The following is a 72,089-nucleotide window of genomic DNA, read 5'->3' on the forward strand; positions in this document are numbered from 1 at the left end:
TTTTTGTTAGATAGTTCTTATTCATGATTCAAACACTGAAGGATACATCAGATGTGCAGGTTAAAGGATACAGTTTTCTGACACTTCGACTAATAATTTGTAGTTTAGGAAAAAACATTCAGTAAAAGAACCAATTAGCCAAAAGGTCAGGTAAGCGATAAATTTGTAAATGGAGAAAATAAGTATCTACACCACAATAAAGCTAGCAAAAGAACCAATTCTTAGGATCTACTAAAAAACGGGAGATGTGTTGTTGAAAATCTGATTGTTACTTTGAGTCCCTAATGACCAGAAAAAGGCCCTGACAGGCTTAAGACACAAGCTCTCCTTTTCCTTTCAAAAAGAGTGGTCCATAAAAAGAGAAGTATGGATGACTCCCATATTTGATGCCAAAGGAGTATACCAAACAAGATGATAGGATCCAAGCCCCCAAAATGATAGAAGAGTTTACTTCAGAAGGTAGATATTCGTATGGTAGAAGAATTTTCATGAAAGAACTTGTCATTTGTTGGTTAAAGTGCCATCCCTTAAAGGTCATAAGTTCAAATCAATTTAAATTAGTTGATTAAAGGGCAATTACTAAAAGGTCATAAGTTCAAATTCTATTTAGAAATCATAGGAACTATTCATTTGAAAGAATGTCTTCAAGGCCTAGGTTTTCCATTCTCTCTACAAGTGCTCTTTTCCTGCTCCGGTCTTTCTTCAGGAAGAATCTTGAGCATTTTCTTCATGAGAAAGAAATGGTATGAATTCGTTCGATTAGTAAAGAAAAACAAACTGTAATTAGGTGATTTTATCATCGGAAAAAAGTCAATCTATACTCGTAAATTTAGAGGTTGAGAAGTCTTAAACTTGGAGTTTCTTCATTAAAATTCAAACTAAACTTTCACAAATGATTAATGTAGACAATAAAAATAATACTTATCTGCAGTTAAATGGACAAAATGGTGTCTCAATTAGCTAGTATATTATTATTATATAAATATTACATTTAAATTTCAAATTTGATTATTTATTGAGAAAAATAATGAATATATTTAAATTGAATGTTTAAATTTAGATTATATAGGTGAATAATTTGATTTATATTTATTTCTTTCTACTAAAAAAATTAATTAGCTTTCTAGTCCAAAATTTGAGTAATTTATTTTTAAATTCAAATTATCATTCAAAACTAACCAAGTAATCATGATAAACAATTTAATGATAAAATTAATTATTTAATTAAAATTTCTTCACAATAGTAATTTAAATTAATTGTTTTTTTTTAAAAAAAAAGTAACGAAAAAATTCCCCGTGGGGAATCCGATCCCTGCAAATTCCCCGTAGGGAATCCCGCCCTGATCCGACATCTCCAGTCTCGTCTTGTGGAGATCAACATGTTAAATTGTATCAAATTTCACCAATTTCACCAAATTGACGTGAATGTTAAAAAGTTGTGAGAAGATGCAAATATAACAATTAGATCTAAAATATTAATAGATATAACACAATGCAAAAAAGTTGTAGATATGGCAAAATTTTGATCAAGCTCTTTGAACCATTGATATTGTCGGTAAGAAACTAGAAAATTAAGTGGTCAAATGATTTTTTTTTTTTTAAAAAAAAAAAATATTAGCAATGGGTGATTGTTCCTTTCGTTCTGAGTAATCCATAAGAAAGCTGGGAACAAATCCATCTAGATAATCCCCTTCTCATCAATAAATGGATGGCCAATGAGAGTATGTGAGAAGGGTAATATGCTCATTAGAGAGTGCGGTGAACCATCCGAAGGAGAGATAACTCCTTCCAAAACTACTTTGCAAAAACGCAAAACAATAAAAAGGTGACCCATCGTCTCATGGGCGGCATGGCAAATGACACAACAGTGTGGGAAAAGAGTCATGTGAAGGAGGAGTCGCTACAATTTATCGCAAATTGCTTAATGAAGAGAATGTAAAGGAGCTTTCGGGTTAATTCCCATATTGAGGGGCAATGATTTTTTTGAGAAGGCACCCTTTGCTTCAAGATTCTAGACACATCTATCCTTTTGTATGGTAATATGGACCTCAATGAGACTATCCATTCTTCAATCTTCTCTGTAGTAAAGTTTCTTCCGTAAGTAATAGACCATCCATGTTGTTCGCTCTATAGCTCATGGATAGTAAAGAATTTTTGTGTGGGTATAACTCAAATTCTAGAAATCACTATTGAAATATAATTCTTGTTTCCAAATCATCGTGCATGAATTGGGGAACAAATAGTGAGCCAACATTGGAATACTATCAACCATACTATAAGGCATAATATACAAATTTTGGGTTAATTTCTCTCCTTCATTACTACAAAATTGCAAAAAGCTTCTTACTACTTTCCTAGAGACTAGCTAACAATGATGTGATTCATTCCTATCCTTGACAAACAGAGGAAATTCCCATACAATCTCAGTTTATTCATCATAATATCTCCCCACATTTCCTCTTCATCAACGGAAGCATTCATAAGATAGTAAGGAAGTTCACTATATTTTGTGAGTGCTGTAACCAGCATCTTCTGATGTCAAATCCTCTTTCCAATTTTCAAACTCAGATCCACCAAATACCAATTGTTTGATTCCAACATAGCTGATTTGTAACATAAACAAACGTTAGGAAAGTAAATGTTAAACCCAATATCCATAAAGAGCTCATATGAGTATAAGAGAGTGCATAAGCATTAGAAGAAATGCAAAATCCAGATCAAAAGAATTGATGTAAGTGCATGTTTGGGAGTGGCTTTAAAAGGGTTAAAATCACCGTTGTCATTTTGGAAATCACTCTAAAACATGCTTTTAATAATTCAAAACCAATTTGTATGATATGAAAATTGCATTTAAAAATGTAAAATTAAATATTAAATTAATTTTGAGCTATTAAAGGTGTGTTTTAGAGTTATTAGGAATACGTCAAAAGTGATTTCTAACAATTTTATAATCGCTCCAACATGTTCTTTAGAACTCAAGGACACAGTTGTACAACCTATAGAACAGCTCCTACTCAAGTAAGGTCGTAATAACTCCATCATATTCTAAGTGGGTGAAAATCTAGTGATTCTATTACATACTTCACAGGCAGCAGATGAGCAAAAGTATTTAAATGGAAACTAAATTTGGGCAAGAAAACATTGGTAAGAAGTGTAGTAGGAACTTACTCGGAGCTTATCTGGGTTAGTGCATTTATCAAAATATCTAGAAGCAACGGCTCGCTGGTCCCAATATCAACCCTGTGCATAAAGTAAAGCAGATAAATGAGAAAGAATGTGAACACTGGCATCTTTAGCTCTTTCCTAGTAACAAAGAACACCTTTTAATCATTCAAAATCAATTTTAGTAGCATGAAAAATACATTGAAAAGAGTAAAGTTAAACACTGAATTGATTTTGAGTGATTAAAAGTAGGTTTTGGAGTGATTTTAAATACGACAAAAGTGGTTTTCACTATTTCAAAATCACTCCAAAAAATGCATTAAGAAAACAATGTCTGAAGGAGGAAAAACACTAGAGCTGGACCACGACATCAAGGAAATTAGATTGAGAGATATTACCATATACGAGCCAAGTTGTCCTGAACCTCAAAATCCCCAATGTTATAAAATGTGGTTGGGGTAACATTAGCTCCCTGAATAGCATCATAACTTGGTCGTTTATCCAAAGGAGATTGAGAGAGCTGTAGAGATGAACTTAAATGAACGACAACCAATGTGATTCATAAAGTTTGATGATCTTCCAAACAAAATCAGGCAAACCCTTTTACTAACTTGAAACAGGGCATAGCTAAAGAACATATACGGCGAAATTTAGATTAGGGATATTGGAGTTTACCTGCATATTCATTGAATTGCATCCACCAAGGCGTCCAATGATGTGCCATGACCTTATGGTCTGTGAACAAAGATAATAAATCTAATTCACTGAAGTTCTCTAGGCAGAAGGTAACATAACAGGAACAAAAACTTACATCACAAATTAAGGTGATATCTTTTGCCAATGGAGTGTTGTAGAATTCAAACCATATATACGAGTTTGAGAAATCAAATCTGGAAGAAACATGAAAACTTATATATGTAATGGAATGGGGAGAATGTCATGCACAATTATGTTAGACGACAAACATTTAACAGAACATTCTCATATATAGAGAAGAAAAAGAAAAGAAGACTCAAATGCAAAAATGTTACAAATTATTTTTATTCTCAACTATGTTCTAAAGATTAAAGAGATAATGGATGTGACGTACGTGGGAATATAACTGGGAAATATTCATGTATTCTATCGGTTCATACAGCCAGGATTCAGCATACACGAAGCAATAAAATTCTCAGTTATCAGAAATATACCAAAACTATTTGTGGTGCAATTGCTATGCATACAAAATGGGTCATAAACTACAGTTTATATATGCTTGTTGCCTAAGAAAAAACTTCCTAAATTAGAATTTAGCTCCCAACTCTAGTGCAAACCAAGGAGAAACCATATGCATTTATGAAATCGTGGCTGTATAGATAGTCCAACATTAGAGTTCTCTGTTTTACTGCCTCAGGCATTAGTCAGATGAAATGCATTCATCCATAGATTACAAGTTACATTAATTTCTTGTCCCGCAGTATCTTGACCTTTAACCATTTTAGTGTTGTAAATATTAAGCATTTTGCCTACGAAAAGCTAAATCTAGTACTGTACCAATGAAACATGTCGAAACTTTTTGTAGGACTATAAGTCGTAGGATTTATTCTCATAATAAAATGAAGCATGTCTGAAACTTTTTTGTTTAAAAAATGACTGAAATCCAAAAATAAATGTGCGATGGAAAAGCAAGTTGAGCGGTTGCTTCAATAAAATATGAAATGAGAGTTCGCACTTGATTTCATTGGACAATCCGTCAATTCAAGTCGTAAAACTAATCTTACTTATTGAATGTAACTTTTATTGGAACGCCTGATCCCGTCTTTGGCTGCAAAATCTTGTTTCTTTTCTTCCTCAGCCTCTCTTCCATCTGCAATTTGGACCTCGTACAAGTTAAAACACCGAGAGCTGAAAACGAGAACGCTTCTAATAAACAATCTACATGTTTATCCAGACATTTCAACTTAGGCCATCATATTTGCACTCCTAAAACGAACCAAATACATAAACAGATGACCCAATAAACAGATGATTTCTATTAAGCGGTAGCAAGAATTTGAAGTATAAAATCTCCACTTATTAGTTCGTTGATAAACCCACAATGGGATAATAGAAAACAAAAGTGAAAAGGTGATTGACGGGGAAGAGATAAGAAAGCTTTACTTTGGACCGAGCTTTCTCTGGATCATCAAGACTAGCTCCGATAATTTCAGCGAATTCAGGGTCTCGATCGTAGTCTTTTTCCCCTTCTCTTCCTCTAAATCCACTCTCACTCCAAAATCTGTCGTCTCCATCGTCGTAATCTTCGCGTTCTTCATCCACCGCCTCGATTTCAGTGGAGGGGAAATTCTGGATTTCCGATTTTTGGTCGCGGGTAGCTGTGGTTAGAAAACTCCGAGGAAGGGGTCTAGAGATCGAAGATGGAGAGAAGAAATGGTTGGTTGGGCGGGAAATTTTAGCGTCAATTGTTGTGACGGGAAGACGAAGCGAGGGGAGAATAGAGTTGTAGAATGGCAAGACAATCATTTCGTTCGGTGGAAGCGATGGTGGAGATTGAAAACCTTGAACGATAGAAAGTTGAAGATCAAATGTTCTTCTAATCTGGAAAGAAATGGAAGTTGGAATGAACTGGAAATCAACCTGCAAGCGATGCTGCTGATTTGGGTATCCAAATAACGATTTAGCTCTCGCTTTTAACAGGCTTGGTGTTCAAATTTCTGTGCTTAAAAGTCCGGAAGAGCATAAAGAAAACCAGGATAATTGAAGTATGGACTCCTGCTACTCTGAGCAAAGAGCGAGAGAAATTAGAGAGTTGGGAGAAAATAATCAACCCAAAGTAATAACAGGAGCGAGAGCGAGCGAGAGCGAGCGAGATAAATAGAGATGAGGATAAACTGGGAAAAAAATAAACAGAAAAACATAACTCAAAGGAACGAGACAGCTATCTTAATTTGTGTGTAGATGGGTCTATTTTGGTAATTTCACTCCGATATGATATGAGCAAAGAGTATAAATCAAATAAAAATTTAAGATACATTTGAGTCAATAATAGAGATGTCTAATTTTCGGAGGAGATTCTTTGGGGTCCCGCATTTTCGATTAGGCGGGGAATAGAAAAGGGAGTGGGCAAAAAATTTACCGTGAGACAGGGCCGTCCCCGGCCCACCCCGATTGGTTTTTACCTATTTATTTAGTATAATTATCTAATATTATGTTATTATTTTTATTATATAAATATTACAATTAAATTTTAAATTTGATTATTTATTGGAAAAGATAATTAATATATTTAAATTTAGATTATATATGTGAATAATTTGATTTATATTTATTTATTTCTATTAAAAAAATTAATTAGTTTTTTGGACAGAAATTAGATTAATTTATTTTTAAATTTAAATTGTCATATAAAATTAATCATAATAAAATAATAAATAATTTAGTGATAAAGTTAATTATTTAATTAAAATTTGTTCATATTAGTGATTTAAATTAATTGTTTTTTTTTTAAAAAAAAAGAGTAACGAAAAAAATTCCTCGCAGGGAATCCGATTCCGTGGAGAATTTCGTGGGGATGGGGAATAAAATGAGGAGCGGGGATGGGAATGAAATGGAGAGCGGGGACGGGAATAGGGAATGGCATCCCCGGCCCCATCCCACCCCGTGGATATCTCTAGTCAAGAACTATGTTAATTCTCATCAAATTAAAATAGTTTACATCTTAAAGACATACTATTATAACTCAAACTAAAATAATCTACACCACAAATATAAATTATTATAATCTAAATTAAAATAATTTACACCACAAACACCAACTATTATAATTAAGTTATAATAACGTAAGATTAAAGTAACAACTCATTGCTCATCGTGTGTTTGTACTTTAAAGGTACAATATTTATTTTGAGTCATCGAAGTAATACTCACAAAAATAAGAATCGAGGTGTCTCGTTTTCGTTTTTTATTCTCTCCTCTACTCTACCCGATATTATTCATTTTATAGCTCATCGTCAAAGTATACTTGGTGGAACCGCATTATACTTATTTATTTGAATAGAAAAACTTATGAACTTGGAAATTTAAAAATTAAAAGGAAATGTTTTATGTTATAATGGATCATTTAAATAAATAATCTAAACTTCAAGGATTTAACTAAACTTGTCGCTATTTTACAAATCAATGACATGTTAACCATCATAAATGGGTTTAACAAAAAAGAAAAAAAAAAAACTGAGTTTCTTTAAAGAAAAGCCATGAATTTAATAATAAATTAGACAGAATGCGTTCAATTTATGATGACCACCTACTTAAGATTTAATATCTCACAAGTTTTCTTAGGAATTAAATGTTGTAGAAATGCATAAACTAACTTCGACACTCACATATATGTATGTATATATATAATAAGCCATGACTTCTTCGTGTCATTTAGGGTTGGCAAAAAATCCTGCATGGTCAGGTCTCCTGTTTGATCGTGGATTGAGTCAAACTGAGGATTCTAACCGGGTTCCTAGTTGGGGATAGGGTGGGAATGGAGTCCCCTGCCTCGTCCCGATCCCGTTGCCAACCCTAGTGTCATTATCACTATCTAGAACAATGTTCTAATTAGTTGAGCTACAATCCCAGCAATCTAACTCGTTATTTTAGTGCATTTTTCTCATTGATTCGAGACTTCATTCAAATCATTTGGAATATCATAACACAAAAGCAGGCAATGGAATTTAAAACTACATATTATACAAATTTTAATTTAATTTGATAACACATGTAAATTTGTAATTAATCTCAAATTTATCGATCATCAATATAAATTAATAACATGATAATTTGTGGTTGACCGAAATTTCTCGGACAATAACCTCAAAATTTTGCCAATATATATGTATGTATATATAACAATGCTCACGTGCCTATAACAGGATGCTTCTAAATTCTCATAAATTAGAGGGTTTAATTTTTTTTTTTTTTAATGATAATATAGGATTTTAATTTTAGTGGTCGTAGAGTAAAAGAAATATAAATGTTGAAAATAAATTTTTAACTTTTTTAGAATAAAATTAAGGTGAAATATCAATTTATATTTCGAACTTTAAGAATTATATCAATTTAAATACTGAACTTTCATAAATATATCAATATAAGTTCCAAACAAATAATTGTATCAATTTAAACCATAAATTTTCATAGTATATTAATTTAAACCATGAATTTTCATAGTATATTAATTTAAACCATTTACTATGTTTTATTTACATACACTTATAAAAATTTAGGTTTGAATTGATATACTTATGAAAATTTAGGATTTAAAATAATATAATTATTAGTTTGAGGTTTAAATTGAATTGATACAATTATTAATTTAGAGTTTAAATTGACACTATCCTAAAATTTAGAATTTAAATTGATACAACTATTAATTTAGAATTTAAATTGATACCACCTAAAGTTCGGACATAAATTAAATTTAGTTGACAGCAAATCAAAATGTGGAAAGTTGAAAGGTAGAAAGTGGAAATAATGGAAAGATCATGTCGCTTACTGAAAACTCTTTATTCATTTGGATTTGAAAATGAACAACGATGCAGCGGCAATTCAAAATTGGGGAAGAAACAAATTGATCGAGAGATTTGGGGGAGATTAAACGCGATGCCAACATCGCGTTCTCTCTAGGGTTTCGTCTATAGTTTTACTCCTCTTCACTTTCCCATTTCTTCATATTTTCGATCATTATCCTTCAAATTCATCGATTTGAATATACTTCTCTGTCGGAATCGGAAGAGGTGTGAGGCAGAAATTAGGGTTTTGTGTACCATCTTCACTGCCTTCAAACTCTCGTAAGTTTCTCTCGATCTGCCATTTTTAGGTTATTTGAAGTTTATTGTTGGTTTTGCTTCTATGCTGTTTTCACTTCCGATGGTCAATTGTATCGGTTTTATAATGTTTTCATTATATCTGATTTGTATTAAGTGGTTGCAGGGGTAATCAAAGAAGTCGACTGCAGGTATGGTTGAGAAAACGAATGGAAGGATGGAGGAAGTGGTCAGCTGAGAGTACACCATCAATGTACACAAGCGTTTGCATGGCTGGTACCATCTCATTCGTATTTTTAACTAATTTATCTTTATGAACTAATGCCATTTGCCGCTCATTTATCTTTCTCTGATCCAACAGATTGAAGTTTGTATAAGATTAGGGCTTGGGGACAAAATATATTCAATCATTATCGTTCAAATTCATCGATTTTGAAATACTTCTCTCCCGGAATCGGAAGAGGTTATGATTTGGGTTTGGTAGTTCAGGGTTCCTTCCTTGTTCGCTTCACCAGCATAATTTCCGGCCAGCTTGAACCTGGTAATGATTTCTTCATCGGGGTTTTACTTATGCACTATAGCGAAATGAATTTTATACAACTAGAGGTGGATTATGGGGAGGCATTTCAATTATTTGTTGAATTGAATGAGAAATGTTTTATTTGTATGGTTTGAATAAAGAAGATCAATTGAACTGGATGTATCTGTGATGTGTGAGTTACTTTTGAATTGCTTGTTTATATTGGTTTAATTTAATTTCAGAGCTCTTGGTGAGAGACGATGCTGTCGAAAGTTGATTCGAAGAAGATTGGGAACCGTTCGGGCAGTGAGAAGTTGTTGAATGAGATAGAAACCATAAGCAAAGCTCTTTATCTGAACAAAAATCTATCGAAGAATTCAAATCCTGTTGCCAATGTTCGACAAAGATCTACTGGGAAAACCAATTTTCCTGATCCCAAGTTGAAGCCAAAAAGCAGTAATGAAGATCCAACACGCAAGGATAAGAAATCTATATGGAGTTGGAAGACTTTGAAGGCATTCTCCCATGTTCGAAACCGCAGGTTTAATTGTTGTTTCTCTCTCCAAGTTCACTCAATCAAGGGGTTACCTTCTGACTTGAACGATTTTAGTCTAAGTGTGTTCTGGAAGAGGCGGGATGGCTTATTGGTTACTCGCCCCAAGAAGGTTGTACAGGGAAAGGTAGAATTTGAAGAGGAGTTGAACTGTACTTGTACAGTACATGGTAGTGGGAATGGACCCCATCATTCTGCAAAGTATGAGGCCAAGCATTTTTTACTCTATGCTTCTGTATATGGTGCTTCAGAGGTTGATTTGGGAAAGCATCGGGTTGACCTCACAAGGTTGCTTCCCCTAACATTGGAGGAGTTAGAAGAAGAAAAGAGCTCTGGAAAGTGGGCTACAAGTTTTAAATTATCTGGTAAGGCTAAAGGTGCCACCATGAGTGTTAGTTTTGGATACATGGTAGTGGGTGATAATTTAACCGCCTCTGGAAATCAGATTGGCGATTCCTTAAAGTCAAAGCAGAATAAGTATGATATTGGAAAATCCGAGATGTTGGTTGGTGAATCTGGTGGTAGAAGCAGAATACAGAGTACTGAGAGTATTCCTGGAAAGATGAACAATAATTCTCTCATATCATCCCAGTCAGTAGATGATATAAAGGATCTTCATGAAGTTTTACCAATACCTAAGTTAGAACTTGCCAAGTCGGTAGATTTATTATACAAAAAATTTGATGATGGTAAGTTGGAGGCTTCAGCAGACAGCAACCCTGAGCTCAATGTAAGTACTGAATATTGTCGTCCAATGAAATCCGATTCTTACCCTTCTGCCCCTGAGAATGAAAATGCTGACGTTGATTGTGGAACTGAGTTCTCATTTGTTGAACGAGGGATTGAAGTGCCATTCAAGGAACAGGTGGAGAAAATTGAAGTAGGGGTTGAAGTGTCATCTGAGGAACAGGTGGAGAAAATTGATGTAAAAGATGTTGATTCCTCTTCAGATGGACGCCCTGCAATTGAAAATGAATTATCGTTGGCTCATGAAGAGGGTAGCAGGGTCGATCAGCAGGAGGAGGAACATGATAGCTGCACTGAGGAGGTTTTTGCATGCAATAGTTCTTCCAATGATTATGATATTTACACCAAAGAATCAATCCTGAAGGAGTTGGAATCAGCCTTGAGTTGTGTGTCTGAACTGGAGTCAGCGGCAATGGAGTCTCCCGAGGAAGAGCAGGTGATCTCAGAATTTAAGTCAAGTGATGAACCAACTGGAAAGGGTATGTCCCTTGATTTGGAGGATGAGTTTTTGGAAAGTGATTTCTTACGTATGTTGGGGCTTGAGCAAAGTCCATCTGGTTTGAGTTCTGAAAGTGAGCCAGAGTCTCCAAGAGAGCGGCTGTTACGACAATTTGAGGAAGAAGCTGTAGCTGGTGGTTATTCCTTGTTCAATTTTGATATTGAAGATGAGAATTATCCGGCATGTGGTTATAATTTTAATGTAAGTTCTGAGTTTGGAGACATGGTTGATACAGCTTTTGATATGCCCTCAACCGTTGATGCTAATGAAGGCATGTGCTTCATAGATGATGAAGCAAGGAGGAGCAAGATGAAAGCAAAGATGTTGGAAGATTTGGAGACAGAGGTTTTGATGCACAAGTGGGGCTTGAATGAGGAAGCCTTTCAGCAGTCACCATCAAGCAGCTCTCATGGGTTTGGAAGTCCAGTTGATATGCCTTGTGGAGAGCCGTTTGAATTGCCTCCTCTTGGAGAAGGACTGGGTTCATTTATCCAGACAAAGAGCGGAGGTTTTTTGCGATCTATGAATCCTGCAATTTTTCAGAATGCTAAGAGCGGCGGGAACTTGATTATGCAGGTTTCTACCCCCGTGGTAGTACCTGCCGAAATGGGTTCAGGGATAATGGAAATACTACAACGTCTGGCCTCAGTTGGAATTGAAAAACTCTCTATGCAAGCAAATAAGTTGATGCCTTTGGAAGATATAACTGGGAAAACAATGCAACAAGTAGCGTGGGAAGCCATTACTACTTTGGAGGGTTCTGAGAGGTTTGTGGTCTCATTTTCCAAAACTCCCCAACACCACCACCACCCCACCCACCCCCCACCCACCCCTCTTCCCCCCTCTCTCTCCTTATGAGGTTATTTATTATCTTGTCTAACTATATGTTATCTCTACATTGGAATAGGCAAGGTATTCCTCAGAGCGAACCGGTGTTCAAGCAAGATCCATTTGATAGAAGAAAAACTTCCATGGGAAAATCATCCGGTTCTAGGCACGAAAAGTTTAGTTCAAACTCTATGCGTGGTGAGCCTGAGACGGAATATGTATCCTTAGAAGATGTGGCTCCTCTAGCCTTGGACAAGATTGAAGCACTTTCAATGGAAGGGCTGAGGATACAGTCAGGAATGTCAGAGGACGAGGCACCTTCAAACATCAGTGCACAGTCTATAGGAGAATTTTCAGCTCTTCGGGGCAAGGGAATTGACATTAGTGGGTCGCTTGGACTGGAAGGAACTGCTGGATTGCAATTGTTGGACATAAAAGACAATGGTGATGATGTTGATGGATTAATGGGTCTTTCTCTCTCTCTCGATGAATGGATGAGATTGGATTCTGGGGAACTTGATGATGAAGAAATTATCAGCGAACATACTTCTAAAGTACTTGCTGCTCATCATGCTAATTCATTAGACTTCATTCATGGTGGCACGAAAGGAGGAAGGCGAGGGAAGAGTTCTAGCAGAAAGTGTGGTTTACTAGGCAACAACTTCACTGTGGCACTCATGGTGCAACTCCGTGATCCATTGAGAAATTATGAACCAGTTGGTGCCCCAATGCTTTCTCTTATCCAGGTGGAGAGAGTGTTCATCCCACCAAAACCCAAAATCTACAACACGGTTTCGGAGGTACGAAACAACTACGACGAGGAGGACGAGATTGTTGCAAGAATAGAGAGAAAGGAAGAACCAGAGGAGAAAGCTTCTGAACAACAAGGCATTCCTCAGTTCAGAATCACGGAAGTTCATGTTGCAGGTATCAAAACTGAGCCCAATAAGAAACTATGGGGAACCTCTACATCCAACCAACAGAAATCTGGTTCACGATGGTTGGTCGCCAATGGCATGGGAAAGAGCAAGAAACATCCGTTTCTGAAGACAAAGGCTGCTGCTCCGAAGTCGTCGGCTCCCGAACTGTCGAAGGTGCAACCTCCTGGGGATAGAGAGAAAGATTCCTTGTGGAGCATCTCATCTGGGGCCAAGTGGAAAGCTTTCTCTGCACTAAATCCACTTGTAAGGAACCCAAATGTTGTATTTCCTAATGAAAATTTCAGGTTAAGGTGAGTGGTGGGTGTATTGCTTCCTAGCAATTGGGCTGTTCAATGTACAAATATCATTAGTCCTTCAGGTGGAGTGTACTCATCCAAGAGGTAACCCATCAGTTCTAAGAACTATGAGAAGAATCTGTATTGATCTATAAATACACACAAATTATGAGATTGAGTGGTTTTCTTCTGTAATTTATCATTTTGGATGTGAGTAATTTTTTTTTTAGTGCAACCCTTTTGATCCCTTCAAGGAGAATATGTATGCTAATGAGTCAGTTCACTTTGATTACATTTGGGAATGATTTACATAGAAATTTTAAATCCTAGTTCTCTTGTTAGGGTCACTCCCTCCAAGTATTAAATATAGGAAAATATTTGGGTGTATTTCGGACGATACTTATCTTCGGTGTGATTTAAGTAATAAATTCGTTTTATTTCTTTTTTGAAATATTTTAATTTATTTTTTATATGTGTGATGATAGTAGATGTATAAAGATAGGTACACAAGTATTGCTCTTAAAAAAGGAGGAAAAATTTGACCTTTTTAGTTTTTGAGTATTAGGCTCTATTTGGGATTGATGTAACTTTTAAAATAATTGCTAACGGCAGTTTTTGTAAAATTAACTTTAATATGAAGCGTATTAGTATTTGATAAATTTCAACTTTATACTTGAACAAGTTGGTTACATATGTTTGATAAATAAATATTAAATTATCGCGTTTTAGATATAATAAATAAAATGAACTTCATATTTTTTTTATAACTTGAGATTAAATAATTGTTTAAAATAGATATATAAAATAAAATTTAATCTTAATTGATAAATTTAAAATTTGAGTTTTATTAAATGTTTTCAGGAGAATCTAAAAGTTAGTAAATAACATATTTTAAAAATGGCGTGATGTGAACATGTTATAATCACTACTTCTCTTCCCTCAACAAGCCACACAAGCACCTAACACTCAAAATTCTGTGACTAAAATTGTAATTCTTTCAAAAAGAAAAAAGAAAAATCATCCTCAAACCATTCCGTAGAAGTCTTAAATATGTAATCAATTCTAGTTTAGAGTGACCAAGTCAACGTAAGAAAAATTTAAACTCCAAGTCTTAATTAAGAAATCAAAAGTTTAAATCTCCCGTATGACATTATTATTAAACTAAAATAGCGTAAATAGATTTTCAAAAGGAAAATTATTTCAAATGGTAAAACTGCTGAAAATATTTACAAAATATAACAAAATTTCGGAATTATGAATGATAGACGTTGATAGACACTGATAGAATCAGTGTCTAACAATGTCACTGATAAACACTTGATAGAAGTCTATCAGTCTATTAGTGTCTAATAGTATCTATCATTGTTAGTTCTAAAATTTTGCTATGTTTTATAAATATTTTGATTCATCTTTCTATATTTAAAAATAACCATTTTCAAAACTTGGCTTGATTTTTGAAAACATTGATAGAAAGTAGATAATAGAGGTGGAAGAGAGGTTTATAAACTTAATTTTCAAAAATAAAAAATAAAAAACTAAGGCATCGTTTGGTAACTATTTGGTATTTTGTTTTTGTTTTTGAAAATAAGTTTATTTCATCTACATTTCTTACAATGATTTGTCTTTCTTAAGAACAATGGTTGAATTCTTAGCAAATTTCAAAAACAAAAAAAACTTTTTGAAAGTTATTTTTTTTAGTTCTCGAATTTTGGCTTGATTTTTTAAACTATTAGTGAAAAGTAGATAATAAAGAAAAAAATTTAAAGGTGGAAATAGTGTCAAAAAACTTAATTTTCAAAAACAAAAAATAAAATAGGTACCAAATGGGACCTAAATGGTTATCAAACAAAACCTTAATTTCTTAAAAATTAATATTTCTAAACATACTTCCACCAATTTAGGTTAAGATTTGAAAACTTAGAAAATAAACCTATTGTGAAAAACCAACCATAAATTTTAAATCAACTATACAATTATACTATTTTTTTAGTACAAATGAGAGAGGAGATTCAAACTACCGATCTTGTGGTTACTAACAAATTCGTATGCTAATTGACCTACACTCGATTTGGCTACAATTATACTACTTTGATGTAGAAGTTAGCCTTTTGTGTCATATGCAATATGGAATGATAGATCATACGATAACTTATGATCAAACGATTCTTTCCTTGCAATATTGATTCACTATGATTACTCGCTTGCACAAACATCTTATTTTTTATTTTAAAGGTTTCATCCGATAACCATTTAAGAATTTTTTTTTTGTAATATCTTTTTTTTCAAAAAACCTATTATAATTATATAATAGATTTCAAATTAATTAGGGAAGTATGTTTATTTTTGTCGATCCTCGCATTTCAAAATGTGAGTAATGAACTTTTATGGATCTTTTCATTTTCAGAATATGATGATGCATTAAATATTTTTAAAAAAGGATGTGAGAAAAAATGCAATTGATCCTTTTTTCTTCCACTCATAATTCCAAATCTAGCAAAGAAATAATTTTGCAATTCCAATTAAGAAGTCGAAAACTTACATCCTTTGTGAAATTATGAAACCAATGGTAATTTCAAAATAAAATTCATGCCTCTTTAAATCATGTAACCAATTCTACCTTAAGTATAAAAGGTAGGAGTGAAATTAAAAATTTGAGTGTGTATTTATCTCTTTGAAATTTCTTCAAGATCGAACTCCTTTTCTATAGATATAGGTCTTTGTACCGAATCACGTAACTTTCTTTTATTCGTCAAATCGATTTTCTAGTTATAACGGTAAATGGCGGAGTTTGTAGAGTGATTAATGATTAAAAACAAAAGGTAAGGTGGCTAAATGTAATGCCATTAGAGAGTGAGAGGTTTGAGAGTAATTTTGTTTGATCAATTCAATCAGAAGAGTTTGGTTAGAGACCGTGTTTATGTCCGTCAAGCTAGTTCAATCAACTCTTATTTCGGCCTTAGTTTAGGCCCAACACCCTTGATGTTGCCAAAGTCGCTAGGTGTTTAATTCAGGTGAAAATGGGTTTGAAACAGGAGGGGAAGAAAGAAAAAAATCATTCCTTTTGATTTACATGTGTTGGAACAATGTAGGTAAGATATGGGTAGAGAAATTTGATAGAAAATGAGGTTTTGGCTTGTGGAAAACCAAAATTAAGGACATTCACAAAGCTATCAAAGATCCTACCATGTTAATGAATTTGAACCGTCAAAATTTTGATTTTGTCATAGACTTGGTTAGAAAATCTTCTGTGTTGTCTTATGTCTTGACTTTAGAAACTATGATTGTTCCTTTTTCAACTATGTCTCTGACAAGATGTAATTAACATCTATGTGTTTCGATCTTTCATGGAATTGTTGGTTTTTTGTTAAGTGAATTGCATTTTGATTGTCGCAAATTAACTCCACCTGTTTTTGTTCATAACCAAGCTCACTGACCAATCCCTACAACCACGTAGCTTCTTTCGCTGCTTCTGATGTAGCTACGAATCCAGCTTCAGTGGTTGGAAGAGCAACCACCTATTGTAGGTTTGATTTCCAATTGATAACATTCTCTTCAAATAGGAAGGTATGGCGTGTTAAAGATCTTCTCTTGTCAATTCAACAAAATTAGAATCTACAAAGCCTCTTAGAACTAGATCAGTAAAACTAGATGGCTTGTAGAGTAAATCAGAATCGGAATATCTACTTGGTGACTTCACAATGAGTCTTTATGACTCATAAAACGACTGATAAAACTAGAGCAACGGAGAAGGTCTAATCTTATGATGACCTTAGATACACAAGGCTTTCAGTTGCATTCATCTTTAGGCTTGTCTTTGATTGAAAGTCTAAAATGTTGAGCCACGAGAGTTCTTGCTGGTTTTGTATTCAACATATTGAACTTGGTCAAAATCCTTTTTGTATATTCCTTTTGAGAAAAAGTTCACATGAGATATTCTTTTGCTAATGTTCATGCCAAGGATTCTTTTAGTTGGACCAAGGTCTTTCATTTCAAACTCAGAGCTTAATTGCTTTTTAATTTGTTTTACTTCGGTAGATTTCTCCAACATATCATTCATATAAAGTAAGAGATATACTAAGCTTTGATCTTTAACTTTCCTGAAGTATACACATGCATCATATTGACTTCTAATAAAACTGATCTCGCACATATAGTAATTAAAACGTTTGTACCGGTGCTTGCTTTAGGCCTTACAAGGACTTATTTAATTTGCACACAAATTTCTCTTCTTTTTCAACTTCAAACCCTCTAGTGTGATCCATAAAAATTTCTTCATCTAGCTTTCCATGTAGGAAAGTAGTGGTCACATCCATTTGCTCCAACTCATAATTTTCATAAGCAACAATTGCAAGTAGCAATCCAATTGATGTATGACTAGAAGGGAGAATATTTCACTGTAGTTCCTCTTTTTGTTTAAAGCCCTTGGCTACTAAACTTTACCCTTTCAACATGATTTTTAGCTAGTTTCTTCTTGAAAATCCATTTACAAGGAATGAACTTTTTGTGGGGAGACAGAGAGACTAGTTTCCAGTGTTATTCTTTTGCAAAGAATTCATTTCACATTTCATAGCCTTAAGCCATTGGTTCTTCTCTTTGCTTAGAATAGCTTCTTCAAAGCTTTGTGGTTCATCTTCTAGAAAATTTTCAACTAGATTAGCATAGTTTATTACACAATTAGCTTGCACAAATCTAGCTGGTGGTTTAATTCTCTTATTCTTCTGTCCTTAGTAAGAGTGTAATTAGATAGATCCTATGATGGTGAGATTTGCTCTTATTGAACTGGTTCAACTGTTTCTTCAAGAGTTTCTTCAATTACATTCTCCTTTTCAGTCAAGTTATTCCCTATTCTAGGTTGGAACTCCACCGAAAGCCAGTATAGTTACCTATATGATGTTTCTATGGGTTGTTTTCCTTTTTCATTCACCATATAGAACTCTTCTTCTCTAAATATCACATCTTTGCTGATGATGCTTCAATTAGAACTAAAGTCCCATCGCTTAAAGCCTTTACTTCCTTCAGGGTACCCAATAAATACACACTTTAGAGCTCTTGTTCCATTTTACTTTGTCTAACACGTATATAAGCACTGGAACCACTCCAAGAAGAAATTGTAGATGGTTCCCAAAGATATGCATGAATGTAGTCGAGAATTTCTTAAGGTGTGATCTCCCTTGTAAATTTAAGCTTATTTGATTTTCCATAAACACAATGTTCACAAAAGTTTAACCTTTTAGTGCTTCTAGGTTGGATTAACCCCTGTTTTGTCAACTCATTCAACCCCTTTCTATGCCATACTTCAATATCTCTTCTTTGCTTGCTTGGGATAGCAAAGCAATGTCGGATAAAGTTACATTTTTTAGGTAGTAAAGGCCATTCAACCTTTCTCCCAACAATATAGTTTTTTCATCTCTTTTAATTTGAAAATCCACACTGTTGTCAATGAAATAACAACCTTGATCAGCCAGCATACCCAGTGATATAAGACTTCTTCTTAGATTAGGTACATGCCTTATCTCTCGAGTATCTCTCTATTGTCTTCAAGTTTTAGACATATAGAGCCAATTCCCACCACTTTGCAATCATGGCCATCCCCATGTAGACTGAGCCTCTTTCCATGGTTTGTAATTCACAAACCACTCTTTAATGGAAGTCATATGTAGGCACACCCTGAATCTAATACCAAGCCTTCCTTCTCCCCAGTCTTATATCCCACGGGTCTCACACTGGTTGTGGTCAAAATGTCTGTGTATTCATAGACATCTTCCCTTATTCATACATTATCTCTCTTCTGTAAGGTTTGTTTCTCCCAAGACAATTTCTTTTGAAGTACCCCTCTTTGTGAAAAATGAAGTACTTCAAAGTTGGTCTTTCATTTTGAGAATTCTGAGATTTCTGCCTTCTATGGTATAGATTTCCCTTTGAAAAGGGGTTTCACTTTCAATACCCAATGTTTCACCTGTTTGATTGAACCCATTAGTCAGCTTCTTGAATTCATCAAGATTTTCATCCAGGGTCTTTGTTGGATTCATCTTGAAAGAAAAAAGCCTTTCGCGAACATAAATCTTGTTGGGTAGATCATTTTTATCATAGAGTGGCTTAAGTTTTACCCAAATACCATGAGTAGAAGTCTCATCAATGCTCTGTCTTAGGACACAATCTGACACATTAAGAATAAAAGTTGTATAGGCTACTTCCATATTCTTTTTTCTTCTTCAATCAGTTTTGCAGGGAGCTTCTTTGGATTTTCTAAGGCTTTCGATGCCTTCTATGCTGTGAGTATGGCCTGGACTTTCTTAGCCCACAAGGCAAAATCCCCTGTTCCACTGAATTTCTCAATCCCATACTTCATTGAAGCCATTATTGATTCTTTCCCAATATTTTCTTTGTTAAAGGCTCTGATACCACTTTTTAATGAATTTGAGCTGTCAAACTTTGCAATACGTGGCTTACAAAGAAAATTCATATAAAAGCTTGTCCCTCTTTTACTTTACTCATTTTCACCTATTTGAACATGCAGATGAAGTAGACTAAAATGGAGATGACAAAATTCTGAAAACCTTGATCAAAATACCTTTTAATTACTGCAATGATTGGAGAAAAATGAAGCAGAAAAATGGAGATGACAAAATTCTGAAAGCCTTGATCAAAGTACATACAACATGGGCAAAATCGATGACAAATGAAGATAAAGAGAATATGAAACTCACTGCTTATGGTACACATGATCTGAACCTAATTGAAAATGTTTTAAGACAACTAATCAACCAAGAAACAATATATTTAAGTTGTGGACAAAACTTAGAAACTATTTATTACTAAAGATCTCCTTAATAAGATGCATCTTAGAGAGAAATTATTTACATTTAAAATGAATTTATCGAAATCTCTCTTAGATAATTTGGATGATTATAAAAGGATTGTTTGTTCAAGAATCTTGGAGAAAACTTGGGAGATGAGAATGAAGCTTTTTTTCTTTTAAATTCTCTTCCAAAACCATATAAGGAGATTAAAAATACTCTACAATATGGAAGGGTATCTATCACGATAGATGCAATCATTTTTGTCCTAAAAGGCAGGACGAAGATTATTTATGAAGGGAAAGTCTAAGAATAACCATTGGAAAGAAGGAAAACAACAATACCAAGATGAGAATAAAGGAAAACAAAAAATCCCATATAATTACTATAAGGTCACATTACGAAAGAGTGCTATGGTATAAAGAGAAAAAATTAAAAGAAAAACAAAGGAAAAGCTCTTGACGTTTTTCTAATGCCTTAGTCACAAGAAAAAAAATTATACAAGTAACCCCTTGACATGGATCTTGATGGAGGACCAATGTATATGGAAACGATGAAACATGTAACATTATTGGAATTGGCTCAATTACACTAAAATTGAGAGATAAATCGGTAAAGTTCTTTGGAAATGTGAGACATGTACCAAACTTAAAGAGAAATTCGAAGTCTTTATGTATACTAGACTTCGTTGGATGTAAATACAAGGGTAGAAGAGGTATATTTGAAATAACTAAGTCTTCGAAAACCATCCTAGTTAGTAAAAAAGTGAAGGGACTCTTTGTGATCAAAGGTATGGAAATGATTCAATCAACCTTATAGTTACCGAAGCTACTCTCTGATATTTGGTACAAGCGTTTGTCTTACATAAGCAGCAAAGGTTTACAAGTTTTGTCAAAATAGAGATACTTCCTCAAGGAATTTGTGATAGCCTTTCATTTTATGAACGTTGTATTCTTGGGAAGTCAACTTGACATAGCTTCACCAAAGCTTGACACACCATATAAGGGATTCTTGACCCATCTTTAAATGGATTGTAAGTACTTATTCTTTGAAACTAATGACTATTCTAGGAAGAGTTGAGTCTAATTTTTTAAAACTAAAACCCAAGTGCTAGAAAAATTTAAAGAGTGAAAATTGATGATTGAAAAAAAATCTGTATCTAAGAACTGGCAATGGTCTAGAATTCTGTGGCAAAGAGTTCAATAAATTTTGTAGAGAGCGAGATACTATAGGACACAAAACAGTGAGATATACTCCTCAATAGAATGATATAGCTAATATATTAAATAGAACTATTATGGAGAGAGTGAGATGCTGACTTTCAGATGCTATTTTTTACATGAAAAATTCCAGGCAAAGACATCTTTTACTCCTTGAATAGGTGTCCTACCTCTTCAAAATTCTAATCTTGAAGAAAAAAAGACCAAATATCCTCCAACTTAGATGAACTAATAGTTTTTGGGTGTGTTGGCTTTGTTCATCAAAATTACAAAAAAAAAAAAAAAAGACTTAGAGCTGTTTGTGGGCCTTAGTTAGAAATTAAAAATGGGGGCCATCGAGCACTTTGTGGGAGTTATTCGGGCCAAGAATGTTGTAGTTGTTAGGTAAAAAAGAAAAATGGTAGCCAAAGACAACTCTAGGGAAGTTAATTCAGCCAAGGTTAAAAATTTAGATTGTGGCATCCCATTGAAAGAAATAGAGGAACTACAACCAAATTTGAGTGATTATTCTCTTGCAACGACAGACAAAGAATACCCATTGTACCTTCATTCAGGTACACTGAATCAAATTACATGAACCATGTCCTAAATGCTATAGAGACTCCTATTGATGATAAACCTTGTAGAAGAGGGAGGCAGTGGCCCTAATGCTAGAAGTTGAATTGATGCAATCAATAAAGAAGTGAAGTATTTTAAATGTCAATGAGGCTTGGAGTTTGGCCCCTTGAAGCAAGCTAGGTTGATTGTGTTGGAATAATATTATCAAGGTTTGTTACTAGTCCAGTCCAACTAAAGCTTTGATTCCCAAAGCTTTCACCCAATGGATATTCCATTTCCACATTCATTAGTTTTTAGAAACCAAACTTGAGTATCAACCGTATGACCCGACTACAAATAGTGAACGCAAAGTGCATAAAGTTTTTTGCTTCATTAAACCTTATCCAACAGATTTAATCTAGTCGATCATCCTATGGATGGTGTCTAGTATACAATTGAAGGCAGATATAATCGACAAAGAATTAAAGACTATGTCAACTCAAATCAATGTATTAAATATATGCATCGAAAGTCTGATGGTATAAGAACAAAAGAAGCATGTCGAGCTAAGCTAAGCTGTCCAAATCTAGACACAGTGTCAATGAATGATAAACAGAAACTACGGCCGCCCAAGTGGCATTGGAATCTATTATACAGTTATAGTAAGTCTTAAAAAAAACAATATTAAAAAAAAATCACAATTTAGGCATTATTTGGTAACTATTCAAATGTTAGAAAATTATGTATATTTTATCTCATTTTTTTATTTTTCTCGGATAAAAAAGTTGAATTCTTAGTCGATTCTAAAAACAAAAACAAAAAAAAATTTTTTAAAACTATTTTTTTAGTTTTAAAACTTGACTTGTTTAGAAATGTAGAGGTATAACGGTATTTATAGACTTAATTTTTTCTTTAAAAAATAACAACAAAAGAAAAAAAAAGTCAAATGTCATCCGATAGAACCTTAAATTTTAAAAATTAAGATTTTTAAACACTAACTCTATCGATCTATTTTAAGATTTGATATTTTTAAAATTTGTCGAAGAATTCAAATATTTCTACTTAAAAAATAGAAATCATACTAAACAATTGTAAAAGAACACCATATTTATTTTTTTAAAAAAATTCGCTATTTAGCACTGTTTGGTAACTATTCAAGTGTTCAAAAATTATGTATATTTTATCTTATTTTTTTACTTTTTTTTAATTTTTTTTTTTTGGAGTAAAAGAGTTGAATTTTAGTCAAATTCTTAAATAGAAATAAAATTTTTAAAACTATTTTTTAGTTTTTAAAACTTACTTTAAACGTAGAGATGGGAGGAGTGTTTATAAGCTTCATTTAAAAAAATAATAATAAAATCAAATGCCATTGAGTAGATCTTAAATTTTAAAAATTAAGATTTTTAAACAATACCTCCACCATCTATATTAAGATTTGAAAACTACAAAAATAATTTATTTTTATTCTTAAAATTTTGTCCAATAATTCAAATATTTCTATTTAAAAAAATAGAAATCATAGTAAAAAAAAAAACCATTATTTTGAAAATTATATATATTTCATCTCATTTTCTTGCCATTTTCTTCATTTTTTTCGAGTAAAAGAGTTAAATCCTTAATCAATATCTAAAAATAAACATAAAATTTTTAAAATCATTTATTTTTTAAAACTTAACTTGATTAGAGTTGTAGGGATGGACATAATTTAAAAAAACAAACATCATCAAATAGAACCTTATCTTTTAAGAAGTAAGATTTTTAAACACTCACTCCACCAATCCATGTTGAGATTTGAAACCTAAAAATATTATTTGTTTTTATTTTCAAAATTTATTCAAGAATTTAAATATTTCTATTTTAAAAAAATAGAAATCATGGTAAAAAAATACATTTAAAAAAAAAAGAAAAAAAATCAAACGGAGGTGCCTAAATTATCACTGTCATAATTTCTAGGGTTTTGACATAAAAGACCTTAAAATAGGGGCTATATATTTTGTTTTTCATTTAATGTTAGTGGCTATTTATAATTTAGCCCTTGTTCATCGTTAGATTTGGCCGACTACCACCATCGCCGTTCACTAGTTTGTCATTCGCTCGTCGAATTCAACCGTTGTTTGCCAGTCTGCCGCACGCAATTCGTCCTTATTCATCAATTATTTGCCATCGGAAAATCAATCGTTTGTCCTTGTTCATCAACCGTTTTCCATCATCATCGACTTCTGGTCATTGAGGTAAACCGCTAGTCGTTTTCTCGTTGATTCTCTCCTATTCACAATTTGCTTTCTTGTTTGTGCCACGCACCAAGATCTAGTCACCTATATAAATCCGTGGTGCCTGTGGCTGAAGAAGAATAAGAGATGAAGATGGACAATTATGTGTTATAAACTCCTATATGAAGATGGACATTGTTGCTTATATAGATCTGTCGCACCAAGACCGAGGATAATTTTTTTTAAACCTTAAATATATATGTTATAAATCCTCAAGGGAATATGCATTATTTACTTGATATATGTGAATTATATATTGTTGTATATACAATTGTTTATTTGATATATACTGTGATTTATGTTAAATATTAAGTCAATACATGATTTATATACTGTGCGATAACTGATAAAGAATTTCGATTAAACAATATATACTCTTAATTTTGTATATTGTAATATCTACTAATCTTACTTCCAAGGTATACTGATAATGTTTCAAGGTATCTGTTAGAATATAAAAATTAACTGAGAGTTTTTTTTTTTTTTTTTTTTTTTTTTTTTTTTTTTTTTTTTTTTTTTTTTTTTTTTTTTTTTTTTTTTTTTTAGATTTTATGTGTATTGTGATATATACAAATTCTGATGTATTGGAATTTCTTATTACTTAAATGAATTTTATTTAGATTTTATGTATATACTGTAAATGAAATTTAGGATATAAACTGAACATTAAGTCAATATTAAATACATTTTCTCTCCCAAATTAAATTAAGTAAGGGTAAAAAACTTAATAAATAAATGCATTTTCTCTCTTAATTTGAAAATATGAAAAAAAATCATATTAAAAACATTTTTTTTCTCTCCATTATAAATGCAGTTTCTCTCCATCAATAAGAAAATTTCAAAAATAGGGAAATGTATATAAAAATCTAGAATAAAAATTATAAAAAAAGATTCTAAAAATAATATTAAAAATCTTTCTTTAAAAAAATTAAATTTAAAGACATTTATTAAATATACGGCGTATTGAGGATATTCTTACTTTCTAATTTCAAATTTGGGCTTATTTTTCCATCCGGGCCGCAGCCACAACCAAGCCCAATGGATAACACATTCATAAAGTGGTGGAAATTAGGGTTTCGCTTTATTGTTCCTTCTCATCTTCACTCCACGCCTGCTGCTGCATCGCTTCAAACCCTCGTAAGCTTTCTCTCTGCCATTTTTAGGTTATATCTAAAGTTTCGATTTCTTTGCTCCAACCATTTGTTTCTTCTGACATTTTTGGCTTTGGTTTTTATGGTGCTTTCACTATTTCTGATTTCTATTAACTTGTTGTTTCAGTGTAACTGAAGAAGCCGACTACAGATATGGTTGAGAAAACCAAGGGAAGGAAGGAGGAGGTGGTTACCAGAGAGTACACCATCAATCTACACAAGCGTTTGCATGGCTGGTACCATCTCATTCATATTTTAACTCATTCATCTTTATGAACTGATGCCATTTTCCGCTCAGTTAAAATTAGCAAGCTATTTTATAAGTTTCTTTCAATCTATGTGGCGAGAGATTTTCAGTTGTTTATGTTTTGAAACCGACATCTTTATGAGACATTAGTTTTCTTCATGGTTTTGATTACGGATTAGGAATTTAGCAACTGGTCTGGTCGTTCAACGTGGTTGTTTGTACAGTATATCACAATATGTTTATTGCGAAATTTGTTTAGATCGGAGCTTGGTGACAAAAGATAAATTTCATCGCAGAATTTATTTAGGAACACGTATTGGTTTGATCAAAGGATGTTAGGAATTAGAATACACTGGCTGTAAATTATCCGAGGAGGGGCATTGAAGGACAAGATCACGAAGAGTGATGAAAGCAAATTTTTGTTCAATAGAGGCACTTGAAATGTTTCACTTGGTTTCCATAAGAAGATGGAAGATCAGAGTATTATTTAGTTTGTAAGATTGGACAAACGGCTGGTGGATGGTTTACACGCGCATTTTCATGAGTAATCTCTAGTCTAGTATTTTTCTGTTTGTAGTTTTTCCCTTTCATTGTACCGGTAGATCTTAGTGTCCAATTTCAATCGTGGAATTTCTTTTAAGAACACGTGTCGGTTTGATCAAAGGATAGTAGGCATAGAATATATGGCTGCAAATTATCTGTGGAGTGCATTGAAGGACAATATCAAGAAGAGTAATATAAGCAAAATTTTGGAGTGATTTTGCAGTTCAATATAGGCTCATGGAATGTTTCATTTGGTTTTATTAGAAAAAATGAAATATCAGGAGTCTGTTATATAGTTTGTAATATTGGATAAATGGGCTGGTGGATGGTTTATGTGCTATTATTTTGTCCCCACACGTATTTTTCACGAGTAATCCCGAGTTTAGTATTTTTTTCTGTTTGTAGTTTTTCCCTCTCATTGTATTGGTAGATTGTGGCATCCAATTTCAATCGTGCATTTGTTTAGGACTCTGTAACTGTAACAACTCTTTAGTTCTCATGATTTACTGTGATTCTAAATTACAGTACCTTCAAGAAGAAGGCTCCTAAGGCCATCAAAGAGATAAGGAAGTTTGCCGAGAAAGCAATGGGAACAAAGGATGTCAGGGTGGATGTGAAACTGAACAAGCATATCTGGAGCAGAGGAATTCGAAGTGTTCCAAGGAGAATTAGAGTTCGTATTGCACGCAAGAGGAACGACGATGAAGATGCAAAGGAAGAACTGTATTCTCTTGTTACCGTTGCAGAAATCCCGGCAGAAGGTTTGAAAGGATTAGGCACTAAGGTTATCGATGAAGAAGATTGATCTCACATACCCATTTGCCTTGTTATCTGTTATTTCCAACTTTTGGCAAAATTTTTTGGTACAAGACTTGTTTGAGGCAGAGTTATTCTTCATTGTCCTTCCTTTGGTGCACGTGTTTATTTTACTTCGAATCCTTAGCTGAAGCAGCTTTTTTTAGTTATAATAGTGTTTGTAATGTGTTTTAATTTGAGAGTTTCTTCTATTAAGATTGATCGTGGCATTAACTTCACCTTTAATTCCTGAACTTGCATCTTTCTTACTGTGAGGGTGTGTTTGGTTTAACTTTTCATAACGATTGAGAGTATGTTTGGTTTAATTTTTTAAGTGTTTAATTTTGAAAATAAGTCATTTTGAAAAAAATAAGAATGTTTGGTAATATAGCTTTTGAAACAGATTCAAGTTTATTTGTAACAGGTTTTTTTTAAAAAAAGTTTTCAGAAAAATGACCTTTGAAAAAGTACTTTTTTTTTCCTTGTTAATTCAAACAAGCTGTAAACGGCAGGGTCAAACATTGTTAGTAAATCACTATAAAACTTGAGTTTCTTTAGGTCAAAAAATATATTCCGTGTACAGTTTCTTTACACATCTTGCCATCGACAGAACTTATCATGGACTGTGTCTTATGGCGAGCAGTTATGATACAAATTACTTTTTTTTTTTTTTCTTTAGATTTTGAGTTTAATTTTCATCTGATTTTGATTTCAATTTAGTTTTAGGTTTTGTGTTACAATTTTCACAGATTTAGAGATTTAAACTAACCTCAAATTCTTTTGTTAAATATTTTTAATTTTTTACTAAATATTTATAACAGTCTAAGATGTGGATTAGGGTTATTTAGACAAGATAAATATAAGATAAAAATTAACTATTTGTTGCAATAAATATTAATAATACTTTATAACTGATTGATCAAATATTTAATTCTCTCACAAATTAATTTTAAATCATAAGCAAAAGTAAATTTATATTATAACATTTAATTAAAATATAAACTTTATATTATAATGTATCATTATACATTATATTAATTCTCTAAGTGAATTTGAATATTTCAAACTCTATTCAAAACATAGTTACCTCAATTCTCTTAACGAACTAGGAAGGGAATGAATCTATAGATTCTCTTAACGAACTAGGAAGGGAATGATATACTCCACCTATAGTTGCTATTTCTGTATCCATGGATAAATTAGTCCTATTTGTAACGGATCAAATTACCGTTTTACTCCTAGGTTACCTCTGTATCCTTGAACAACCTGTTTATGGTCCAAAACATTAAACAGAAACCCTCTCGGGAAGGATGATTTCCATCTCGTGAATAGGGAAGGATGATTTCCATCTCGTGAAATTATGTTCCCAGCTCCCGCCCGATCTTGTCCCCAAAATGGTAGGCTTATTGAGTCGGCAAAATGACCACTCTCACCCATACAAATCAAAAGACAATCCCTCATGAACATGAGTCCATAACTCATTTAGGATTAAGACTAAGTTGCCTAGGTCATCCTAGTGAAATAGAAACCTAACTAGTCAACGGAGTTACATCTAGTGGTTACTATTTCGTGGTCTGACGAACGTGTTGGATCATTGCAGTTGTATCAAATACAAAGTGGACCGTATCCATAGTGTCACTAGGATAAGGTACTCAGCTTTATCCATATACTATATGAAGGAAATCGAATCCGAGATTTCCATAAGCAGCGGAAAATAGATCATTCCAAATTACAATCATGAATGAACATTTCAAATCAACACCAAGAACTGATCCTCAACTGAATCCATTGAGCTACCAAAGGGACCTTATGAACCTGTAGCTCGAAGCTCTAACGGTATGTGAATAACTGACTAAACTTTTTAGTCACGGGATCCACCATCAGTTAACTGCCAGGCACTCCACTAAAGACCGATAACTGAACTCTCCTTACCACAGATATATTATGTGTCCATCTTAACCAATCAGAAGTGCGACAACCCTTCACAGATCGCTCGTAAGTACAGCTTGACCAATAAATGTTATGACCCTGTAGTTACATCTAACTCCTTAAGTACCATTGATCCCTCTAATGAACATAAGTCATAGTCCTACTATGACTGAGTCTTTTCTTCCAAAGAGAAGCTGTGGCCACTATGTTCAAGCCACGAAATCGACCCTTAAGGGAGCAATCTCTCTACTTATCCCTGCTCCGGGAAAGAAGTGAATTCCATCTTGTGGATTGAGTTCTCAGCTCCCAGATCAGACAAGTCTCCAAAAAGGTAGGCATGTTGAGATGGCAATATGGCCACTCTCACCCATACTAATCAAAGGACCGCCCTCAAAGGCAGGAGTTCCCAAAACACTCAGGATTGAGGTCGTGTCACCTATGGTCGTTTAGGTGAGATGCAAGTCTTTAGTATCAATGACGTTATATACGGTGTCTAGTCATCTTGTGGTCCAGGTATTATACAAACTCTTTGTATAGGACACCCCCGCTCGCACGTCTCCACATAAATTGTCAGGATCTACCATTTATAGTAGTTTACAACACTTGCAAACCTCTACAAAGCGGGCCGTATCCGTAGTGTCACCAGGATCAGGTATCCCACCTTAATCCTTATACTATAGACCCATTTAGGTTATCACTTAAGGCATGATCCACTTGTATATCACATATACATACTTAAGTTAACATAAGATAACCAAGAAGCTTTTTTATTAGATATGAGTAAATGCCAGAATTAAATAACACTTATTTTATTCATTAAACAATGTGTATCTTTACAAAACAATGAGACTCCAGGAGAATTAGGACACCAATCACAACACTATAGACCCTTTAGACTGTATCTTGTACGCTGATCCCTATATGTCTCCACATACAGTTCAAGATTCACACAACAATCTAGGATGATAGTTTATTGGATTAGGGTTATTTAGGCAAGATAAATACGAGATAAACAATAAATATTTATTTCAATAAACATTAATAACACTTTATTAATGATTGGTCAAATGTTACATTTACTATTTACGAGTTTTAGGGCGTAAAATCCAATAAACTCCCACTTGAACTAAAATTCTAGTTAGTGGAATGTATATACAATAAATAATCCAAAACTAAAAATGTCAAATGTATAATTATATTACATGAAAAGTACATATACAAATACAATAAACTAGGACATCCTTATATCCATTATACATCTCCCACTTGCCCTAGATTAAACTATATACGTGTCTTGTAGACTTAGACTCTCTAGATGACCCTCGAATACTTTAGCCGAGAGGGCCTTCGTAAATGAATCAGTGATGTTGTGCTCTGAAGTGATCTTCATGACAATAACGTTTCCTTGTTTCACTATTTCCCGTATTAGGTGATACTTCCTCTCTATATGCTTTTCTCATTGGTGGCTACGAGGTTCTTTCGAGTCAACTATTGCCCCATCATTGTCATACTATAATGTAACAGGTAAGTTCATATCTAGAACAACTTCCAAATTTGTTAGGAACTTCTTGAGCCAAACTACTTCCTTAGCTACTTCACAAGTAGCTACATACTCAGCCTCCATAGTGGAGTATGAAATGTATCCTGCTTGATGCTTCTCCGAACTACAGATCCCTCATTAAGGGTGAACACTGACCTTGACATAGATTTCCTAAAATCCTTGTCAATCTGTAAGTCAGAGTGGTGTACCCTGTAAGGATCAAATCCTTAGCCCCATACACTAGCATGTAGTCCCTCATTCTCCGAAGATACTTAAGAATGTTCTTAATCGCCATCCAGTGGTCTAACCTTGGATTAGACTAGTACCTACTGACTATTTCCACAACATAAAATATGTCAGGCTTAGTGTAGAGTATAACGTACATTAAGCTGCCCACAGTTGAGGCATAAAGAATACGTCTCATATCTTCAACTTCTTGAGGTGTCTTAGGACACTGTTCCTTAGACAAGTGAACCCCATCCCTGAAAGGTAATAAACACTTATTGGAGTTCTGCATCAAATATCGAGCTAACATTTTGTTGATATATGCTTCTTGAGGCAATACCAATGTTTTGTTCTTATGATCCCTAATAATTTGGATCCCAATAACATACTGTGCCTCTCTCAAGTCTTTCATTTGGAATTGGGCCGCTAGCCAGTTTTTCACTTTAGTAAGGTACCCTACATGATTCTCAATTAGTAGAATATCGTCCACATAAAGTACTAAAAAAGCTACTTTATTCTTGTTGATCTTTTTGTATACATAAGGCTCATCAACATTTTGGTCAAAACTAAAAGATTTTATCCAAGTATCAAATCTAATGTTCCAAGACCTGGACGCTTGTTTCAACCCATAAATGGATCGATTTAGATTGCAAACCTTTTGCTCCCTGACCTTGGACTATGAACCCTTCAGGCTGAGACATAAAGATATTCTCTTCAAAATTATCATTAAAAAAAGCAGTCTTAATGTCCATTTGCTATATTTCATAGTCATAATATATGGCTATGAACAAGAGAATTCTTATAGACTTTAACATAGCAATAGAAGAAAAGGTTTCCTCATAGTCAACCCTTCTCTCTAGGTATAACCCTTTGCTATGAGTCTAGCTTTGAAGGTTTGTACCTTCCTAGCTGCATCTCTCTTTCTCTTATAGATCCATTTGCACCCTATGGGTTTTACCCTTAAAGTAGATCTACAAGTTCCCATACTGAGATGAAGTACATCGATTCCATTTCAATGTCGATGGCTATAACCCATTGCTTCTTATCTACGTCATTCATTGTCTGTCTATATGACAATGGATCCTTAATGCCATCATCAGATATGACGACTTGAGATTTAGTTAAACCCAAGTAACGGTCAGGCTGTGATACAATCCTCCCACTGCGTCGAGACACTCTCAACGATTCAAAAGGACAAGACAGACTTAAAAAACTAACTCCTTCATCAATTTTTGTTTAAGGATCACCAACAAATTTTGTTGACTTGTCAGTAGCTTCTTCTAATACTAACTTACTACGTGGTTTGTGATCCCTCATGTGGTCTTCCTCCAAGAAAGTAGCGTTTTTCAATACAAACACCTTTATTTTCTTGTAGATCGTAGAAAATATCATCTCTCGTTTCCTTTGGGTAACCAACAAATTGGCACAACCTTAAACGAGGTTCCAGTTTCTTAGAATTTGTCACAAGCACGTGTCTTAAACAACCTCAGATCTTGAAGTAGCACAAACTAGGTTTACGCCCCCTCCATAACTTGAAAGGTGTTTTAGAAACACTCTTCGAGGGAACATTATTCAGGATGTGAGCTGCACTTTCTATTTCATTCCCTTAAAACGAGCTAAGAAACTAATCATCATTGAACGAACCATGTCTAACAAGGTTCTATTTCTCCTTTCCGATACACCGTTTTGTTGTGGTATACCAGGAGCTGAGAGTTGGGACTAGATTCTATGTTCTATCATATAGTCCTAGAATTTTTTATTCATATACTCTGCACCTTGATCAGATCGAAATGTTTGAATTTTTTTTACCTAATAGGTTTTCAACCTCAGCTTTAAATTCCTTGAATTTTTTAAGAGCTTCAGACTTATGCCCTATCAGGTATAAGTAACCATACCTTGAATATTCATCTATAAAAGAGATGAAATATTCGTATCCTCCTCGAGCTTTTACATTCATTAGGCCACAGAGATTTGAATGTATTAACTCTAAGGGTTCTTTGGCCCTCTTTTCCACTCAAAATCTTTTGGTAATTTTTCCCTCAAGACACAATTCACATGGAAGTAATAAATCATCTTCTAATTCATTTAGAAGTTCATTCTAAACCAAACACCCAATCCTATCGAGGTTTATGTGACCTAGTCTTAAGTGACAAAGATAGGTGTTGTTATTTTTAAAAGAAATATGCTGCCTTTTACTTTAAGTTTCAGCAGTTTTAAACATCTCATGATATAAAATTGTTTTTTGTTTCGGTTGGTCTTAATACATACAAGTTATTTTCTATTTTAGCTAAACATATAAGTATACCATTTTTAAGAATGAACGTTCCATAACTTTGAAAGTTTACAATGTAAGATTGTTCAAGTAGACAAGAGATAGAAACTAAATTTCTCTTAATTATTGGTACAATATACAAATCCTTAAGAAAAACAAATCTATCTCTAAAAAATAACATTGTAGCTTCCACTGCACTGGTTGAAACGACATCTCCCATTCCAAGCTTGAGCGTCATTTTACATTCTTCCAGTTGCTGAAAGGAACTATTTCCCTGTAAAAAGAACAAACATGATTAGTTGCTCCCCAATCAAGTATCTAGGCAAACTCATAATGTTGCACAAGACATGTTTCTAAAACAAGTAAATTGTATCTGTCTTTTTTTTCTTGGTGAGGTACTTAAGGCAATTCCTTTTCCAGCGTCCATCTACGTTACAGTGGAAACACCTGCTTTTGTTAGCCACCTTAGCCTTTCTTTTGCCTTTTACAGCAGCGATGAAAGCTTTCCCCTTATCTTCTCTCTTCTTCTGAATCTTCTTCAAAGTAGAAGATCGAGGAACAAAATTAGTTCCAGAGGATGAGCGCTTCTGAAACTTCCTTTTGGAATGGGCAACGTTCACCTATTCTTCAACTGGTCCCTTATTTTTCATAAGTGACTAGAAAGTTTGTTGCTCATTAAAGAGATTGGTCAGGTTATATTGGATTTTGTTCATCATCGCATTGTTGCGAAATTGTAGGAAACTCTTCGGAAGAGATTCCATGATGAACATAACCTGATTGTGCGACTGAACCTTGAGGTCCACGAGAGCGAGATGGAAATTCTTTTTCTTCTATTTATATAGAGTACTGAAAAGAAGGTCTCCCTTTGCTTGACAACCCCAAGTATGGAAATGTGCTAAACTTGCTTTCCTTTCTCATTACCTTCGATTATCGGTTGAGACTCTCCGACATCCATCAAACTCTTGGTCTATTCCTTAGTTCCATTTCCTTCTAACCCTGTCCCTTTGAGTAGTGCTTGACGATAGAAGCAAACGAGTTGGCTATGATAGATTGGGCATGTTCTCGCTTACGACTTGGGAGAGTCTAGGATATTCCCTCATGATGGAACGACTACCTTCTTTGTGTTGTCTACTCAAGGAAAGAGCGGGATACTTAGCTGAAAGGATGAACAAGGTCGAGCACTTTCAAACGTTGCTCCAGAGTACCCTCTTGGGCGCTCTGCCTCTACCACGTTAAATTGGACCATCATGTCCAAGACGTGTTCCTGAACAGATGTGCCCTCTTTCATGCGATAGTTGTAAATGTATTTGAGGACATCATGGTGGAGCTGATAGAACGGTTGTCCAAACATCTTCTAGAGAGATTCCATAATCTCCTTGGTAGTTACTATGACCTCATGCTTTTTGGAAAAAACTTCAGATAAGCTTGCCAAGATGTAGACGCGTGCCTTTTTGTTGGCCTTTATCCACTGGTCATAATCATCCTTTGTAGCTTGGGATGCATTACGAGTAGGGCCAGAGGACAATCCTCCGATAAGAAGAACCGCAGATCGGCAATAACAAAAACCATATTCAAGTTGGACTTCCATATAGAGTAATTTTTGCCAGTAAATTTTTCATGTTTAAGTAGTGTAGGAAGACATTGCTGAAAATAAAAAACAAACATTAACCGTATTGGTTATCTTTGTCTTAACCTATCATACGAGCAAACAATTGCAAGCTATCCAATCAATGTAGCAAAAAAAGTAATCAAAGAATCTTAGTAAACTATTGATTTAGTTTTTGCAATAATGCTTCAGGGGTTTAGAGCAACAACAACAACCGAAGGGTGATCAACCACTCCTCCTCTGAAATGAGACAATTTTCAACTAATTCTAATACCATAATAACTCATATTTCTATAGAAATTAGCTACAATTGTTCGATCAAGGATTGTTAACTTTTAACTCATCCCTGTAAATGTAACCCTCCCATTTTTAGATCCCAGAAGTATGCACCAAGATGCTACTGTTAGGAAAGACAATTGTTGGTAATTAACCTAAGTGACCCTATCCTTTTCAGAAGTTCATCGTGTTCTGAAACCTATAATCGGACTCTCTGAAGGGATGGTTGCTCCAGGACAACATGCAGGCAGATCATGGGAATCTCACAGTGTGACCTAGGAGTGGAGATCGAAGTATACGTTGGCACGCGTCCCGCTCTCACTTACTATAGACACTTTCCCCACTCATCTTGTTATTAACCCATGCAAACACTTTCCAAAGGGAGGTCGCACCCAAGACGACATGAAGTTAAGCATGGATCTCACGTTGTGAACATACAGGGACATAGGAGTAAAATTTGATATAAATATCTCATTTTGTACTTTTTCTCCCACTAAAGTGTCCTACTGTATTTTAGAGTTATTTAACTTAGATAAATCCAACTAAGTCAATCTATCTAAGTCTATGCCTATTATAACTCTTACAAAAAGGTCTTTTACACTATTTTCTAGGTTAGTTCCCAGGTAACATTTCATGCTAACATTAAACTATGATTAATTCAACTCAAGTTCTAGGTTAGTTCCTAGGTAGGAGGTGTTCGGTAAACCGTTAACTTAAATACCTCAAGCCTAGACAAAACCTACCTGGTAGAATTTCCTTATAATCATAGTAATGTTTTTCCTACTTAGTTCATTAACTATTTAAAAACTAAGTAAGATATAATTCTAATCCTATTAGAATTAAAATGATCTTAGGTCTAATTAATTTTAAACAATTTAAAATTAATTAATTATCCTATGATCCTATGTTTGCATGCAATTCTTAACTATGGATTGACGGTTTCTAATAATTAATTTTTAAAAACATTTTCAAATTTTAATGATTAGCCCTATAATCATTCTCTCTATAGTTTAATTTAATTAATAATTATATTCTAATTAATTAAATAATCCATACTATATGCATTGCATGAAAAATATAACATTTATATTTATACTATGGATGTTTCATACTCAATGCATCTTTGATTTTCATAATTTTATTAACATGACACTTTATATTAAAGCCAATCATGAAAGCTAAACAAGCATGCTCAAGACATTCAATTAAATATAACTTTTATATTTAAACTAAGTAATGTCATGCTTCATGCTTTATTAATTTCATTAATTTAAGATAATAATTACATTAAATTACTCATAAAATTAAATATATATTATGCATCAATACCATACATTATAGTACTTATAATGTATTAAAATGCATGAACATGCTTAACATATGGTGAGATTTATCTAAATGACATCTATAAAACATTTAAATAGTAAATGAACCGGTAATTTTGGCCCCTAGGATAAATAAAACAATTAAATTACAATAATTATGCTAATTTATCCTAAAATAAACTTCTGCCACTCTAAAACTGGACCAGACCAACTCAAATTTCTTTGAACTGGACCCAAAAACGCAACCAAGCCAAAATAGCATAGAACCGGACTCAACCAGCTTGAACCAAAATGAATTGGCTTGAACCGGATCCAACATCTTGAACCAGGTCTCTATTGACGTCATGCCTTCTGCTTCCTACAACACCATTTCCTTTTTTTTTTTTTTTATTTCTTTTTAGTTTTTTTTTTCAATTTCTAGCCTCTGTTCAACGGAATTTTGCAGAATTGGTCTCAATCTTCATCGCCAAGGGTCCTAATTCTAGACACGGACTTTCAAAGACTCGATTTACATAATTAAAACGCTCAAACCACTAGGGCCTTTACAACTAATCAAAGAATGTTGCAGAATTAGTCTCGATTTGCATCGCTAAGGGTCCTAATTCTAGACACAGAGTTCCAAAGACTCGATTTACATAATTAAAACACCCAAAAATACCGGGGCCTTTACAATTGATCAAATAAAAGACATGTAAATCCAAGGCAAAAAATACAATAAACATTCATTCGTAATATACATTCACAATCCAATTAATCCCATCCAAACCCAGTGCAAATTTTAGAATCTTAATTAATTTATGAGAAGGCTTTGATACCAATTGTAGGGATGAAAGCCCTCTCATAACAGAAAATACAACACCAAGATTCATTATCAATTTGGGATTTCTGAAATACCCAGGTTAAGCATGCTTAAAAATCACATAAAATGGATAGAAAACCTTTACAACCAAATGAGAATCCAATTCCGATTTTAGAACACCACTAAAAAAAGTAACTTTCCTATCCTCTTAGAAACATTTGGTAAATTTTGGTTTGTGGGAACCCATTAAATTGGGAAAAAGAAAAGAAGCATGAGGATTTTTCTGAGAGAAGTAAAAAGCGAGAACGTGCAGGATTGTTTCTTTTCTTTGATCAAAAACCAATTTTTTTTTATCAATCGAGATAGAGAGGGAGAGAAATGTGGAACAATAGATATCTCTCCTACGTGGTAATTATCTAATTAATTAATTATTAATTAATAAATAAATAATTAAACATGAATTAAATCTAATTCAATTAATGATTTTATTTAGATCATATTAAACGAAACATCTCTCACATAATCTATAGTTTAAATTCAATTGATAAATAAAATAAAATAAAATAAAACATAATAATTATTTAATTCTCCAATTAAATTTTCTCTAAATTAAACATCAAATATTTAATTTGACTTACATTTGAATTATATTCAATTGTATTTCTCCCATAACCTATAGTTTTAAGGTGCATCAAATACACATTAATTGTAACCTATAGTTTCAATATGAATCTAATTCATTAATATTTAAATTCTTTCAAATATTTAATTCCCCATAAGTTAATTTTGAATCATATCAAAAAAATAAATTTATATTATAAAGTTTAATTAAAATATAAACTTTATATTATAATGTATCATTATACATATATTATTTCCCTAAGTGAATTTGAATATTTCAAGCTCTATTCAAAGTATAGTTACTCAATACCTTTATGAGCTAGAAAGGGGACCTCATGGATTTACTGCTCCAACGATATGAGATTAATTGGCTAAACTCATTAACAATTAAACAATATTCGTTAACTGTGGGTACACTCCATTAAAGATCCATAGTTGCACTCTTCTCACTGCAGATATATTTCTATGTCCACGGATATAGATCAATGACAACAAGTTAGTCCTTCATTAAGTGCTCGTAACACCAGTTTGGTCAAATTAACATTTTACCCTAAGTTACCTTTGTATTCTTAAGTACCAGTGTTCCTCTAATGAACAACCTATTTATGGTCCAACCATTAAATAGAAACCCTTCTCGGACCAGTGAGAGGGTAGGACTCTTTGTTCAAGTCTCGGAGACACCATTTAAGGGAACACTCATCTACTTACCCTAAAGTCGGGAAGGAGTGAATTCCATTTCATGAAATTATGTTTCCAGCTCCCCACTCGGGCTTGTCCCTAAAATGGTAGGCTTCTTGAATCGACGAACTGGTCACTTTCACCCATACAAATCAAAGGACAATCTCTCATGACCAGGAGCCATAACTCATTTAGGTTTAAAACTAAGTTGCCTAGGTCATCTTAATGAAATAGAAACCTAACTAGTCAACAAAGTTACATCTAGTGGTTACTATTTCGTGGTCTGTTCTTATGAAAACTCATTGTATAGGATACCTCACTCGCATGTCCCCTACATGAATGCGTTGGATCATTGCATTTGTATCAAATACAAAGTAGATCGTATCCATAGTGTCACCAGGATAAGGTACCCAGTCCTATCCATATACTATAGACCCTTTAGGCTGTATCTTGAACGTTGATCCCCATATGTCTCCACATACAGTTCAAGACTCATAAAACAGTCTAGGATGTTAGTTTATTAGATTAGGGTTATTTAGACAAGATAAATACAAGATAAACAATAGCTATTTATTGCAATAAACATTAATAACACTTTTGATTGATCAAATATTACATTTACTATCTACGAGTTATAGGGCATAAAACCCGATAAAAACTAAACTCAAAACCTAGTTTAACATTTTGAAACACCGAAAAAATATTTACAGTTCCAGAGTCATATCAACTTTGCTCTAAATTGAAAAAATATATTTATTCTTTCTAAAATAAAAATATTAGGGGTCTTTTCATATATAGCATAATGGTAAACATATTTACAAATATAGTAAAATGACAACAAAATTTCATTTTGCTATTTTAAATATTGTTATATTTTTAAAAATATTTTTAGCGATTTTTTTATTTAAAATCATTTCTCAGATAATTTATCATTCAAAAATGTTTCAAAATTATCATCAAAAATAGAAATTCCTTCAAATTTAAAACAAAAAATGGAATTTTAAGATTTTAAAATTTTGATTTTTTTAAAAAACCTAAATAGACAACATTTATGTAAGGTCGCAAGTAATATTTGGTCTTCAAAATTTTGTCTATTTATGTCTTTTTGATTAATAGTAAATTCTATGGTAAAATATACTTTTAGTCCATGGAGTTTAGAGTTCATGTCTATTTAGTTTTTCAGATTTAAAATATGTCTATTTAGACTTTCAGGTTTAAAATGGAACACTTTAAGCCCTTGAAGTTTGAAAAATAATTCAAAATGGTCCCTAAAATTAGTTTGACCGTTAGCTGATCGTTAAAAAAGTTGATATGGCAGTGATGAATGACCGTAATACTGATGTGGCATTTTTTTAAAAATGAGGTGTAAAAATAATGAAATTTTATTGGCTTATTTTATTAAGGTGGACCTTTCACTTTCCTCCCTTCTCTCACCTCTCTTCTTCTTCTTCAGACTAATCGCTACAGGAGTTCGGAGTTAATATATAAATCAAATGTTGATGGAACTAATAACCAGAAGACAACTGAAGAGCTCATGGAAAACAATTTAGTGGATTGGGTTTGGAAATTTAATTATAAGTTTTTTTTAAAAAAATTTCTCCAAAATTTTAAATTAAAGAACAATATATATATATATATATATATATATATATTGTTTTGGGAAAATAATTGGACTAAATGTAGTCAACGCCTCTTTGCTTGAAAGCAATGAGTAATGAAGATCCATTGCTATCAATATCATGGTACCGTTGCTACCCAAATTTACAATAAAAGAAAAAGAAAAGATCTGTATATTGTAAGGCAAACAGACCAATCCTATTAATTTGTAGATATGAAACATTGAAGATCCAAATTTTAATTTTTTTTACATTTTTTTGCAGATCTTAGGCATCGCATAGTAGTGGCCACGAGGAGTTTGCTGGAAGACGAGAATGATAAAGAGGAAGAAGGGAGAGATTGGATATGAAGAAGAAGAAACACTGTTATTTTGTAGATCCGCAACAAGTTAAAGTTGTAAATCAATGTTTTTCTTTTCCATTTTTCTTTTTTGCATATCTAGATGGAAGAGACGACAATGGTATTGTGGCATTAGCAGCGGCATAGTAGCGATGGTTGTAGCAACAAGTTTGCTAGAAGACGACAATAAGAAGGAAAGAAGATGAAAGGAGAAAGAGAGAGGAGGGAAAGTGAAAGTCCACCTCAACTAACTCAAACTAATAAATTTTCATTATTTTCGACACCTCATCTGAAAAATGCCACATCAGTATTGTACAGTCATTCAGTGACTGCCACATCAACTTTTTAACGGTCAACTAATAATCAAACTAACTTTATGGCCCATTTTGAACTACTTTACCAGTTTCAGAGGCTAAAATATCCCTTTTTAAATCTCAAAGACCAAATAGATATGAAATCCAAACTTAGATCAAAAGTATATTTTGCCCTAAATTTTAAAACCTATACTCTTGACAAAATTTCCTGAAATGTGAAAAACTAAGCCTCCCTAGGTAGATAGGAAAAATGGAAAAATCGGCTAATCAGATTCTACTTCATGGGACTTTTAACGTTACAACTTGGTAGTAAGACCAAGAGATAAAATGCAAATTTATAAGAGGTTCCTTCAGTTTTCAGTTAGCTTTATAAGAATACATATAGCCTCTAAGTTTTCGTATTTCCTCGGTCGATTCAGCTAGCAAATGATCTACATACAAACAGATTCCAGTACCACTGCAATAAACAAAATCGTATGAACAGAGAATGAGTTCCAAAGTACAATACAAAGTGAAATAATCATTCATTATCATTTTATAAAAACTACCTGAGAGGACCAAAAGGACGCCAGATAACATCCCATCGAAACCTAGGCAAACTGCATCAAAATACAACATTACATACTGTAACATTGATCAATACCCTTATAAAGGGGAAACCAACAAGAAGTATCCATCACCAAGTAATGAAATATTCTCTTTTATTGCCATCTCTTCTGTCACTACAAGAGGGGTGTATAGCCTCTTGTAAGTTAGTAACTCAACTGACTTGCTTAGTTGAAAACAGGTCTCTGTCCTGTTTTTGTATATTTCAGCAATGAAATTTTCATCTTGCCAGGAGAGACATGTACATTTTTACAGGAATGATATTAGACTGTTAGAAGAATATTAAGTGTATATTAGTAATTAGTTAGAGAGTTTCATTTTGGATATTAGTTAAGAGTATTTGTTAGGCTTGTTAGTTATATAAATAGAGTGAGAAGGTAAGGAGGAAGATTGGAAGGGTCAAGTACCTCAAACACTTTGTTTATTTGGTAGTTTGATTACCTATTATATCTCAATATACCATATACCCTCCAAAAAGAACATAACTCAAGTGGCAGAATGTTTATATTATTAATCTCAAAGCCAGATCTTCAATTCCCCTACCTAACATATTGTCAATATAACATATACTCTCCCCCAAGCAAGCACACACCCTTAGGTACCCTGGCTACGGCCATTTCTAACTAACAAAATTTCTGGGCCAGTAACTACACCCCTCCTCACTCGCTAACGTGTCAGTGTACACACTTCGTAATTGGGGGGCCTATGAGAAAAAGGGTAAAACAACCAAAACAAAGTATTTACATCCAAAAACAAACGAGGAAAAGAGAATTTAATTGACAAGTCAAAAGTCATACCCAATACATCTTCCGTTAGAAGCATAACTTTTGATAAAAAGATTATGAATTTCCAAACCATACCTCATCATGAAATATAGCCAGAAAACTGAGAGTAGGATGCCAATAAAGAATGAGCACCAAAGCCATCGTCGGTGGTAATTTGACTTGCTCACAATCCCAACTATCGAAAATGTACAAGCTAAAATAGCAACCCAATCTGTCGAATTTTCAATTGTGGACATTAACAAGATCCCAGACATGGCCTGACAGCATAACTTAAAAGACATGGTGGCTACAGTTCAAAAAACTTCATCATTTGCAGGAAAAATACATCTAACGCATTTATCAGCAGCGATAGAACGAGGAAGTGAAATTGGGCATTGGTTTATTAGATACGAGTGGCCCCTTTTGTATTTCAATATTGTCAAAAAACCGTTGTGGTTTATAGAAAATAAAAATTGAACTTCGGTATGAATTTGTCTTTAACGTTTGAAACAAATCGGAGGGGTGAGAATCAATGATGCAATAATGAATTGAAACTAATGGAGAGATTTGTAAGAAAAACCTGCTGCTATAATCATCCATGAATCAACGTCCTCCATGAAGTAAGCATGATAACGCTGCAGAAGAAGAAAAAAAGCATGAAAAGTTGCACTTCTGTATAATACAAACGATGGAGCCAAGAGCATAAACTCAATGTATCCTTTACAAATACTGTATCCCTGACTAACAGCATATAGAACTAGAACAATGAAATTGGAGTTAACTTCTTAGAAGAAGTTGAAATTTCATCATTTCACGATAGCAATTTAATAAGATTCTCAGCAAAATTGACATACCAGCTCCCACGGAGAAGAAACCTGCTGAACGATTGAGTAAAGAAGAAAAGCCGCGTAGCAAAAAAGAAATACCGCAAACACAGTCTGATCATGATGAAGAGTTGGACACAGAGAAGAACAATCAGACATGAGCATCCCTAATTTTCTTTAAAAAAATCCGGAAAATCATAGGATAGTTCGATACCCTCCATAAAAGACTCTGTTGATCATTTGCCCTTTCGAACGAACGAACCATCTCCTCTTGCGCTGTAAGTCAAACACCGAAGTAGGGTTTAAAAACACCTCTGCAAAAGAACTTCAGAGAGGATCGATTACCTTGGCTGTCAATGGGACGAAAATCGTCAAGGGACGGATCATCCCGAGTGGGAAGAGACACCGTATTATCCCGAGATTTCATCAAAATTCTTGCTAACTTCTTGATCGCCATCTTCAACACTGCGATCTGGCTCTTCGTTTTGATGAAGAACGCCAATTTTGAAGTCAGATAGGCGGAGACCGGAGACTGCGGCAATTGCCATTAGTTGGGAAATTTATACGGACGATGGAGGTATAAAATGTCAAACGATCCATTTTTAAAAAATAATGTCAATTGACCATATTTTGAAAATTAATGATATGTATAAAAGTAGAAAGTTGAGTTGAATTAATTATTATTTGAAGAGTTAATTGTACAGAGTTTAGTTGAGTTTGGAAGTCGATGTTTGAGTGTAGAGTGAGTTGCAGTATCTTAATGCAGTTTTTATAAATGAGATTGGTTCTTTTTATTTTATTTTATTTGTTTTGTTTTGTTATGCTTTACTATGTTGATTAATTTTCAACTATACACCTATTTTTTTCAAATCTTTTATGACATAAACGGGATAATCTTAAATTTTTATCTCAATTTGCAAAACATAATCGATTATTTTCAATGAATTCTTTTAAAAAACTATAATAATTCTAATTCTCTTCAATCTGTAAAACATACCACCAAAATACATATCATATTGTTGTTCAATTACTAATGAATTGATATATTGTATATACGTATATTGAATCTTGCTAACTAAACATTATTATTTCACATATTGTACACATGAACTTGAATAACTGGATAACTTAATAGTTTATGTTTATATAATATGGATCGTATATCTGAAACTGAAATTGTACAAAGAATAATTACCTTTCATTTCATAATGATGGTGAGAATGTGATTGTGTAGTATAGTAACATTGTTCTGAACATCACAAAAATAATATCAACTGACCGAATTGAAGGAACCTTTGAAGGTCCTTGAGCGGAAATGTGTATTGTTCCCAAAAATTTATTTTCATAGAATCATTCAATTTTAAAAAGAAAAAGAAAAAGAAAAAAGCAATCAACATAAAACTAAAACATGCTTTAAAATAAGAAAAGGAAACTTAGGGTTTGAGAAGCCTTAACCTTGAAGAACCATTCTTCACTTCGAATCTTGATAGGTACAATCTCGAACCCTCAAATCGTCAATGAGGACACCACCACGAATGTTACCTCTATATTATCTATGATGAGAATCACAAGAGTTTTGTGAGCCGTGTATTTTGGTAGAGAGGGAAAGATTTTGGGTATTTTTTTTTTCAGACACCTTTTTCTTTTCGTGAAGTACAAGTGAGCATACCAACCACACCCCTATCACGATCGAAAGATGAGAGATTTTAGGGGGAGGGAGTTAGAAAAAAATATAACTCCATCCATTTTAAATTTAAAAAATTTAAAATAAAGTTAAACAAATTAAAACTAATTTCAATTTATTTAATATATATAATGCAGTAGCTAACTTAACATATAATATATACTTACTATATGTTATATCCAATATAAAATATAACCTATAGTTTAATATTGTATCATATACAATATAACCTATAGTATTAATTCTCACATCAATGGGATTTAATATAAATCCTATTTAAATTAAATTCAATTATATGAATCCAATTCACATCACTAATATTTGAATCATATTCAAATATTTATTTCCTGTCATTTAAACTTTATATTATAATATATCAAATATATTATAATAATTATATCATATATAATTAAGTTCAATCAATTATATCATATACTTAATTCCCTCAAATTCCTATAGTTCTTAGCTATCGTTTTTGCGGCCAATGATTCATTAACTAGCTTATTTCATCCCGTAGGTGTGACACTACCATTTTAAGATCCCAGATGTATGCTTAAATAGGCTACTGTAAGGAATGACAATTATTGAAAATTAACCTAAGAAACCTTATCAAGTAATGAAGTTTGCATTATTCTGAATCCTATGATCATGCCCTCCGTAGGGGTGGTCGCTCCTGGATGACGTGTAGGTGAATCATAGGAATTTCACGATACAATCTAATGGAGGAGACCATAGGATATATTGACACGCGTCCTTCTCCCACTTACTATGAACACTTTTCCTATTCACCTTGGTATTTGACCCATGCAAACACTTTCTGAAGGGAGGCCGCACCTAGGGTGACACGAAGCCGAGCATGGATCTCATGGTGTGGAATCTTAGGGACGTGAGAGCTAAAAATTGATATATTACATATACCATTTTTCTCCCAATAAAGTGTTATACTGGTTTAGGGTTTTTGTTATGCATAGTTAAATTCTGACTAATGAATCTATCAAAGTCTATGCCTATTATAACTCTTATAATTTGATCCTTACTCTGATATTCTAGGTGAATTAAACCATTTAATTAACCTAGTGAAAATACATGCTAACAGAATTAAGGTTAATTTAACTCAAGTTTCGGTCAACTCCTAGGTAGGAGGTATTATGTAAACTATCATCTTAAATACCCCCAGTCTAAACAGAACTTCACAGGTAGAGTTCCCTTATAACCTAAAGTACTGTTTTTCTTACTTAGTCATATATTCTAATCTTATTAGAATTAATGTGACCTAAAGTCTAAATTAATATTAAACATTTTAAAATTAATTCCAATTCCCTAAGATCCTAAGTTTACATATAACTCTTTATTATAAGTTGACGGTTACTAAATATTAATTTTATAACTATTAGAAAATTAATTATTAACCTTATAATTATGCTTTATATGGTCTAATTAATTAACAGTAAAATTCTAATTAATTAGAAAACCATCTGACATGCATTTCATGACTTTAATATAACAATGATATTATACTATGGATGTGTCATGCTCAATGCAAATTGATTTTAAATTTATTAATATAACACTTATATCAATCAATTCATGAAAATCAAACAAGCAAACACAATACATTAATAAATATAACTCTTTATATTTACCTAAGTAATTTCATGCATTATCCTTTTTCAATCTCATATATCTAACATTATAAACTATATCAAATAACTCATGAAATCATATATCATGCATTAATACTATACATTGTAACTCTTATAATATATTAAAATGTATGAACATGCTTAACCTATGTTGAGATTTATCTAAATGACATCTATAAAACATAATTTAAACAACAAATGAACTAAGTAATTTGGTCCCTAGAATAAAATAAAGCAATAAATTACATTAATTTTGGCAAACTTTATCCTAAAAAGACTTTTACCGCTTAAGAACTAGATGAGACTAACTCGAATCGATCCGAATTGCTTCAAACCGGACCTCAAAACTGCGAACCAAGCCAACCCAACACAAAACCGGACCCAACCAGCTTGAACCACCCGAAATAGACCATACCATCTTGGATCGCAGCTAAACCGGACGCATTTCACCAACCCTCATGAAATTGAGTCAGCATTGCAACGCTGAGCTGCAACATTGTAATGCCGCGACATTTGGAAGCGAATCTAGGAAGATTTGCGATTCGTCCATTTTGGCCAAAAATGGTCTCGATCTTCATCGTAAATAACCCTAATTAAAGACACGGACTTACAAAAGACTCGATTTACATGATAAAATGCCCAAAACTTTAGAGGCCTTTACAAATTGATCAAATCAAAATATGTAAATCTCTAGCCAAATTATACCGTAAACATTTATTCGCAAACCACATTCCAGAATGCAATTTAACCCACCAAACTAGTGCAAATTTTAAAATTTCAAAATTAACTATATGAGTTGCTCTGATACCAATTGCAGGTATAAAAGCCCTAACGAAACGGAAGAACCAAGACCCAACTCCAAATTAATTAGAATCCAAAATACAAGTACATTGGAAACACATACAAAATAAAATAGAGATAAAAGACAACCTCAACCTACAGTATAAATTAGGTTAAACATGCTACATCTTTTTGGGAACTTAATCTTACAGAGAGAGAAAAACGTTACTTACTCTCGTTGACGACTAAGATGAAAAAACCAAATCTTCTCGAGATGGAATTCAAGAACACCAACACTTGGGAACCTCCCTATTTTCTGATAAATTGGGGTTATTAGTTTGTGGGAGCCATAGCAAAATTGGAAAAAGAAAAACACCAAGATAATATGATTTTCTTGAGAGAATTTTATAGAGACTTTTTCTTTTTTCAACAATCATTTTTCTGTGAAAAAAGAAAACTTCTTCATCTCCCAGGTATATTTAGGCATGGGATCCTAAACGTGGGTAGTTATCCACAATCTTTTTTATAACTCCTATGGATATATTATTATTTAATTTAAAATTTTAATTAAATAATTAATAATTAATAATTAATTTAATTCACTAATTTACTAACTAAATTAATAATTAATTAAATCCAATTTAATTAATGTTGGGTTATATGTCCTAAAACTCGTAGTTTGTAACTTTTAAACATATTTTTATTTCAATGAAGATGTTATTAAAATTGTTTCAACAAAGATATTATTGAACGTATAAAATGCATTTATATATTCCTAAATCTAATAACCCAACGAACCCATGACTATAAGATGAATACTTAAACTTTATGTAGAGACATAAAAGAGGATCAGGTTTGGGTATATAGCCAAAACGGTCTATAGATATATGAATAGGATTGGGTACCTCATCCTGGGGACACTATGAATGCAGCCTGCTTTGTATAGTGATACAAACAATGTAATCCCAAAGTCGTTCATGTGAAAATATGCGAGTGGGTATATCCTATGAAAAAGATGTTTGCAAAAGACCGGATCATGAAATAGTTACTTTTCTTTATAACGACTGTTTACTGTTAAAACAGACTATTCAATTCAATGACCTAAGGTAACTCGATCTTTTTCCTGAGCTAACTATGAACTTCTGTTTATTCGAGATTATCTTTTAATTTGCATGGGTGAAAGTGACTCAACATTGTAGCTCAATAAGCCTCCTATTTTAAGGGTAAGACCGGATAGATAGCTGGAGACATAGTTCTATAAGACGAAATTCACTCCTACCCATTTTAGAGTTAGGTTCCCTTATGGACTAGTTCTTAGTCTTGAACAAAGGGGCTCCGACCTCTCTATGGCTGAGAGGGGCTTGGTTTATTGGTAGGACCATAAACCAATAGTTCATTAGAGGATCAGTGGAGACTTAAGAAGCAAGATGTATTATAGGGGTAAAACGATAATTTTTACCTAGCTTTAAATAAAAATAACCTGTGAAGGATTGACTTACAGATTATGGTTACATCAAGTAGACAGAAATGTATCAACATTGAGGAGAGTGCAACTACTAAGCAATAGTGGAGTGTCTCGGTAGTTAACAGATATTGATTAATTCGATTTAAAGAGTTTAACCAATTAATCTCAAAACGTTGGAGTTCATGATTTGTAGGTCTATTAGGTTCCTCTACTAGCTCGTGTAAGGATTGAACCTTAGAATAACGTGTTTTGGATTAGGTATTTAATTAATTTAATATTTGATATTAAATTATTTATTTATTTAATTAAATTGTTTAATTCATTATTTATTTAAAATAAAGTATTCTAAATAAATTTGAATTTGAAATTACCAAATTAAAAAACTATATATTTTTTAATTTAAAATCATTTTTTTGGAAAATTAAATTAATTAAAAAGAAAATTGTTTAAAAAAGTGGAAAGTGAGTTTTTCCCACTTTACCTTTTTACTATACTTAATCCAGTCAATTGGTGGAAGATTGAGGGTCAATCTCTAATATTAACTCATTTACATGGCTACTTTACTTAAATACTAGCTTAATCAAAAGAAAATTCGTGCATGCAAAACCAAAAAAAAAAAAAAAAAAAAAAGTCGAAGAAATTTTTCTTAAATTTTCTCTCTCCCTCTCTTCAAGCCTCATGCAAAAATCTCATTCAATTTGGATCCCACAATCCAATCTAAGGCATGAAAGTAGTAGAGAAGGCTCTTGTAGTAGTCTACTTCAAGGATTGAAAAAGAAATTCATGGAGATTTGGAGTAATTAAGTGGATTCAATAAAGGTTGTATTCTTGAAACCATATTTCTGTCATTATCAGAACTTGCATGTTTCTTTACCAAAATTAATGTAATTAGAATGCTTAAGATCCTAATAGCTTTTGTATGTTGAATGCCAACTCCATCAATTAATGAGTCCATTTAAATCATATTTAAATGAACATCTCTCACACAACCTATGGAATTAATTCAATTAATTTAATAAAATAAAATAAAATAAAATATAATTTAATTTAGTTAAATAATTAGTTAATTCTCCAATTAATTAATTGTCAAATTAAATATTAAATATTCAATTTAGCCTAAATTTGAATCATATTCACCTGTATTTCTCTCATAACCTATGATTTTAATGTACATCTGATACACATTAATATTAACCTATAGTTTTAATATGAAATATGAATACAATTCATATTAAATTCATAGTTGAACTTTTTAAAATATTTAATTCTCTCACAAATTAATTTTGAATCATATCCAAAATTAAATTCATATTATAAAGTTTAATTAAAATATAAACTTTATATTATAATATATTGATGACGGAAATTTTGATTACCAAATCGCCAAGGACTTGATAACTAAAATTCCGTGGATTCAATATACAATGCATGTTCTTAATGTATGCGTTGATTATCATGCGTCGGTGGTCATGCGTTGGAATGACTATGAGTTAACAGATGTATGCGATGACCATGCGTTCCTATTACAAGTTTTCTGTCGCTCACGCCAAGTATAACGTGAATGCAAGTTTCTCGGGTGATCCAAGGTCAAACTCAGGGACTTGTAGCTAGATGAATGAGGTCATGTGCATGCGGCGGTTGAATAAAAGAATGATGGAGGGGTTGCTAAGCTAACATTACTCCTACTCCTAACTAACAGACAACACAATGAGAATATGAATGAGAGGTAGAGATACGACAACTATTGACAGGAAGTAAATAGATGTAAAAATAGATAAAATGTGGAGATGTCTTCATTGCAACCCTTAAGAGTGACTGCAAGGGCAACCTTAGTCAACGTAAGCCATGCAATCATGCTACACACACTAAAAGCCTAAACCTAGGAAGTATGCGATGTGTATGCATAAGGGTCGAGATGACCGCATACAACCACCATATCCTACTTTCTGGACGCAGCCATTGTCCTCTCCGTAGAGTGCATACGTTGTGTAATAGCAAACGGAGCTTATTCCTAAATCTCCATTCTTACTTATGCAAACCTAATCTAGCCCTCTCGAGCATCGATTCTAACCTAGCTCTCTCGAGTCTTAGGTTCTTTCTTTAGACTCTCTCTCGAGTAGCTCTAAAGTATGATGGGCGCATACATAAGACAAGGTAACCACACAAACTTGGCTGACGCAAGATTATTCCTATCTCTAGTGAACAATAGCTTACATTGCTTAATGCGACCAACCACTTACCCTTCCGGGCAGTTGGTTGTTGCTGACTTTACTCATAGACAAGCATTGTGTTAGCCTATAGACAGGCGTTGCTACAGCTTCACACTAAGAAAATAAGATTTTCTCACACATTCGCACAACGCACACCTCTCGGTGGTTTGCTACATGCTTCATATCTCTAATCCACATGACTAAGTATGCGATACTCTAGCAATATCACTAAGTGATGAAATGAAAGTTAAGGATGCTAAGTAGAGAAGGATGGGGATGGAATTGAAGGAAACACAGAACTGCATTGAATACATAATGTATTAATTCCTTAATCATCAAATGTAATACAACACAATATAAGAAAAGAAGAGAAAATGAAATGACCGGCTGGAAGCAATGACTTATTTCCAGCGGATGTGCGTCAAGGCTGCCAGTGGTGCCATGGATGGGCGGTGGAGATGACTCTCCCGAGATCTAACTCCGGTCGAAGGCTCCGATCATCACTCGGAATGGAGGAAGGAGATGAAGAACTCTCAAGCTTTCTTCTCACACATTTTTCTGGATCACAGGGATAACTCTAGATGATTTGAAATTCTGCTCATCGACTTTTTTATATAGAGCTTGGATCGCCGACAACATTAATGGACTGCTCTGATTTTGACATTCGCGACGTATTAGTCCTTTCATAATCTTTGCTGCTAACAGCGTGGTAGGTGAAATGTCAACATCAGCTTTTGATTTTCCCGAGATGTATGTTGATGCATTCATTCCACCAGCCTTGCGTTGATCCCTCTATTATTCGTTATTGATGCGTTGTTTTATGATGTGGAATTATGGATGAAATGCGATGATGAAAATCCGTTGAGCACTCAAGTTTTCTCAGTTAAATCCAAGTGTAAATATAACGACCCGAGTTCAGGAGGGGTACAAGAATGAACCGATATCACATATGAATGAGAGGGATCTTGAGGTCATGAAAGTATGGTTAAGAAAGACTTAAAAGAATTGAAAGTTACTACCTATACCAACAAGGTGCAGCTTCCTTTTCGGTGGCTCAACCATAAGAAATCCAAAGTTAAGTGTGCTTTGCTTGGAGCAATCCTATATTGGGTGATCTCTTGGAAATTTTTCTAGGATGCATGTGAGTGAGGACAAAGCATGCTGAAAGGACTCGTGTTCGTTTGTAGGGACAACTTTTACTTCTAAAAAGCATTCAAGGCAAATGAGGATGACGTAGCCAGGTCGCGGGGGACGTAAAGGAATGTCGGGGCCATCAGATGCCGAATTCGGATTCTGAATTCTGGTCCGAATCCTGGGCCTGGGGTGTTATAGATGAGATGCACTGGCGATGGACAAGCGAAATTCGTGATCAAGCCACTGGGACTAGTTTTTACGATTCCGCATAATGAAATTTAAAGTTCTTTTCATGTTTCTCTTAACTTTTAGTTTTGATGTTTAAAACTTACTTTTAAGAATCGTTTTTTAGATTATTTACTATCCTTTATGATTTCTGGATACCCTATTATCGTTTTAATATTTGAATTTAATGAAAGTCTTTTGAACTTATCTTATTTAATTAGCATTTATTTCGCCATAACAGAGTGTCGTTTTGAGTTCCATGCATGCATGTATTTAGTAACGGCCTAACTTAACTCCTAGGGGGTCGGGTCGTTACAGTTGGTATCAGAGCGGAACCTCTCCTAGTAAGATGTGGTTCGGGGACGAACCAAGCAGAAGCTGGTGGACATGTAACGACCCGAGTTCAGGAGGGGTACATGAATGAACCGATATCACATCTGAATGAGAGGGATCCTAAGGACATGAAAGTACGGTCAAGAAAGACTTAAAAGAATTGAAAGTTACTACCTATACCAACAAGGTGCACCTTCCTTTTCGGTGGCTCAATTATAAGAACTCCAAAGTTAAGCATGTTTAGCATGGTAATTTTCAAAATACACACACAAAAATATGGCGATCACATAATATCATTCCTATCTCTAGGATGCATACGATGAAGGTTGGCAAATAGAGCTTATCTCTAAGTCCCTATCTCTTGTTTATGCAGTTTAAATCTTGTTCTGTCGAGTCTAGATTCTAACCTAGCTCTCTCAAGTCTTAGGTTTTTTCTTTAGACTCTCTCTCTCATAGCTCTAAAGGGATGTTTGGCACAACATAACACAAGATAATCGCAATCATAGTTCTTCTCAACCCATTCGACAAGTTTAGCTACTCATGCGTGCCAAGAGAGTGAACAGATGTAGAATAAGAACTTCCATTGTATAAATATAAAGTTGAAGTACAAAATAACAATGCAAGAAGAGAATAAAAAGCCTGGTAACAATCTCTTGCTTCCCAGGCTTTTACACTATCTTTCTACTCTTGTTCAAAAGATAATCTTGCTCTCGCGAGAGTCGGCCTGCACTCTGTTTTTACACCTCCGGGTTCTTTCTCGAGTTGTACTGAGCGATCTTCCGGCGTCTCTACTCTTCCCTTGCTCCGCCTTAAAAATAAAAGAAAACTATGAACACAACAAAAGCTCCTAAATCAGTGAACAAGTGAACTTGTTAACCCCTTTTTTGAAGGATGCCTTCGGTATTTATAGAGCTTCTGGGGTGAAGGCGGCTTCTCTCTTATGATTGCATAGATGGGATGGCTTTAATTCTCTGACTGATGCGCCGAATATTTGTCACTGAAAAGCTGAGTGTACATATTATCGTTAGCGGCTTGTCAACTTAATTCAGATTCGATCGTCATCATCTTTCTGTCCCATCGTGTTTAATTATGCCTTTCACCCAGATGTGCCCACCAATTTGCACCGGCTGTAAACAGAAATTCTTTTTGAGCAGATGTTTGCGAGCACAAATCACTGCAAAGCCTTGCGGTAATGTTGTGCTCGTTCGTTGATTTCTTGTGATCGCGCTTTTCGCCTTGCGTCAATGCATATTCTGCATAAAAACATAAAAGTTAACTGTTTCTATGCGATAGACGCATGCGACTGCAATGTTATAAACTTAATGCTTTTTGGATGCAATCTAACATATTTCATCAACGCATACCTTCATTGTTTAATAACTTAGCAATGTAATAACGTGCATTTCTGCCCGTTATCAGTTATCATGTAGCCGCAATCGTTTAGTGACCGCATTTGCTGAATACCGCAACTTCGACACGATGACCGCAATCGCTTGATGAGCGCAACTTCCCATGCGATGGACGCATGCGATTGATTACCGCAACACCCATGCTTTGATTGAACGCGTTTGCCTTTGCGATGGAGAGTTTCTCCGTATGCGGTCGTCTATGCGGTAGTCCGGCTTCCGCGTTTGTGTCCACTTCCTACGTTAGCTACAAAAATAGAACATTGAACGCATAATAACACATAATAATGGGTTAGCCGAGATTCATCATGTCGAACGACACAAGATCATTTTCTCATGAATTCCTAATATAATTACAGCGTATTTTGCTTAATAGCCTTCATAATTCTAAATAAAAGGCCTAAGATGGCATGCATTTCTGCATGTCATCATGTATCATTATACATTATTCTATTTCCCTAAGTGTATTTCAACATTTCAAACTCTATTCAAGGTATAATTACCTCAATACCCTTTACGAGCTAAGAAGAGGACCTTATGGACCTACAGATCAAAAGCTCCAACGATATGAGATTAATTGACTAAACTCATTAACCACAATATTTAATATTCGTTAACAGTGGTTACACTCCACCTAAGAACCACAGCAGCACTCATCTCACGACAGATATATTTTTGTGTCCATGGATATAGACCAATCACAGCAAGTTAGTCTTTCATAAGTGTTTATAACATCAACTGGGTAAAAATTACTATTTTACCCCTAGATTACCTCTATATCCTTAAGTATCAGTGCTCATCCAATGAACAACCTGTTTATGGTCCAACTATCAAACATAAACCCCTCTCGGGCCAGTGAGAGGGTGAGACCCTATGTTCAAGTCTTGAAGACACCACTTAAGGGAACACTCATCTACTTACTCTACAGTCGGGAAAGACTAAAATCCATCTTGTATTATTATGTTCCCACATCCTCACATGGTCTTGTCCCCAAAATTGATCTCCTTCACTTGATATGTCTCTCTTTTATCCTATTTTGTTATTTTCTTTAGTTTTAAATGATTTTTAGTTTAACGAATCGTTCCAAAAATCCATGCCATATTTGGCTTTTTGTTTGTTTTCTTTGAACATAAGGTTGTTTACATTCAAGTTTTTTAAACAATTTTCTTCTCACTTTCAAAAAACATTCATGAAATCTCCATGCCTTAAAAAAAAAAAAACCATTCTTCCAAAGAACCTTCTCCAAAATATAATAATTTTCTTTTACGATGGTATGATAATGGACACTCTTGTTTGAATAATTAAAATTTTACCACATGATAAAATATATTTCGTAAAAATGTCAAAGACTTTCAAAAGAAGTATCTAAGTTAGACCTTATAGTGCAGAAAAGGATTTTGGAGAGTTTGAGTGATGAGAATTAAGTAGTTAAATGAGCCCTTGAAATCAACCCATCCTCACTTTTCATCCATAAAATACCACGGGCCTCACATTGAAGAAATTTGGACACGAGGATTTCCATGAGCAGCGGAAGGATCTTTCCAAATTTCAATCGTATATGAACATTACAATTACAATCACAAACGAAAACAAACGGTTATGCACAAAATAGAAATTACAGCATGCTTTGCTACATGATCAAGGGAAGGAATTGACAAACCTTTGAAGACTCATCTTCAAGTTCCTTGATCATAAACGCTCGATCACAGCAACACAACAACAGAGAACATTCGTCCAACACGACCGCTACACTGCACGATTACAGCGAACTCGAACTAAGCGATCGCCAAGGTCACGAACACCCCGAACACCGTGAACAGCCTCCACAGAACCTCTACTGTGTCGAGTTGAGTATGACACCACCAAAAATGTTACCTCAGTATTCTCAGTGTGAGAATCCAAAGGATGGGCTCTGTGTGGACTTGGTTAGAGGCAGAAAACCGGAGAAAGAACAATTATGAGCAAGTGGGAGATGAAACAACCTATCGTATAGGTCGATGCCCAATCGTTTAGTAAAAGCTATGCGATCATCTAACAAAAGCTATGTGATCGTTTAGCTCGTCGTCTAGCTGAATGTCTATTGGTAAGAACACTCCACGATCGTTTAGCTAATTCCAAGCTGTCTCTTAGTAAATCTGATTTACTTGACAACTATCCGTGAGTAATTACTGAGAGTGAAATCTCAAATAAAACAACTTTGCAAATCATTTTAAAATTAGGAAAACATTTTTCCTTTTATTTCAAGGTTACCATGAAACCACCCATAACCTCCCACTCAATTGATTATTAGAGAAAAATAGATAATTATCCAATAAGTAATATTATTATAATTATAAATGATAACCAACTTATCATACTATATTTATAACCTATAGTTTTAATATTTCATCTCATGAAACATACAAACTGAAGGATCTCTTAACGAAGAGCATCCATGAGTGTGTTCAAATCTCTCCGATTTCATCGTGATCGAAATACAACACATACATTCTAACAGATAGTTATGCAAATTAACATTAATTAAAGGCATGCTTCGAACAATAAAATACAAAGGAAAGAGTTCTCATACTAGTCGAAGACCCTCTGCAAACATTGAACTCAGACGTAGCAGAAGACCTCTACGCGAACTCTATCACCCAGCAAACCAATCGGCTGCAACAGCAGGATTGTTTACATGAACGACAGCATTACGAACAGTCACGAACAAGAAAACAGCAGGGACGACACCACCAAATGGAGCCCTTGGTATTCTCGGAGTGAGAATCCAAAATGTGGTCTTTGGTGAATTTGGTAGAGGTCGGAGAAAAGATAAATCGTGCAGATGATAAGCAAGTGGGAGAGAAAGGGCTATTGTATAGCTGTGTGCTTATCGTTTAGAAGAAGCTACATGATCATGTAGGTTTTACTAAGAAATCGTTTAATAAATGGTAGATGATCGTTTAGAAAAATTGGCACGCGATGCGATCGTTTAAGGACGGGCGTGCGATCATTTAGGCGCTGGTATGCAATCGTTTAGATGATGAGTGACTATCGTATAGGCTCTCAAGCTAGGCGATCGTTACGTTTTCACACCGATAGCGAATTTTTCGAACTTTGGCAAAATGAAACAAATTTTCGTTTTATTCTTCGGTTACAATAACTGACTTCGTATTCTCCCACTAACGCATGACCGAAAGAAGTTTTAGGCCAATTATCTATAATTAACCAATTTAATAATTAATGAATATAATCATATTATATTCTTACCATATAGTTTGATATCATGTATCTACTATAATAATTTCTCCTCTACTTGATATAAATCATATCTATATTTAATTTCCTCCAAAATAATGTATCTCATACATTTAGTCAATTATATCATATATAATTAACTAGTTTCGCTTACATCATATATAATCGAACTCCCTCTTGTCAATTTAAACATTTCAAACTGACCCAAACGCTGATTCTCGACTTTATCCAAGCTACCCAGGGACCTAATGGACCTGTGGCTCGAAGCTCCAATGGTACGTGAATAGCTGACTAAACTCTTTAGCCACGAGATCCACCATCCATTAACTGTCAGTCATTCCACTAAAGACCAACAACTAAGCTCTTCTTACCACAAATATATTTCTGTGTCCATCGGATATAACCAATCATGAGTACGATGACCCTTCACAGATGCTCATAAGTATAGTTGGGCCAATTTACCGTTTTGCCCTTGTAGTTACATCTCACTCCTTAAGTACCACCGATTTCTCTAATGAAATATACAACATAGTCCAACTATGTGTGAACACCTCTCAGACCAAGAGAAGGTGTGTGGCGCCACATCGTTCAAGCCTTGGAATCAGCCCTTAAGGGAGCTATCTATCTACTTACCCCTACTTCGGGGAAGGAGTGAATTCCTTCTTATGTAGTTGAGTTCCCAGCTCCTAAATCAGACGAATCCCCAAAATGGTAGGTTTGAATCGGCGACCTGGCCACTCGCACCCATACAAATGAAAGGACCGCCCTCAATGGCAGGAGTTCCCAACTCACTCAGGATTGAGGTCGTGTCACTTATGGTCGTTTAGGTGAGACGTTAACACTTCTTGGTCTGGTCTTATACAAACCCTTTTATAGGACGCTCCCACTCGCATGTCCTCAACACTTATGACCATTCCACAAAGTGGGCTACATCCATAGCGTTACCAGGATAAGGTTTCCCTCCTATATCCATATACTACAGACCATTTTCGTTATCACTCAAGACATGATCCACTTGTATGTCACCACATACATGCTTAAGTTATATATAGATAACCAAAAATTTTATGTTTATTACTTTGTGGTAAAGCAAATAAAACATACAACTGATAAAAAACAAGATGTAAAGTAAATATCATATATTATACAACACAAGTGTTCGTACAAACTGTTTACAAACTACAGGACACGAGACTTTAGGGCATCAACCCCAATACAAACCATAACTCCTTTTTTATTCCATGGCTCTTATTGTAAAATTTATTTACATTAATCTTCTATTAGATGTATCTCATACACCACACCACACTGATCATATCATATATAATCGAATTACCTTTTATCAATTTAAACATTTCAAATCAACACCAAGAACTGATCCTCAGCTTGAATCCATTGAGCTACTAAGGGGACCTTATGGACCTGTAGCTCGAAGCTCCAATGGTACATGAATAACTGACTAAACTCTTTAGTCACGGGATCCACCATCCGTTAACTTCCAGACACTCCACTAAAGATCGACAGCTGAACTCTTCTTACTATAGATATATTATGTGTCCATCTTAACCAATTAAAAGTGCGACAACCCTTTATAGATCGCTCGTAAGTACAACTCGGTCAATAACTGTTATGCCCCTGTATTTACATCTAACTCATTAAGTACCACTGATCCCTCTAATGAACATAAGTCACAGTTCTACTATGACCGAGTTTTCTCTTCCAAAGAGAAGCTGTGGCCACTATGTTCAAACCTCGGAATCAGCCCTTAAGGGAGCAATCTATCTACTTACCCCTGCTTCGGGGAAGAAATGGATTCCATCTTGTGTATTGAGTTCCCAGCTCCCAAATAAGACAAGTTCCCAAAAAGGTAGGCATATTGAGTTGATAATCTGGCCATTCTTACCCATACTAATCAAAGGACCACCCTCAAAGGCAAGAGTTCCCAAAACACTCAGGATTGAGGTGTGTCACCTATGGTCGTTTAGGTGAGATGTAAGTTTCCAGTATCAACGATGTTATATACAGAGTCTAGTCATCTTGTGGTCTGATCTTATACAAATTCTTTGTATAGGACACCCTCGCTCGAATGTCTCTACATGAATGGCCAGGATTTACCATCTGTAGTAGTTTGAAATACTTGCAAACCTCTACAAAGCAGGCCGTATCCATTGTGTCACAAGGATCAAGAATCCCTCCTTAATCCTTATACCATAGACCTATTTAGGTTATCACTTAAGGCATGATCCATTTGTATATCTCATATACATACTTAAGTTTATATAAGATAACCATGGAGCTTTGTTTATTGGATATGAGTAAATGCCATAATGAAATAACAATTATTTTATTCATAAACAATGTGTATAATTACAAACAACGAGACTCCGGGAGAATTAGGACAACTAGGTGACATGGTACTCCAACTCAACTTCTACTCTAATTGAATTTATTATCCACACTATATTAGTTAAAAGAGGTCGATGTCTTACAAATTCAAACCAAAGATGGAAAATGAATGAACAAAACCATGTTGTGTAAAACAAAATTTTCTTATGTTATATTTAATTGGTTTGTAAGTTATTCCAAGATAAGGCCGAACAATATTTTCAAAATTTAACAGAAGCAACCCATACATATAAAGCTTGGAAAGTTAAATTCATTAACAATATGTCTATTTTAGAATCCATCAACAAATAGAGTTCAAATATAGATTGAAAAGAACTCTCACCTTAATCACAATGTTTTCTTATATAAACACATTGATCAAGACAAATGCGAATAAGCCAACCATAGAATTGGAGATTCAACCATGTTTAACTTTCGATGGCTTGTTTATACCCTCATTGCATCTTTATGTTTCATTTCTTTTTGTATAGGAGACAATATCTCCTATGATTCAAATGGCATAAATATCAATGGTGAATGACGAGTTATCTTCTCAGGGTCAATTCATTATCCATGCAGCATCGAAGCAATGTGGCCTGATTTTATTCAAAAAGCTAAAGATGGTGGACTTGATGCGATCGAGACATACATTTTTTGGGATCACCACAAACCTCAACGACGAAAATACGATTTCTCTGGACATCTGAATTTTATCAAATTCTTCCAACTCGTTCAAGATGCTGGCCTATATGTTGTAATGAGGATTGTTCCTTACGTGTGTGCCGAGTGGAACTACGGAGGCTTTACAATATGGTTGCATAATATGCCAGGAATTCAACTTTGAACTGAAAATCAAGTCTATAAGAACGAAATACAAACTTTCAAAACAAAGATAGTGAATATGTGTAAACAAGCCAACCTTTTTGCATCACAAGGAGGGTCAATAATCTTAGCTCAAATTGAGAATGAGTATGGAAACGTGACGACACCATATGGAAATGCAGAAAAAGCATATATCAACTGGTGCGCTCAAATGGCTGAATCTCTCAATATTGGTGTTCCATGGATCATGTGCCAACAAAGTGATGCCCTACAATGATAACTTTAGTCCTAACAATCATAAGAGCCCAAAAATGTTTACTGAAAACTGGGTGGGATGGTTCAAGAAATGGGGCGACAAAGACCCTTATAGAAGTGCAGAAGACGTAGCCTTTTCAGTGGAAAGATTTGTCCAATCTAATGGCATGTTTAACAATTATTACATGTATCATGGAGGTACCAACTTTGGAAGAACCTTAGGAGGTCCATTCATCACTACGTCTTACGATTACAATGCCCCACTTGATGAATATGGAAACTTGAATCAACCCAAATGAGGACATCTTAAACAACACCATGCATCTATCAAAACGGGAGAGAAAATTCTCACTAACGAAACCCACTCAGACCAAAAGTTTGGTAGCTATGTCACTTTAACGAAATTCTCTAACCTAAAAACAAGGGAGAGGTTTTGCTTTCTGAGCAACATAGATGGCAACAATGATGCTACCATAAATTTACAGGCAGATGGAAAGTATTTTGTACCATCTTGGTCCGTGAGCATTCTTAACAGTTGCAACAAAGAGGCTTTTAACACTGCAAAGAACAATTTTCAAACATCTATGTTTGTGAAGGTGCAGAATGAGAAGGAAAATGCACAACTATTGTGGGTTTGGGCTCCGGAGCCCATGAGAGACACTCTACAAGGAAAGGGTACATTTAAGGCAAACCTTTTTTTGGAACAAAAAGGAACCACTGTTGATTTCAACGATTATTTGTGGTACATGACGAATGTTGACAGCAATGCTACATCTTCACTTCAAAATGTAACTCTCTAAGTGAATAAAAAGGGTCATGTACTTCACGCCTTTGTGAATAAAAGGTACATTAGGTTGAAATAGGAAAAAAATGGCCAGAGTTTTGTATTTGAGAAACCCATTCTATTAAAACCAGGAACCAATACCATTACCCTTTTGAGTACCATAGTAGGACTGAAAAATTACGATGCATTTTATGACACGATACCAATTGGAATTGATGGAGGTCCCATTTATCTAATTGGAGATGGAAATGTCCCAACTGATTTGTCATCAAATTTATGGTCTTATAAGCTTGGATTAAGTGGAGCAATGAAACAACTTTACAACCTGATGTTCTCATTGAGAACAAATTGGAGCGCATTAAATAAAAAATCTATTGGAAGGAGAATGACATGGTACAAAACAAGCTTTAAGACACCTTTAGGAATTGACCCTGTAACATTGGACATGCAAGGAATGGGAAAAGGCCAGGCTTGGGTAAATGGACAAAATATAGGCTGTTTTTGGCCTTCTTTCATTGTTAGCAGTGATAGTTGCAGTGCTACCTGTGACTACAAAGGTGCATATGTCCCCAGCAAATGCGTCGAATATTGTGGCACTCCTTCCCAAAGATGGTATCACATTCCAAGATCGTTTTTATCAGATGACACAAATACGCTGGTTTTGTTTGAAGAAATTGGTGGAAATATTCAACAAGTCTCAGTTCAAACCATCACTATAGGAACTATATGTGGAAATGCTAATGAAGGAAGCACATTAGAGTTGTCTTGCCAAGGGGGCATATCATCTCAGAAATCCAATTTGCTAGCTAAGGAAATCCAGAGGAAAAATGTAGTTCATTTAAGAAAGGCTCATGGGATGTGAGAAACATCACCCTTTTGGTGGAAAAGGCTTGCATTGGTATGAAAAATTGTTCATTTGATGTATCTGGAAAGTTATTTGGATTAGGCGATGCTACCAATTTATCTACACAATTGGCAGTTCAAGCACTATGCTCAAAGAATTGAGTGGTGTAATATACATTCTTTATGTATAGTAAATATTATTTTTTGCGAATAAAGTATTTTATTTCTTTTCTTTTCCTGGTACATATGAAAACTTCTCAACACTCTTTTCTTCTCCTTAAACATTTCAAATTGGCGAAAAGTTTTTGTGCTTCATATAAATTACCTAACATCAAACAACATGATTGGTGAAAAAAGGGAAAAATAGTACATGATGAAATGATAACTTGATAAAATTATGAAATATGTTTTTATGGTGTTTACAAAAGATATAAAACTACTATGCATTGATGATTCGATGAAAGGAATATATATGTGTTCATATATATAAGCACATTGATAGAAAAAGTTATTGGTGAACAAAAAGTTCAAACAATCACGTAGCGATATAGAATAATCCAATTAAGATGCAACTATTTGAAATAAAATGAAAATGACTCTATATGCCTTTCTATACAAATATATTGCAACCTTGAAAAAGGAGTTTCAAGTGATCATGTAGCGAAGACTTATTAGGAGATTGAAATGATAAAACACTTAATTTTATATCAATCCTTAAATATTATATTTCGTAAATGAAATAAAAACAATCGTTTCATTAGGTATAAGTAATCATACCTTAATTAATCATCTATAAAAGAGATGAAGTATTCGTATCCTTCTAGAGCTTTTACTTTATTTGGACCACAAGATCCAAATGTACACTCTGTAAGGACTCTTTGGCTCTATAACCTTTTCCACTAAAAGTCCTTTTAGTCATCTTTCCCTTAAGACAGGATTCACATGGAGGTAATGAATCATCTTCTAACTTACTTAGAAGTTCATTGCTTACCAATCCCCGATCCTAGGAGATTTAGTGACCTAATCTCAAATGCCAATGGTAGATATTATTGTTATTTTGAGAAATTCTTTGCCTTTTCATTTGAGTGTGAGCAATTTTAAACAACTCATGATTTAATAGTGTTTTTGCTTCAGTTGGTCTTAACACATACAAGTTGTTTTATAATTTAGTTGAACAAATAAGTACACAGTTTTCCATAATGAAAGCTTCATCAATAGAAAAGGAAATTGAGTATATCCGTTCAAGTAAAAATGAAATAGTACAAGGTTCCTTTTAATTTTAGGGCCATTATATAAATTTTCTAAAAACAAATATCTATTTGTAAAAAAAAAAAAAAAAAAAAAAAAAAAAAACTTCAAAGCTCTCATTGAACGAGCTGAAATGGCATCTCCCATTCCAACGTTGAGTGTCATTTTATCCTCCTCAAGCTGTTGGAGGAACCAATTCCCTGTAAAGAAGAACAAACATGATCCGTGGCTTCTGAATCAAGTATCCAGGCATTATGGTCATTTTCTACTAAACAGGTTTCTAAAACCAATAAATCATATTTACCTTATTTTTCTTTCTTCTTCTCAACAAAGTACTTGGGGCAATTTCGTTGTTAGTGACCATCCACATTGCAATGGAAGCACTTGTCCTTGTCGGCCACCTTTGCCTTGCCCTTGCCTTTTCCAGCAGTAGGAGCCTTCTTCTTCCCTCATTTCTTCTTTTGAATCTTCTTAGAACCAGACGATAAGGGAACAAAGTAATTTTCAGAGGATGAACCCTTATGAAAATTTTTGGAATGGACAACATTTGCCTCTTCTTCTATCGGTCCCTTACTTTTCATAAGAGATTGATAAGTTTGTAACTCAATTAAGAGGGTAATTATGGTGTACTCTATTTTATTCATAACCATATGGTTGTGGAATTAGAGGAAACTTTGAGAGAGATTCCAGAATAAAGGACATTTGACTTTGCTCATCTATGACTGCATCTTTATCACAATGACATTGAAGTGGACCATCAGGTCAAGAGCATGTTGTCTCAACGATTGGCTTTCCTTCATTCGCACATGATATACATACTTGAGGGCCTCGTGCCAGATCTGAGTGGATGGTAGCCCAAACATCTCCTGAAGGGACTCCATGATTTGACGTGTTGTAATCATGACCTCATGCTTCTTCGTAAGAACTTCAGACAGACTTGCCAAGATAAAAACTCAGGCCTTGTCATTGGCCTTTGTCCAATGATCATGAGCATCCATCATTGCTTATGATGCATTTCGAGCAAGGATTGGAGGACACCCCTCCATTAAGACGAACCACATATCATCTATGACCAGAATCGTGTTTAAGGTAGATTTCCATATCGCATAGTTTTCATCGGTTAATTTTTAATTCTTTAGCAAGGATATAATTGTGGAGGACATACTGAAAAGAATAACAAATAATTGATTGCACTAGTTATATTTTCTTTAACCTATTACACAAAATACAAGCATCCAATCAATTCAGCGAAAACAAACAATTAAAGAACCCTAATTTAACTATTGATATAGTTTTTGCAACGGTACTTCAGAGGTTTAGAGCAATAACCACCGAAGGGTGATCAGTTACACCTCCCCTGAATTGAGACAATCTCAGCTAATTACTAATACAAGAATAACTCTTATTCCTATAGTTCTTAGCTATCGTTTTTGCAACCAATGATTCATTAACTAACTTAATTCATCCCTTAAGTGTGACACTACCATTTGAAGATCCTAGAGGTATGCTTTAATAGGCTACTGTAAGGAAAGACAACTATTGAAAATTAACCTAAGAAACCCTATCAAGTAATAAAATTTGCATTATTCTGAATTCTATGATCAGACCCTTCGAAGGGGTGGTTGCTTCAAGATGACATACAAGCGAATCATAGGAATCTCATGATGCAACCTAATGGAGAAGATTGTAGGATACGTTGACACGTGTCCTTCTCCCACTTACTATGAACACTTTTCCTATTCACCTTGGTATTGACCCATGCAAACACTTTCTGAAGGGAGGCCGTACCCAGGGCGACATAAAGTCGAGTATGGATCTCACGGTGTGAACTCTTAAGGACGTGAGAGCTAAAAATTGATATATCACATATACCATTTTTCTCCCACTAAAGTGTTCTACTGGTTTAGGGTTTTATTATGCGTAGTTAAATTCCGACTAATGAATCTATCAAAGTCTATGCCTATTATATCTCTTATAATATGGTCTTTACTTTGATGTTCTAGTTGAATTAAACCATTTAATTAACCTAGTGATAATACATGCTAACGGAATTAAGGTTCATTCAACTCAAGTTTCGGTCAATTCCTAAGTAGGAGATATTCTGTAAACTGTCATCTTAAATACCCCCAGTCTAAACAGAACTTCACAGGTAGAGTTCCCTTATAACCTAAAGTCCCGTTTTTCCTACTTATTCATATTTTTAATCTATTAAAAAAAATAGGACTTAGTTCTAATCTTATTAGAATTAATGTTACCTAAGGACTAATTAATTTTAAGCATTTTAAAATTAATTCCAGTTTCCTAAGTTCCTGTTTACATGCAACTTTTTATTATAAGTTGATGGTTACTAATATTAATTTTTTAACTATTAGAAAATTGATTATTAGCCTTATAATCATACTTTCTATGGTCTAATTAATTAACAGTAAAATTCTAATTAATTAGAAAATCGTATGACATGCATTTCGTGATTTCAATATAACAATTATATTATATTATGGATGTGTCATGCTCAATGCAAATTGATTTTCAACTTTAATAATATAACACTTAGATCAATCAATTCATGAAAATCAAACAAGCATACACAAGGCATTAATAAATATAACTCTTTATATTTACCTAAGTAATTTCATGCATCATGCTTTTTCAATCTCATATATTTAACATTACAAACTACATTAAATAACTCATGAAATCATATATCATGTATTAATACCATATGTTGTAACTCTTATAAGATATTAAAATGCATGAACATGCTTAACCTATGTTGGGATTTATCTAAATGACATCCATAAAACATTAGTTAAACAACAAATGAACTGGGTGATTTGGTTCCTAGAATAAAATAAAGCAATAAATTACATTAATTTTGCAAAATTTATCCTAAAAAGACTTCTGCCGCTCAAGAACTAGATGAGACTAACTCGAATCGATTTGAACCACTTCGAATCAGACCTCAAAACTGCGAACCAAACCAACCCATCACAAAATCGGACCCTACCAGTGAGGAGAGTGCAACTACTAAGCTATAGTGGAGTGTCTTGGTAGTTAACGAAAATTGATTAATTCGGTTTAAAGAGTTTAGCCAATTAATTTCAAAACGTTGGAGCTTATGATATGTAGGTTCATTAGGTCGCTCTACTAGCTCGTAAGAGGATTGAATCTTAGAATAACGTGTGGAGAGAATTTGAAACGTTCAAATTCAGTTTAGGGATTGGATTATTATATTCGATATAATTAATGTTTAATTAAATGTTTTTAGAGAGTTTAAAATATGTAAATGAAACCTAAATATTAAGCACATGAATAAGGATTTGGATTAGGTATTTAATTAATTTAATATTTGATATTAATTAATTAATTTAATTAATTAAATCTGTTTAATTCATTATTTATTTAAAATAAAGTATTCTAAATAAATTTGAAATTGAAATTTCCAAATTCAGAAACTATATTTTTAAAAATTTTAAATTTATTTTATTAGAAAATTAAATTAATTAAAAAGAAAATTGTTTAAAAAAGTGGAAAGTGGGTTTTTTCCCACTTTACCTTTTTGCCTATACTTAATCCATTCAATTTTTCTCTCCCTCTCTCCGAACCTCATCCCAAAATCTCATTCGATTTGGATCACACAATCCAATCTAAGGCCTAAGAATAGTAGAGAAGGCTCTTGTGGTAGTCTACTTCAAGGATTGAAGAAGAAATTGATGGACATTTGGAGTAATTAAGTGGATTCAAGCAAAGTTGTTTTCTTGAAACCCTATTTCTGTCATTATCGTGAACTTGCATGTTTCTTAACTAAGATTAATGTAATTAGAGTGCTTAAAATCCTAATAGCTTCTGTATGTTGAATGTCAACTCCATCAGTTCATAAGTCCGTTTAAAACATATTTAAATGAACATCTCTCACATAACCTATAGAACTAATTCAATTAATTAAATTAAATTAAATCAAATTGAATTTAATTTAATTTAATTAAACAATTAGTTAATTCTCCAATTAATTAATTGCTAAATTAAATATTAAATATCAAATATTCAATTTAGTCTATATTTGAATCATATTCAGTTGTATTCTCTCATAACCTATAGTTTTAATGTGCATCTGATACACATTAATATTAACCTATAGTTTTAATATGAATCCAAATCAAATTAAATTCACATTTGAACCTTTTCAAATAGTTACTTCTCTCACAAACTAATTTTGAATTATATCCAAAATTAAATTTATATTATAAAGTTTAATTAAAATATAAAATTTATATTATAATTTATCATTATACATTATTCTATTTCCCTAAGTGTATTTCAATGTTTCAAACTCTATTCAAGACATAATTACCTCAATACCCTTTACGAGCTAGGAAGGGGACCTCATGGACCTACAGATTAGAAGCTCCAATGATATGAGATTAATTGGTTAAACTCATTAACCACAATATTTAATATTCATTAACAATGATTACACTCCACAAAAGACTCATAACTGCACTCGTCTCGCTATAGATATATTTTTGTGTCCACGGATGTAGACAAATAACAACAAGTTAGTCTTTCACAAGTATTCATAACATCAACTGGGTAAAAATTACTATTTTACCCCTAGGTTACCTCTATATCTTTAAGTATCAGTGCTCCTCCAATGAACAACATGTTTATGGTCCAACCATTAAACATAAAATCCTCTCGGGCTGGTGAGAGGGTAAGGCCCTATGTTCAAGTCTTGAAGACACCACTTAAGGGAACACCCATCTACTTACCCTATAGTTAGGAAGGACTGAAATCTGTCTTGTATTATTATGTTCCTAGTTCCCCACACGATCTTGTCCCCAAAATTGATCTCCTTCACTTGATATGTCTCTCTTTTATCCTATTTTGTTATTTTCTTTAGTTTTTAAATGCTTTTTATTTTAATGAATTGTTCCAAAAATCTATGCCATATTTGGCTTTTTGTTTGTTTTCTTTGAACATAAGGTCGTTTACATTCAATTTTTTTAAACAATTTTCTCCTCGCTTTCAAAGAACATTCATGAAATCTCCATGCCTTAAAAAAAAAAAAAAACTATTCTTCCAAACTAAGAACCTTCTCCAAAATATTTTCTTTTAATAATAGTATGATAATGGACACTCTAGTTTGTATAATTAAAATTTTTCTACGTGAGAAAATATATTTCATAAAAATGACAAAGATTTTCAAAAGAAGTATCTAAGTTAGACCTTATAGTGTGGAGAAGGATTTTGGAGAGTTCATGTGATGAGAATTAAGTAGTTGAATGAGCCCTTGAAATCAACCCATTATCACTTTTCATCCATAAAATACCACGGGCCTCACACTAGGTGAGATAGTACTCCAACTCAACTTATACTCTAATTGAATTTATTAGCCATACTATGTTAGTTAAAAGGGGTCGATGTCTTACAAATTCAAACCAAAGATGGAAAATGAATGAGCAAAACCATGTTGCATAAAATAAAATTGTGTTTGAAGCAAGCGAGGTCGTGGAGTAGATTCTGGAGAATAGCCTTCTGTCCAGGCAGTGTTGCAACGCTGCTTATATTGTTGAGCGATTTTGAACCAACCAGATGATCGAGCAAGCAAGTTTTCAATCGAGCGTCGTGCAGCGAGTTGGATCGACCGAGTAGCGAAGATCGAGGACTGAACCGGTTTGCTAAGGGAGGATGAACGAGGAGGGCCAGTTCGACCCAGTTTTATTCAAGTCCGGTCCAGTTTGGCCTCAAATGGTTTTTGGCTGGTCTTGTTCAGGATCTTCCGGTCCAGTTCAACCTTTCTTGACCTGTTCAACACTTTTAGAAGTTTTGAAGGTTCGGTTCGAGCAGATCTACATCAATTTGAAGCTGTTTTTGGACCCATTTTGTAATAATTTAGTTATTATGCTTGCTTAGGATGCTAAAGTTGAACCATATCAATGTTATTTAAATAGTTATGCATGTGATGTATGTTGTATTTAAATTTAAACATGTTTGTGCATATCGTATGCTTTTTAGATTTAAAATCCCACTATAGGAAGCATGTTACATGCATTATATATATGTTATAAATTGTTATAATGTATAGAATGCATGTTTAGGGTTTCAGTTATTTAATATAATTGTTATAATAAATTGGAATGCCTTGATGGCTGTTGTGGATGTAATAACATGTCTAATTTTTATAAGTTGTTATAAAATTGAGTTAGACATTAAAATCCATAACAAAGATAAGCTGCATGCTCACGTAGGTTAATCACCCATTTTAATAAGTTAAAAATAGGCAGACATCTTGTAGAACGTGGTTACAAACTCAATCAGTATATAATCCTGTCTAAGGCTGAAGGTACTTAAGTTGACGGTCTATGGAACACCTCCTACCTGAGGATTATGGTCTAATAATTGAGCATTGTTAACCAGTTTTGTAAGCATACATGAGCAATGTGAGGTAATAAAACGGTTTATCACCCTAACGTTGTAGGTTTAAATCCGTTTATAAGTGTTGTACTTGGATAAACCACATAGACCTAGGGTTGTTTAATTAGCTGAAATGAACCTAAGGTCGTGTAGCAGCTCCTTCAGGTCGTCGAGTAACGCTTATCGAGTATAAACGATCGTGTAGCATGGACTGTGTGCCTTTGAACTATAGGATGAGCATGAAGGCCATGTGATCAGGCAGTGCACATCGAGTAATACATGTCATGTGATCGAATAGACAACAACTATGCGATGAGCATGATTGTCTAAACATTCGAGAAGCAAGCGTCAAGTATTACATACCGAGTGATTGAGTAGCTAGTGACTATGCGATGAGCATGCTAGCCTACTCGATTGTTTAGTGCGCGTGCCATGCATCGAGTATCATATACTCAGCGATTGTTTACCTCGAGCATCTACGCGATCGAGTAGCCAACGCAACATGATCGAGTAAACTCTTTACTCGATTGCGTAGCATTAACTATGCGATCGTTTAGCAAATACTACACGATCGAGTAGAACTTTTCTACATGATCGCATAGCCAAATCTAAATGATTGTTTAGCTTGGGCTACACGATGCGACCAATGCTTCATCTTTTCCCTCGAAGTGAACAACATCTCCATGTGTCTAAAGCTTCGTCACGAACGACTCAAACAAAACAACAACTTGAATACAGACTCGATGGCAAGTTAATTATGCCCAAAAATGCAGGGGTCCTTATAAATTAATTTTATAAATGTAAAGAAAGCTTAAACAAAGGCAATTATCCCATAAACATCCATCAATCAACAACCACAAACAATCTAACACTTAAATGCATTGTAGAATTCATAAAACCCACCAAGACTGTAGATGAAATTCAATACATCATTGGAATTTGGAATATTAGAATAACCTGGCTCTGATATCAATTGAAGGAACTCTAAACTCAGAGAACCAGTGAGCGGAAGTGGATCATTCCAAACTCCATTGGAAAGAACATAAACATTTATAGTCATTCAGAAATAGTTATGCATTAAACGAAAATTACAGCATGCTTCATAAATTAAATAAAATGAATCGAGAATAAAATATGTTTAAAGAACCCTTTCTTCACGTATTTCCCCCGTTCAAACTCAAATGCTTCGAACAGAATTGGTAGATCCTTGATCACCAGTGAGTACAACTTGATCCTTGATCCTCGAACAGAACTCGACACTACCACAAGGTTACCTTGGTATTATCGATGTGAGAATCCTAGAGTTGTGGGCTCTGTATGAATCTAGATAGAGGGATAAAAGAATGGGAGAGGAAACAATCAAGTAGATGATCGAGTATTGGACAGAAGGAAGAAGTCTATCGTATTGACTCGATCCTCGATCGTGTAGTAATAGGCACTATCGTATAGTGAACTCAATCTTATCTTTACTCTCTCAACAATTAATCTGATCACTTGTTTCGTTGTGCATGGAATGCATAGTGAAAACTATTTTTTATCTTTATCCCTCAATTGCCATAAATTATCTAAAAACCCACACACTAAGGTAGTTATTGGAGAAAAAGAAAATTAATTATCTCATAATTAATAATTTATAAATAAATATAATAACTAACTTATCATATTAAATTTATAACCTATATTTTTAATATTGCATCATATGCAACATATAAACCATAGTTCTTTTTCTCTTTTATGGCATTTAATATAAATCATATTTATATTAATTCCTCCAATCAAATAATAATGTACAAAAAACATTTAAATCAATTATGTCATATATAATTGAGCTAATTTAATTATATCATATATAATAAAATTCCATCTTGTTAGTTTGAACATTTCAAATTAACCCAAAAACTAATTCTCAACTTGAATCCATTGAGCTACCAAAGGGACCTTATGGTCCTATAGCTTAGCTCCAATGGTACGTGAATAACTGACTAAACTATTTAATCACGATATCCACCATCCGTTAACTACCGGGCACTCCACTAAAGACCGACAACTGCACTATTCGCACTACATATATATTTCTGTGTCCATTGGATATAACCAATCAACAGTACGATGACCTTTCACAAATCGCTCGTAAGTACAACTAGGCCAATTTACCGTTTTACCCCTATAGTTATATCTAACTCCATAAGTACCACTGATCCCTCTAATGAACAATATATCATAGTCCCACTATGACTAAACCCTTCTTGAGCCAAGAGAAGGTATGACGCCACATTGTTCAATCCTCGAAATCAACTCTTAAGGGAGCAATTTATCTACTTATCCCTGCTTCGGGGAAGGAGTGAATTCCGTCTTGTGTTGCTGAGTTTCCAGCTCCATAATCAGACAAATCCCCAAAGTGGTATGTTTGAGTTAGCGATCTGGCCACTCTCACCCATGCAAATCAAAGGACCGCCCTCATAGGTAGGAGTTCACAACTCACTCAGGATTAAGGTCATGTTACCTATGGTCATCCTAGTGAAATGAAAGTCTCAATTATGAACGACGTTACATAACGAGACTAAACATTTCATGGTATGGTCTTATACAAACTCCTTTGTATAGAGTATCCT

The 72,089-nt window shown here is 33.9% G+C and overlaps 5 protein-coding genes and 1 pseudogene across 8 annotated transcripts in view; 4 read left to right on the forward strand and 2 right to left on the reverse strand.

Moving 5' to 3' along the window:
- Positions 1–81, forward strand: part of LOC120071136 (Regulator of Vps4 activity in the MVB pathway protein) — a 5,013-nt gene extending 4,932 nt beyond the window's left edge. The window contains exon 7 of the mRNA XM_039023216.2: positions 1–81. This exon is cut by the window's left edge and continues 2,756 nt beyond it. The gene's annotated coding sequence lies outside the window, so the exon portion shown is untranslated.
- A 2,162-nt stretch (positions 82–2,243) lies between these two features.
- LOC120071909 (oxidoreductase/transition metal ion-binding protein (DUF3531)) lies at positions 2,244–6,059 on the reverse strand. The gene is made up of 7 exons (XM_039024327.2): positions 5,302–6,059; positions 4,923–5,008; positions 3,974–4,052; positions 3,838–3,897; positions 3,561–3,682; positions 3,169–3,240; positions 2,244–2,603 (listed from the first exon to the last, which is right to left on the reverse strand). The coding sequence occupies exons 1-7, from the start codon at positions 5,662–5,664 to the stop codon at positions 2,501–2,503; spliced, it is 885 nt and encodes a 294-aa protein (XP_038880255.2). The 5' UTR covers positions 5,665–6,059; the 3' UTR covers positions 2,244–2,500.
- Positions 6,060–8,599: 2,540 nt separating this feature from the next.
- Positions 8,600–13,512, forward strand: LOC120070913 (EEIG1/EHBP1 protein amino-terminal domain protein). Of its 2 annotated transcripts, none has more exons than XM_090311285.1 (5): positions 8,600–8,978; positions 9,112–9,230; positions 9,316–9,495; positions 9,717–12,040; positions 12,181–13,512. In XM_090311285.1, exons 4-5 carry the CDS (start codon positions 9,735–9,737, stop codon positions 13,334–13,336), a joined length of 3,462 nt encoding a protein of 1,153 aa, XP_090167411.1. In that variant the 5' UTR covers positions 8,600–8,978; positions 9,112–9,230; positions 9,316–9,495; positions 9,717–9,734; the 3' UTR covers positions 13,337–13,512. The 2 variants fall into 2 exon arrangements, with proteins under 2 accessions (XP_090167411.1, XP_090167410.1); XM_090311284.1 differs by having other exon boundaries at positions 8,622–8,978; positions 9,121–9,230.
- Positions 13,513–25,154: 11,642 nt separating this feature from the next.
- Positions 25,155–27,123, forward strand: LOC120070699 (large ribosomal subunit protein eL31). Of its 2 annotated transcripts, none has more exons than XM_039022543.2 (3): positions 25,155–25,278; positions 25,420–25,528; positions 26,608–27,123. In XM_039022543.2, exons 2-3 carry the CDS (start codon positions 25,446–25,448, stop codon positions 26,885–26,887), a joined length of 363 nt encoding a protein of 120 aa, XP_038878471.1. In that variant the 5' UTR covers positions 25,155–25,278; positions 25,420–25,445; the 3' UTR covers positions 26,888–27,123. The 2 variants fall into 2 exon arrangements, with proteins under 2 accessions (XP_038878471.1, XP_038878472.1); XM_039022544.2 differs by having other exon boundaries at positions 25,225–25,304.
- A 13,546-nt stretch (positions 27,124–40,669) lies between these two features.
- LOC120071865 (histone-lysine N-methyltransferase) lies at positions 40,670–43,161 on the reverse strand. Of its 2 annotated transcripts, none has more exons than XM_039024274.2 (7): positions 42,958–43,161; positions 42,827–42,888; positions 42,643–42,726; positions 42,369–42,423; positions 41,885–42,095; positions 40,967–41,017; positions 40,670–40,875 (listed from the first exon to the last, which is right to left on the reverse strand). In XM_039024274.2, exons 1-7 carry the CDS (start codon positions 43,067–43,069, stop codon positions 40,776–40,778), a joined length of 675 nt encoding a protein of 224 aa, XP_038880202.1. In that variant the 5' UTR covers positions 43,070–43,161; the 3' UTR covers positions 40,670–40,775. The 2 variants fall into 2 exon arrangements, with proteins under 2 accessions (XP_038880202.1, XP_038880203.1); XM_039024275.2 differs by having other exon boundaries at positions 41,885–42,020; positions 42,958–43,160.
- A 16,374-nt stretch (positions 43,162–59,535) lies between these two features.
- LOC120070659 (beta-galactosidase 7 pseudogene) lies at positions 59,536–61,977 on the forward strand (annotated as a pseudogene).
- Positions 61,978–72,089: the final 10,112 nt, after the last annotated feature.

The sequence above is a fragment of the Benincasa hispida genome, chromosome 2 (assembly GCF_027475165.1).
Source record: "Benincasa hispida cultivar pf3 chromosome 2, pf3_genome.v1.1, whole genome shotgun sequence".
In the NCBI taxonomy this organism is placed as follows: Eukaryota; Viridiplantae; Streptophyta; class Magnoliopsida; order Cucurbitales; family Cucurbitaceae; genus Benincasa; species Benincasa hispida.

Coding starts and splice junctions, on each gene's coding strand:
- LOC120071909 (XM_039024327.2), bottom strand. CDS start 5,664: ATGATTGTCTTGCCATTCTACAACTCTATTCTCCCCTCGCTTCGTCTT. Junction 5,009..5,301: donor CAGAGAAAGCTCGGTCCAAA/GTAAAGCTTTCT, acceptor TCCAAATTGCAG/ATGGAAGAGAGGCTGAGGAA. Junction 3,898..3,973: donor ATATCACCTTAATTTGTGAT/GTAAGTTTTTGT, acceptor CTTTGTTCACAG/ACCATAAGGTCATGGCACAT.
- LOC120070913 (XM_090311285.1), top strand. CDS start 9,735: ATGCTGTCGAAAGTTGATTCGAAGAAGATTGGGAACCGTTCGGGCAGT. Junction 12,041..12,180: donor ACTTTGGAGGGTTCTGAGAG/GTTTGTGGTCTC, acceptor ACATTGGAATAG/GCAAGGTATTCCTCAGAGCG.
- LOC120070699 (XM_039022543.2), top strand. CDS start 25,446: ATGGTTGAGAAAACCAAGGGAAGGAAGGAGGAGGTGGTTACCAGAGAG. Junction 25,529..26,607: donor CACAAGCGTTTGCATGGCTG/GTACCATCTCAT, acceptor TCTAAATTACAG/TACCTTCAAGAAGAAGGCTC.
- LOC120071865 (XM_039024274.2), bottom strand. CDS start 43,069: ATGGCGATCAAGAAGTTAGCAAGAATTTTGATGAAATCTCGGGATAAT. Junction 42,889..42,957: donor TCGTCCCATTGACAGCCAAG/GTAATCGATCCT, acceptor TTTGACTTACAG/CGCAAGAGGAGATGGTTCGT. Junction 40,876..40,966: donor CGTCCTTTTGGTCCTCTCAG/GTAGTTTTTATA, acceptor TGTTTATTGCAG/TGGTACTGGAATCTGTTTGT.